The sequence below is a fragment of the Emydura macquarii genome, unplaced genomic scaffold (assembly GCF_026122565.2).
Source record: "Emydura macquarii macquarii isolate MOO-44397 ecotype Brisbane River unplaced genomic scaffold, CSIRO-AGI_Emac_v2 contig_1119, whole genome shotgun sequence".
Classification (NCBI taxonomy): domain Eukaryota; kingdom Metazoa; phylum Chordata; order Testudines; family Chelidae; genus Emydura; species Emydura macquarii.
In genome coordinates this window covers 21,123,356-21,195,444 of record NW_027131256.1, presented here as the reverse complement: position 1 = coordinate 21,195,444, position 72,089 = coordinate 21,123,356, and the positions used below count along the sequence as shown (strand labels likewise).

At 47.4% G+C, this 72,089-nt stretch overlaps 1 protein-coding gene across 1 annotated transcript; it reads right to left on the bottom strand.

Moving 5' to 3' along the window:
* Positions 1 to 42,691: 42,691 nt before the first annotated feature.
* Positions 42,692 to 70,370, bottom strand: CD101 (CD101 molecule). Its single transcript, XM_067546419.1, has 9 exons — positions 70,325 to 70,370; positions 67,836 to 68,213; positions 66,194 to 66,607; positions 61,444 to 61,830; positions 58,954 to 59,331; positions 56,880 to 57,296; positions 47,388 to 47,801; positions 46,389 to 46,781; positions 42,692 to 43,681 (listed from the first exon to the last, which is right to left on the bottom strand). The coding sequence occupies exons 1-9, from the start codon at positions 70,368 to 70,370 to the stop codon at positions 43,434 to 43,436; spliced, it is 3,075 nt and encodes a 1,024-aa protein (XP_067402520.1). The 3' UTR covers positions 42,692 to 43,433.
* Between the last annotated feature and the right edge of the window lie 1,719 nt (positions 70,371 to 72,089).

Sequence of the window (72,089 nt, the reverse complement as noted above, 5' to 3'; positions counted from 1 at the left end):
GGTGAGGTTTACATTACCTTCATATCCATCCCCCCCAAACATGCCCTGTGTGCTTCTCCACCATAGCTATAGCTCTGGCCCATAGTGTAGAACCGTCCCATAGTTATCTTTTATTTCTAAGATGTGGGTTTGGACTCTGCCTCAAACATCCCCCCCAACATATGGGGCTAATGGTTTAGTCTCCCCAGCTGGGATCACACCTGGCCAGTACGCTCTCTTACTTTTTGTCTGCTTATGCTGAAATACATCAAAGGCGAATATGAGAATAAAGCAGGCCTGGGACCACATCTACCTCCCTACCACTGCTCTGTAGCAGGAGGAAGTGGAGCTGCTCAAGTGCTTGTCTCGCATTTCAGTGGCTGGAGGGCTACAAGGAGAACAGAATTAAACCTAGGTAATAGTTCAGCTAATCGAAATTCACCAGCTAGAGCCCTGGGCTTTGGGGCAAAAAGCTATGAGTTCTATTTTTCTTTCTGTCACATGCTTTCACTTTATCTGGTGACTTTAGTGTGGGCGGCTCTCCCTCCATCTTTACACAGAGCGAGCTTATTAGGCAGCTGATGCGGTAACACTTTGGCTCAAGCGTAACTGATGGAAGATTTATGTATTCTTAGCATATCAAAAATATTTTAGAGCCTGCCTGTTTTGAGGCTAATAGGATCTGCTTTTCATAAACTGGAAGTCTTGACCAGCTGCTGTGAGAAAGAGGGAGAGTAAGAACCCAAGTTCTGAAGGCAAGGGAGGGTCTCTATTGACAACTATATTCATATGACTCTAGCCAGATCATGGGTAAGATCATGGGTCAGGCTTCCTCGAGGCATGATGCTGGAAAAGATCTGGAGAGATCGCAAATCAGCTGTTTGAGTCTGCTCATATCAAACCTTACCATCTCTGGGAAATGATTTACACATCTCAGCCCAGTGCCTGCAGATAAGTGTCCACATCACAAAATCTGTCGCCACTGATTGTGATCTCAGGTATTTCAGGGGTCTAGTAAACAGGCTTTTAACCTCCACTTGACAAGATCACAGAAACCCTCTGGACTGAACGGGTCCTGGAAACTGAACGCCCTGCTGACTTCTAGAAGTGACCTGCAAAACAGGGCTCAGGCATGCTGGAGCAGGCATTACAGGGGAAGCTTGCACCAGTGCTGTACCATCTCTGTACCAAAAGAATGTCCAGCTTGGTAGCTCTTTCACCAGCATGTCATTCAATGAACTTGAAGATGATAAAATCTGACTAAAGTGCACCTAAACTATACACTAGTTCGTCCCCATCTCTTGTGTGTAATTGCAACAGCTGAGGCTCTAACCTTTAGTGCAGGAGTGACTCAAGCCAGGCCTCTCAAACACCCATGACCCTGTCATGTGAGGATCACCAAAGTTTTTGCAAACATGAAATTCCCACAACACTCTCATGAGATACTGGTAACTGGACCCGTTTTAGCAAGAGAGAGAAACTGAGACGCTGAAGTTGGAGCCACGGCCATCAAGTGAGTCAGTGGCAGAGCTGGAAAGCAGATGCCTTGAATTCCTGACCACTCTTTTAGAAACACTGGGCCTGATTTTCCTTTGCCTTACAGCAGCTTAACACTGATGTAACGGCACTGATTTTAGGAGCGTTACTCCTGGCTTACATGGCTGTAAGAAGAAGAGAATCAGGTCCTCTGTGTCTCTATACAGAGCAAAGAGAACAATGTGTTACATGCTTGAGCATATTCTTGAGGAGAAAGTTAGCAGCTACCGAATATCAGACCAGCCCGTCAGCTGGTATAAATCATTTTTAAATCCACTGGGATTCTGAAACCCTTCCAGGTGGCCACCAATGAAGTCAGTGCTGGAAGAAGCCAAGGCTAAGTAATCCCACTTGTCCAGCTGTTGGGGAGGCGGAGGAAGTGGAGGGAAATTGATAACACACTTAGAAGTCAGGCAGGCACTGTTTTGCAGCAAACATCTGGTTGGGTTTTGTCCAGTGACAAAAAAACTACAGCCAGGGGTGTGGAGCAAGAATGGAGCCTACATTAGCGTAGTGTTGACTACTGTACAGTCCTTTGTTCTGGGGAGAGATCTCTCCCAGCTGCTGCCACACACCCACCCCAGGAGGATTCTAGGCCGTTTTAAACTAATGCTTTCCACTGATTATCCTTCTCCAGCTACATCCCAGACAGCAGTGCAGGATGTTTTTCTCAAAGATATGGTCTAGTTCAAACAGGAATTGTTTCGGGGACGTTCTCAGGCCTGTGCTATACAGGAGGGAAGTCTAGATGATCACAGTGCTCCCTTCTGACTGTGGGATACATGAATTTCTGAATTAGCAGGACATCTCGCTGTCTTCTGCAGCCCTGACAAGCCCTGTGGATAGGCCAACACACACAGTGAGATTAACTGATAGCGACATAGACAGTGGTCTCAGTGGTCAAGGCATCTAGCTGAGCCTGAGCTGTTGAAAGTAGCAAGTGGGGACAGCTGCTCTTTAGCTCCGTGGGATAGTTACTTAGCAGAAAACAATGGCATGGAAATAATTTGCTATACTGACGTGCCAAGCAAGGCATTCGCCCACAACTTGATCTGCATATTCTGAGAAGCAAGGAAGCCTAGCATCAAAGCCAACAACTCCAGGGTCCTACTTACACCTTCCCTCTAAATCTGCAGGATATGAGAAATTCTCAGGAAGTCATTCATATCTGGGCGGGGCGAATTGGGCTCTTGCACTTTTAGGTCCAATCACCACTACAGTGTCATTTTTCACTGGTTGTAAGAAAGAGTTTTCTTTGCTGCTGCGCAGTAGCTGTTGTGCATCACAACTCTCATGTCCACACCTATAGCTCTGGTTAGGCAGTATGGTGGCAGTGCATTCTGGGAAAATCTAGGCAGCTACCCCATAGTGCTTCCACAGGAGACCATGTCTGGTGGACAAGATAACAGATGGGTGCCAGCAGCCCGTGGGAAGTCCTACTGCAGAGAGAGCGGGCAGGAAGCATGACAGGCCAAGCCAGCTACATTTTAAAAATTCCTTTCCCCTTTGTTTTCTCTTCTCGCTGGAGTTGGGACCCAGCTAGTACTGACATCACGTCATGGTGTGGTGCAGGCGGGACGTGTGGTTTCAGTAACAACCTGAAAACAACTGACAACGCTACTTCTGGGAGCAGAGAGACCTACAAAAGTGAATGGTCCTAAGCACCTATAGCTCCCCTTGACTTCAATAGAAGTCTTTGGTGATCAGCAGCTCTGAAAAATCAGCCCCCAAACTTTTCACATGCCTTTTAGCACAAGCAGAATTTGTCACGTTCCCCAACTAAGTAGTAGCCTGCCATTTATTATTATTCAGCTGCTCTGGATCCCATGCAAGACATCCCTCATGAATACCCAACTGAGCATATACCAAGTGGAGTATACTCTGTATTTAATTAATGATATTGAGGAGTGGACAAATCTGGGCATGTGACAATTGGGCAAAATTGAGTAGTCAGATTTTGCATGTTGTAAAACCAAGATGCTGTCATGCAGATCTAGGTCCCATTTTATCCAACCCCCAAAGCTCAAGAGCATCCAGAGAATGGTTTCTGGTTGTGGATCTACATGGGTTTATAGATCAACTAACTGAAAACACCACCTCTCTCTTCATGCAACATCCTAGCAGCTGACATCGGGTGGGACGCTGTTGATGAAAGCTCTCTGGATGCAGCTCCCATTCAAGTCAATGAGAGGTTTGCCATGGCCTTCCGCTAGATCCAGCATTCGGCAAAGGTACTAAGCATCCCCAGCTGCTCCTCCTGAAATTGGTGGGCATTGTGGGTACTCAGTACCTCTCACACTTGGGCACAGTGGGAATCGCACTGGACCCTCAATGCAGTGGTGTACCATAGATCTCTGGCGCCCAGGGGCCAATACTTGCATTTGCACCCCCCTCCCCAGGGCAGGAGGGGTCCCTGGCTCCTCCCAGACGGTGCTGCCCCCTCCTCACAGCTGCCCTGGGGAGGGGCAGAGTCTGTACCTGCAGGGGGAGGGGGCACTCTTCCTGGGCCCTAGGGACTTTCTGGTGCTTATAGCGGCAGCGGAGGCCTGCTCTGGCCGGGCTCTGCCGCCACCCCTACTTGCACTTACCCATCACGAGATGCCCACCTCTCCCACTCCAGCCCTGCAGCGCAATCACCCCCTGGCCAGGGGAGAGTGGGGGGGAGGGCAGGGAAGTTCCTCCTCCTGGTCACTTACAGCTTCCTACCCCTGAGCTCCATCCAGCCACCTCTCAGAGCCTCCTACGCCCTCCACCCCCTCCGCATCATGAAGGGCCCAGCTGGCACCCCCTCCCGGCCAGCACCTGAGGGCTTGGCTCCCTACTATCTCCCCCGTGGGTACGCCACTGCCTCAATGGGTGTCACTTTTCACTGTCCGATGCTATAGCAATGAATTTTCATGCCCCTCTCTCCTTTCTGATATTTCATACCCCTCCCTCCTTTCTTCCCCTGCGTGTGATTCTTCCTCCCTGCTTACAGAAGATATTTGCAAATCTTTTCGCTTTGAGCTATGTCAGCTGAATATTGAAGCTGAAATGTTTTGCATAGATGTGATTTTTTTTTCTTTCTGTATTAATTTTCTCTGGAATTTCCCAGGACAATTGTTTGAGAGCATATTTTATAGTTGCAGATGACAGTAAGCAGCATGAATATGCTAATAAACTCTAAACAGTAAGAGGAAGAGAAACACAGAGCATGACGGCACAAGGCTTCATAGAGCCAGCCACCCAGTGCAGAAAATCAGCCTTGTGCGTGCAAGGAGGGCAGCTCACATTCCCAGTTCTGTGCTAGGTAGCACCAGAGCCCAGCCTGGTTTCTTCTGCGGCCTCCCAAAACAAATGTGTTTCTTATTGAGAGGAAGGATGGTTTTATGGTTAAGCTGTTGGACTGGGCCATCTGGGTTCAATTCTCAGTTCTGTCACAGCCCTCGTGTACGACCTTGGCCAAGCCTGTTAATTTGTCTGTGCCTTCATAATCCATCTGTAAAATGGAGACAGCTGCACCCCCCTTTCTCCCACCCTGCATCTGTCTATTTATATTGTAACCTGTTTGGGGCAGTGACTGTCTCTCACTGTGTCTGAACAGCATCTAGCACAACAGCCCCCCATTTTAATCTCTCAAAATAGAAAAATAATTTAACATGATGGATGAAATTAGATCCTTCTGTAATCCCAGGCTTTTCAAGGGCTGAATTTGGCCCTGTATATTTTAAAAGGCACTGAGTGGGCAGTTGGTCATATTTTCAATCATTCTTTATGTCTTATTGTATACACCCAGCCCGAGGATGCTGGAAACAGAAAATTGTTTCCTTAGTGAAATGTTTTTCCTCCTTTGCACTGTCATTATTGCCCAGGTCACCAAGGGATGCCAGAGCTGCTGAGAATGGTTTATGACTGCAGTATTGGGCTAGTGAGATTGTTTTATTTGTAGAAAATCCAATGCGACAGCGTTTGTTTTGAAAGCACAATTACCAGTAAATTAATAAATTACTAAGAAAGGACCTTTGAGAACAAATCAAAGAGCACAGTCGGGTTCCACTCTGCTCAGGAGGCGGCACTGTGTGCTGTGATATGAGCATCACAAGCCACATCTCGATCAGAGAGGAGAATGGAGCAGCTCATACTAGTAGGCGCCCCTGTATTAGTTCCCCTAGTCAGCAATAAGCACATTTCACAGTGGACTTTAGCAAACCTGATTGCCTTGCTTACATTACCCGGCCTTTCCCTCTAGCTTCGCTTAATGCACTGAGAGCTCAGATTCCTAAGTGGTCTGCAGCTACCAGTCATTTTTGCTCAATCTCTCTCTCATTATGGGCCAATTTCAACTTATAAATTCATTTATAAACCAGTCCATTTGTGCAGACAATGCCACTGGAGGCACAGCTCTGCATCCTCCCTGGCTAGCTCCCTGCCCCCATTACAGATACTGATAAGAATGAGCACATGGTGGATTACGGAGGTCTGCAGTCCATTGCCTGGATGAGGGTGGGGAACAGCTTACAATGGAGACTCTACCAAAAGCAAGGAGACACACAAGAAGTGTGTAGTTTTTACCATGGGTTGCTCCACTAATCTCAGACTATTGCAAGACAAGTCAGTAGGTCAGGCAGTTTCTTATTAGACAATGGCCAAGATTCCCACACCCCCTTGACTGTAATACCCGAACTGTATTATATCAGGGGGAGTCCCTCCTCTTTTCTTCGAAGTGGGGACAAGAGGCTGATTCAAGGAGCTGGAGATGAAAAGGAACGATGAGGTACGTTGACTGCTCACTTCTCCCACCCTCAAGTTGGTGTGGTTGATGCAAGTCCTCAGGGAATGGGGTGTACCTAGATCTGAATTTGCTTACCTCATGGTGTCTGGCTCTTCCAGTCTAGACACTCCTTCCGCAGCAGGGTAGCCCTGGGATAGGGAGTCAAGACATTTCTGCAGTGATGGGAACATTTTGGAGTTTATACAGAAAATATGATTGGAAATAGACAAGAGGGGTAGGAACAACTAGCTAGCAGGGTCACAGTAGATGGCACTTCATTTGGACTAGGAGAAAGATGTTAAATCCAGAATGCAGGGGAAAGCAACACGAAGAGAAAGAAGACGGACAGACACACTTATGGAAAGGGGCTGGTTAAATACACTCCAAACCAAGGGCTGCCAGTGTATTAGAATGAGCGCCTTGGTGGATCTGGACAATCCAGCATTCAGTCCCTCCTATGTGATTACTATGTGTTCAAGGGATGGAGCCCACGAAAGCGATGGTCAGCCTGCCCCTACCATGAAGAGGAGGCCCCAGAACACAAACATCAACCAGGTATTTTGATAATTTCAAATAATAGAACGTGTCACATTTCTGATTAGACATGGGCCACAGTCTGTATCTGAACTTCCTCTAAGTTCAGAAAAGGTCACTTTCAGGATTTTGCTTCAGGCCCATCTCCACTTGTAGAGCTGGAGGGCTCCGGGGACTGGTAATGCGATCTGGTGCTTGCCATATGGGCTAATAGAAATGCCCGTTTGATCTCAGTTCAAAGTACAAGATGCCCACAGCACATAAACCACCACCACCATGGATACTAATTGGTCACCTTGTTGACAGTCTCAGGAAGATCAAATGGGCCATGAAGAACAAACGCTTCTCTGGTCCCTGGAAGTTAGGACTGAGGCACATTGGTGTGGTTGTGTTGGGAAATCTGCCCTGCTGGTGTGCAGCTGCTGTACCTGCTCTCTGTAAATAGATGCTGTCAATCTCCAGGGCTGTCTCAGCCTTTCACCAGGAATAAATTGACCTGAAAATAAAAAATAATCGAGATGAAAATAAAAGATGCTCCCCAGGAAGGGCAGGGAAAGCACGATGTGATGTGTGCATGCAGGGATGCTACACACAAACAAAGGGTATGGCATGAACTTGGAGCTGGTGGGAAAGAACTATTAGTCATTGGCAATTGGAAGCATGGTGCTGCAGTCTTTGTGTTGCTGTTTTGGGGTCACCTTATCTGATCCCAAACATTTTTTAAATTTACCAGAAAATATCCAGCAGATGGCACTAGACTGTCATATAGAAACCCTACTGTTTCCAACAGCCTATTTAAAACACCATTTTAGCACATCTGAAAATACCTTGAGAGTTTCTGTCATGTGAGTTTGTCTCTATCTTCCTGTTTGGGATGCATGGAAAGGAGGTGTTTTCTTTTTATGACTTATCCTTTTATTTTTAAAGCCCTTGAATTGCTGAATTTAGTTGCTGGGTATTAAACAATAGAATCAGAGCAACAAGAAAAACCATCTAGGTCATAACTAAATCAGATCCCCTTCAGCTAATATAGGACCGTTTCCAACAATATGTTTTTCAGGGTAGGTATAGGTGTCCCAAGCAATGGAGTTTCTGCCATTTCTCTTGGCAGATTGCACTGTGCAATTTCTCCCAATGTTCAGTGTAAGGTTTGCATTTGAACCATTATGCCAGAATAATCAGAACTATTTCCCCACCAAACGTCAGCAGCAGAGTACCAGAAGAGTAAAAGTTTCAATGCTGACAGCAAGTAAAAACAAGGTTAGAATGAAAACTATTCTGCACACGTAGAGTGGGAGTGATCCCATTATAAAAACTGCATCGCTCATCTATGGATCTCAAAGCACTTCACAAATATGAATTAATCCCCATAATACCACTGCATTGTAAAGATTTTGAGGGTTTTAGAGATGAGCAAACCAAGGAGTCAAGCGGTTAATGCCCAAAATTTCAATAGCTTGCACAATCTCAAGTAGCTTTTTGAGTGCCCATTTATAGGCAGAAATCAGAGCAGGGTTTACATGGGGATTTGAAAGACAGGTGTGGGTAATAACCAAGTACCTTGAACATTCTGGATTGCCTGTGTTCCAATGGGGTGGGGAGGAGGCATGGGTTTTGGGAAGGAGTGCTCCAGTAGCATTTTCAAAAGCCATCAGGGTGCAGAGAGGCTGCTCCAGGTGCCCCAAACTTAACCCTTGCCTCCTGACTCAGTCATGCCTCTGATTAGACTAAAGTATTCAAGCAACAGTTCCTCCCTGGCTGTGCTCTCTGAAAACACTCTCCAGGCAGATGATGATTCTCTTCACCACCACCAACAAACAACTAAGCATAGGTGAGCAAGGGACGGAGCCAGGGTTTGATAAGGATGTGGGAGAGACTGGTAGGGCTGGGGAGCGCACAGCAGTGCCAGAGAAGAGGGAGCATTGGTGGTGTGGACGTGGGGCCCGCAAAGCAGCTTGGGGAGCCTGGCAATGCTGCATCCAGCCACACTGGGCCTGTATAGAACAAAGCAGCTTAGGGAGAGGCTGGCAAGGGAAACAGAATCCAAGGAGACACCTGGGCCCTCCTAACAGGAGAGGACCTTACAGTTGAAGCAGCATTCAGCAGTGATTTAGTTGTCAGTAGCAGGTGAGTTGCTCTATAGCTCAGGCTCTGGGGTGGCGGGAAGGGGCGAGTGGAGTCTCACTGTCCTGGGCCCACTCAATACAAAATGACAGATTGACAGCTGGTGCCCCTGGAAGGTGCCGCATAAAGGGTGTCTCAGCGCTTACCCCTGCTCATCCTTCATGGAACTGATTCCCAGAGGAGACCTGTGCCCACACCTCCACTTGAAGTCAACGGGAGCTGGGGAAGCTCAGCACCTCAGAGCAAGGCCACATTCATCCAGGGCTGGGACCGCTGGATGACCCAGCACTCACAACTGCCATAGGTGTTGGCCCCTCTTCGCTAGCGAAATGCTGTAGCTGCCTGGCACAGAGCCAGCTGCACAGTCTAGCAGCCAGAGAGGCTCCTAGGTTTTGTCTGGAGTGGGCCTCTTGTGGGCTCACTCCTGCCCAGGAGCTCGTAGTTCACACTGGGCACTGCTAGCAGCCACATCACAGCCTGCACCCTACCTTGGGGAGGCTCCCTGGGATTCAGGTGGCTCTGCACACCGAAGAGGTCCCCCTAGATTTCCAACTCCACACGCTCCTCTCGATCGAGCCCTTGGTTCTGAAATTCGCAGGCCCATACACCGTCCCCCATCCTCCTCTGCCCAGCACACCTCCCCTTCTGGAGCACTGATCATTCAACTTGAGTCTCTCCATGTACCAGCCCCTCCGGGGCATGTCATGGAGACACCACTACCTTACACGTGAGTGCCACTCCCTGGCATTGCGGTGGCTCTCTCACGTCCATAACCCTCTCGTTTGTTTGGCATTTCGGGGACACCTGCCTTGCTTTGTAAAAGTCTGCATTCTCCCTTCTGATGAGGAGCCGATGGCTGCCCTGGGTCTCTTGGCTCCTGCATTGACGGGTGACTTGTTCCCTTTGGCAGCTCTCAGCCGACACATCTCATCAAGTGGTCAGCTGCTGAAGCAGCCTCTCCGTGGTGTTCTCCACAGACTGTGTGCATGTGTATTAGCGCAGTCAGTCGACTCACCAGCATTCATCTGGCAGCAAGCAGACAGCTCTGTCCGGCGTGGCATGGATAGCGCCCTAGCGACATCCACGAGGTGTTAACAGTCACCCACCCCCACAATCCCTCATGGAGCCGACCCGAGACATATGCTGCTCTCACAGAAGAGCCGAGGGCACAGTGCTAAGCCTCTGCTGACATTCTGGCACATTCAGAGCTCAGCATATGGGATCTCTTGACACAGAGTGATCCTCCAGCATGGGGACAGCTAGTAGTTCTTCGCATGTCTAGCAGGCTTTGCTCTGGTCCCGCCACGTTCACCAGGGAATTGCCACACATTACCACCTGGCTTCACATTTCCCTAGGTCCTTCCAGCTTCAGATCTCAAAGCACTTTACGAACATGAGCAAATCAAGTTGCACAACATCCCTACCTGCTATTATTATTTATTGATTGTGCTGCGCTAGCACCTGGAAGCCTGTAAACTGGCCCGCCTGCCCTCTAGTGTCCCCTGCTGGCCAGGCATGGCTCAGTTTCTCCTTCACAGGGATAATCCACAGAGGCTTATCATAGAATCATAGGACTAGAAGGGACCTCGAGAAGTCATCTAGTCCAGTCCCCTGCACTCATGGCAGGACTAAGTATTATCTAGGGTGACAAAGCTCTTCCTCTACCTCGGTGGGTCCAGCGTTTCCTTCTAGTGGTAGGTCAGGGAACTGCTTCACCCCTTAGTGTTCTTCCACCCTCTAGTGGTGGGGGAGGGTAATACAGCCTCTCTAAGATGGCTGCTCCCTGCTGGCTCCCAGTCCTGTCTCTGGTTCTTGAAGGCCCTTGCCTCTTCGTTGGGGCTTTGGCCCCTCCAGTGAATGGTCAGTGGGGGTTGGGGGGGAGGAGGGAGTCCCGGTCCCATCCTTGACTCCAGGCTCCAACCCAGACACCCTACAAGTAGCAGCCTCCTGCTGTGGCTTCAGGAAAGCTGCTAGCTTCCCTGAGTTACTTCCCCGTGCCCCTTGACTTAATGTCCATACCCTGCTAGGCCAGGGGTCCTTCCTAGCCCTCCTTGCCAGGGGAGGCTTTTGACCTTTGACAGCCCCACTGGGCATGGTAGTGCCAAATCAAATGTCCAGTTCGATCTTCCCCTTCTGGTGGGGTTTCTTCCCTCAGGCTTCCTGGCCTGGGAAAGGTTCTTTGCCTTCTTCGCGTAGGGTTTTTCCCTCCCCGAGTCTTTGTAACTGCTGGGTTCTCTCCTGCCAGCGTTCTGCTCCTTCTCCTAAACCCTCCTGGCTCTTGACATCTTGCTTGCTCTCACACACTCTTGTAGCTTGCCTCACTCTCACAACTCCAGCCACACCCTCTCTCTGGAGGGGAGGCTTTTAACAAGTCCTAGATATGGCCTTGATTGGTTCCAGGTGTATTAACCAACCTGGAGTAACCGCTGCTCAGCTACCAGGGGAAAAGGGACTTGCAAAGCCTGGGTCTGATATATCGGCCTTCTAGCACTCTCCGGTAGCCATCTAGTCTGACCCTGTCACACTAGACCATCCCGACAGGTGTTTGTTTAACCTGCTCTTAAAAGTCTCCAGTGATGGAGATTCCACAACCTCCCTAGGCAATTTTTTCCAGTGCTTAACTACACTGACAGCTAGGAAGTTTTTCCTAATGTCCAACCTAAACCATCCTCACTGCAATTTAAGCCCATTGCTTCTTATCCTCAGAGGTTAAGGAGAACAATTTTTCTCCCCCCCTCCTTGTAAACTTTTTATGTACTTGAAAACTTATGTCCACTCTTCTCCAGACTAAACAAATCCAATATTTTTCAATCTTCCCTCATAGATCATATTTTCTAGACCTTTAATCATTTTTGTTGCTCTTCTTTGGACTTTCTTCAATTGGTCTACATCTTTTCTGAAATGTGGCACCCAGAACTGGACACAATACTCCAATTGAGGCCTAATCAGTGCAGAGTAGGGTGGAAGAATTACTTCTAGTGCCTCTCATAATACTCCTGCTAATACATCCCAGAATGATGTTTGCTTTTTTTGCAACAATGTTACATTGTTGACTCATATTTAACTTGTGACCTCTATGACCCTTAGATCCCATTCCACAGTACTCCTTCCTAGGCAGTCATTTCCCATTTTGTATGTGTGCAACTGATTGTTCCTTCCTAAGTGGAGTACTTTGCATTTGTCCTTATTGAATTTCAGCCTATTTACTTCAAATCATTTCTCCAGTTTGTCCAGATCATTTTGAATTTTAATCCTATCCTCTAAAGTACTTGCAATCCCTCCCAGCTTGGTATCATCCTCAAACTCTATAAGTGTACTCTTTATGTCATTATCTAAATCATTGATGAAGATATTGAACAGAACCAGACTCAGAACTGATCCCTGAGGGACTGCACTCAATATGCCCTTCTAACTTGCCTGTGAACAACTGATAACTACTTTCTGGGATCGGTTTTCCAATCAGTTATACACCCACCATTTAGTAGCTCCATTTTGGTTGTATTTCCCTGGTTTATGAGAATGTCATGTGAGACAATATCAAAAGCCTTACTAAGGTCAAGATATACCATATCTACCACTCTCCGCATCCACAAGGCTTGTTATCCCGTCAAAGAAAACTATCAGGTTGGTCTGACATGATTTGTTCTTGACAAATCCATACTGATTGTTACTTATCACCTTCTTATCTTCTAGGTGTTTGCAAGTTGATTGCTTAACTATTTGCTCCATTATTTTTCCATGTACTGAAGTTAAGCTGACTGATCTGTAATTCCCTGAGTTGTCTTTATTTCCCTTTTTATAGATTGACACTATATTTGCCCTTTTCTAGTCCTCTGGAATCTCTCCCATCTTCCATGACTTTTCGAAGATAATCGCTAATGGCTCAGATATCTCCTCAGTCAGTTCCTTGAGTATTCTAGGATGCATTTCATCAGGCCCTCGTAACTTGAAGACCTCTAACTTGTCTAAATAATTTTTTAACTTGTTCTCTCCCTATTTTAGCCTCTGATGCTACCTCGTTTTCATCCACATTCACTATGTTAGACGTCCAATTGCTACTAACCTTCTCAGTGAAAAATGAAACAAAATAGTCATTTAGCACTTCTGCCATGTTCAATAACTCCCTCTTCTTGGGGACTGGCTTATTAACATGAAACAAACCCAAATTGAGGACTGGTCTACACTACAAACTTTTGTCGACCAAAGTCAGCTTTTTGCGCCAAAATAGTGGTGGTGTACACACTACAATCCCTCCCCCTGCCGAGCCAACTCCCCTAATTTTGCAACAAAATAAAGCCACCTCGACAAGAGGCATAGAGCTTTTTGCACCAAACTTTTAGCAACAAAGCGTCAGTGTGGGCACCGAGCTTGGTTATGTTGTGATAAATGGCCTCAAGGAAGTGTCCCACAATGCCCATTCTGACCGCTCTGGCTATCAGTTTGAATTCTGCTGCCCTGCAGCCATCTGCCCTCCCCTTTAAAGTCCCAGGAATTTTTGAAATTCCACTTCCTGCTTGGTCGGCATGGAGAGCTCACATCTCATTTTCCCAGCTGACCATGGTGGCTCCACGCACCAAACGCTCTCCCATTTGGAGCACACTGGAGCTTCTGGATCTGATCAGCAATTGGGGAGAGGAGGCTGTGCAGTCCCAGCTCCACTCCAGCTGAAGGAACTTCAATACCTGCGGTTAAATTTCTTGTTTAATGGCAGAGAAGGGGTATGAATGGGACATGCTGCAGTGCTGTTCAAAAATCAAGGAGCTGCGGCAGGGGTATCAAAAGGCCAGGGAGTCAAACTGTTGCTCTGATGCAAAGCCAAACACCTGCTGCTTCTATAAGGAGCTGGAAGCGACCCTTGGCAGCGACCTCACCTCCAGAGCCAAAAGACCTCTGAGGGCCCAGATGCAGCAGACACCGGAGTCATCCCTGACGAAGAAGTCGTGGACAAGGAGGTCGAGTTGAAGGACAATGCGAAGCAGGGGACAGGGTCATTTGGTGATGTAGGGAGTCAGAACCTCTTCTTGACCGCTGAGGCTTTGAGCTAGTCCCAGTCCTCCAGCTCTGGCATGCAGGATGCAGGAGAGGGGAGCTCGGGTAAGTGATTTTTTTGAGATGATCCTGCTCAGTTACATGAGGTACAGCTGTCCTTTGCTTTATTGCATTATACAGTTGGTTGAAGGGACAGAAATGCACCAGAGTAGCTGTGTTGGAAACTTTCCTGGAGGTACTCGTCAATCCTCTGCTGGAGATTCCTCAGCAGAGCTGCTTTGTTTCTTCCCCACTGTAGGAAACTTTCTTGCGCCAATCGGCAAGCACTTGTGCAAGGACCAAAGTGGCACACAGGCACACATCAGGACCCGGTTTGAAGCTGCTTACGTAGAGGACATGCAGCCTACCATCCCTGCTTACTTTCAAGAGTGAGATATCAGATTCTATGGCCCTCTCCTGTGGAAAATGGTGGCACAATTTGAAATTTTGTCTCTATCTACCTGCATTAATACCCCAACCAACCACCCAGAATCTTTCCTCCAGCTCGAGTGCCCCCTCCCGCCAAGCACAGCTCACAATGCCCTGCACGATCACTGAGCTGTGCACTTGCCAAGGGACAGTGAGAAAGAGGTGCATTTTGCAGAACTGAATCAAAGCTATTAGTGCACTGACAATCATGCGTCTATTCATTGTTTACTGTGCTTCTATGGATGTGCCCTGGAGAGGAAGCACCTCCACACCTGTTGAGCACCTGTGGCTGATAAGAAAACGACCATGGAGAAGTAAAGAGGAGATGTTCCAAGAACTCCTCCAGTCCTCTGTGGTGGAAAAAAAATGGCCTGGAGGCACACAGTGTCCATAAATAAAAAAAAATTGATAGGCAGGAGAGGAGGAAAAACCAGGAGCAAGTGATAGCAGCTCACGAGTGCATGATAAAATCCATGGAGGAGCAAACAGAGCCGCTATATTCACTAACAACACTGCAGACCGAATTCATGCATGCTTTTCCCCCCCTTGCAGCAAATGAAGAACTGCTTTCCATGCCCTCCCCAAACTCCATCCACACATTCCTACCAAACTCCCAGCCTGTCTTGGTACTCTGTTCACTCCATCCCTTCAGACAGCTTCCAGAACGATAGCTGGACTTACACCCAGCTGTCATAGCCCACACGCCTCCTCATTGCTTTCTCCCCTCTAGGCCAGCTTTTTGGATGTTTGTGAATAATTGTTATTTAATAAAGACATACTCTGTGAAGAATAAGTAATCTGTCTCTTGCACGTGGTGGTTGCACCTTACATTAGTACACAGTGCAAGCTGGCTAGCAGTCATAGCATGGCATTGTGCTGTTTACAAAGACAGCTTATTGGAGCTCATTGACAAAATGGTTCCTCAAGGCCTCCCTGATTAGAATGGCCCCCCATTGTGCCCCTCTAATTGCCTTGACATCTGGTTGTTCATAGTCAGCCACAAGGCGATCCAACTTGGTGATCCACCCAAGGGGAAACTTTTCACCTTTAGCTTAACAAATATTGTGGAATACACAGCAGGTGGCTATAACTATGGGAATATTTTCCTCATTTAGGTCTAACCTGCCATGAAGGCATCACCAGCGAGCTTTTAATCTGCCAAATACACATTCAACAGTCATTCAGCACCTGCTCAACCTGTTATTGAAGCATTCTTTGCTGCTATCCAGGTTGCCTGTATAAGGCTTCATGAGTCATGGCAGTAAGGGGTAGGCTGGGTCTCCCAGGATCACTATGGGCATTTCAACATCCCCCATTGGAATCTTTCAGTCTGGAAGAAAATTCCCTGTTTGCAGCTTTCTGTACAGGCCAGTGTTCATGAAGATAAGTGCATCACACACCTTCCCTGACTAACACATATTGATGTCAATGAAATGTCCACAGTGATCCACAAGTGCCTGCAGTACCATAGAGAAGTATCCTGTCTATTGATATACTTAGTCACAAAATGGTCTGAGGCCAAAATTGGTATGTGTGCGCCATCTGTCGCCCGACCACAATTAGGGAACCGCATCACTGCGAAGCTATCCACTATTTCACACACATTGCCCAGAGTCACAGTCGTTCATAGCAGAAAACAATTAATGGCCCTGCACACTTGCGATAGCACAGCACCAACTGTGGACTTCCCGACTCCAAAATGATTAGCAACCGGCTGGTAACAGTCTGGAATTGCCAGCTTCCACATGGAGATCGCCACGTGCTTCTCCACTGGGAGGGCAGCTCTCATTCTGGTGTCCTTACACCTCAGGGCAGGGGCGAGAATTCCTTGAAGGTAGCTTTGCGCATTCGAAAGTTCTGCAGCCGCCGCTCGTCATCCCAGACCTGCATAATGATGCGATCCCACCACTCAGTGATTGTTTCATAGCCCAAAATTGACGGTCAGCATGTGCAGATGCACCATGAATGCAAACAGTGATCCGGTGTTGTTTGTTTGCCTGGCGCATAGCAGGTTAGGTGCCTTGGATTCCTGTTCCGATGGGGGATCTCATGATATACTATCTGACCAGCTGCGATGTGTTCAGAATACTGACAACATTGGAGAGCAGTGCAGGATCCGTCCTTTCAGACAGAGATGGTGGCCTCTCAGGAAGCTAGAGCTGTTGAAAAATGCCTCGAAAGGCAGTTGGAAACTCATGGACTCATGGGACAGAAATCATTGCGTCATGGGATAGTGAGCCTGCACCCATTATGCACTGTGATTCTCTCCACCTTCCCACAACTCCGAGTGGCACAAGGTGGTGAGTTGCACAGTAGGATAGCTGCCCACAGTACACTGCTTTCACTGTCGATGCTAGAGCACCAAGTGTGGATATGCTTTGGCGACACAAGTGCTGTGTGAACAGGCACAAGACTTTTAATTATAGCTATTAATTATAGTTTTTGATCATCGCTATAAGTTACGTTGACGACGTTCTCTAGTGTAGACAAGGCCTAAGTCAAACCCAAAGTAAAGTCTCTTCCGCCCCAGTCTCCCACTGTGCACAACCCCTCCTCCCAGAGGTCTGTCTGGCTCTAAGCCTCTCTGCTAGAAACAGTTATCAGCCCTTCCCCGGCGCTGCTCAGCCTTTCCCTATGAGGTAGGGTGACCAGATAGCAAGTGTGAAAAATCGGGACAGGGGTTGGGGGTAATAGGCGCTTATATAAGATAAAGCCCCGAATATTGGGACTGTCCCTATAAAATCGGGGCATCTGGTCACTCTCTCTTGAGGTCTGGAGGCAGCACAGGCCCCCTTCTTGGGCCTTTATTTGCTGGGCTCTTAGGCTGCTTCACCAGTAGCTTCCTCAGCTGTCTCATCAGCTCTATTCTCTCTTTATAAGGCCCAGGTGCCTTCCCTTAAGCCCAACAGGGCAGCAGGTAGTCAGTCACAGGCACAGGGGGCCCGGCTCTTGACATTAAAGGACCCATTTTTGAACATGGGAGCATAACTTGCACCTCCAATATAGTCTGTGTAGTCATGTGGCTGGCAGATGCCTCGGATAGCAACATGCACAACGGCAAATGCGTGCAGTTACCTGGTCTGAATTCAAGTGCGCATTGTGGGAGCACAGGGAGCGCACACATTTCCTGGGGATGCAAATTAGAACCCATCCCACATCTGAAAATTGGGACCAGTTCTTCAGCAGGTGTAAACTGGTGTGGGTCCATCAACTTCAACTGAGCAACACCCATGTTACACCACCAGAGCATCTGGCCCACAGTAACCGCAGTACCTGACTCTACAGCCAGAGGGGTACAGTAAATAGTTTCCCTATAACATACATGCCATGTATAGAACCTTTGATGGTGTTCTGGGGCACGGAGGGTTTAGAGACACACACTTGGGATAAGCTGTCTAACTTGCTCCTGGCTTCCCCAACTCCTGAGTAATGCACCCACCCCAAACTGATGCCAGTAAAATCTTTATACACCACACCACGAGGGTGTCTGTGTATGGACCACCATTATAAAATGAGCATAGACAGCACTAGCATCAAGATACCTACAGTAGTCTTTGAGTATATCTACAGCATGTGTAGTCCAGATTTATAAGAAAGATACACAAGCAAGGTTGGCAAATATCTCATTCAGTCAATCTCTCATCTCTAACAGTTACAAGTGATAAATATTTTTGGTAATTAATTGTGCTTTCCATATATTCCCCCCACCCTTTCCTGGGACACAGGCCCCTTTAAGAGGTTCCTTTCCCAGAGTCTCTCAGAACAGCGTCTTTCCACTCAGTCAGCTCACAATAATGCCCTAGTTACAGAGGTCAGCAGCATCACCAGCAAACCCCGCTCAGCAGGCTGAAATTTAAACGAAGGTTTAAATGTTTCAGTGTGTTTGGGAGTTTCACACATGGCCTGGCTATTTCATGCCCTGAGCAGGATCCCTGTGGCTATGTTTCATTTGTAGGAAATGAGCAAAAGGAAAAAACTATAAAGAACACAGTCTTGAGTAAAACAAAAAAAAAAGGGGGGGGAGGGAATTAAAAAAAAGCCGAGCTCTGAGGAATTGACATACAAGAAAAGACAGAGTCCTGCTATTGTAGCCTATCCATGCAGTGAACATCTGTAATTGTCCTGCCTGCCACAGCTCCTCACATCTCTATGCCACTGTACTACAACTCAGGAGGGGAGAGGGTGCGGGAACCTACTTCTGAGGGAGAGAGGGCCACAGGCAAGGAAGGACAACCTACAGGTGCATTAGCTTCTCTGCAGATTTCCTTTGGGGTGGGAAGCCAACACCCAGCACAGAGTATATCAGCTCTTCTGTTTCACACGCTGTGCTGTGTAATGACTCTGCCATTGTACCGTGTGGCCCTTTAAGGTAGCATCTATAATGAGCACTTCCCTAAAATTTTCCACTGTTACAGTTGCACCGCTGGCAGAAGAACAGTGCAAGACATGCCTGGCCACGCTGGGCTAGATGAAATGGGATAAAAATGGAGGCAATTGCCAGTGCTATGGCTGCACTCCCACCAGAGGAGCCACCACGAGGGGAGGAGGTCCTAAGAAAGAATTCAGGGAAGATGCAGGATTTGACCTCAGATTTTAGGTTGATCCTGGCATTGTTCAGTCTTCATTCCTCCCTTCACCCCACCCTACAGAGCATGTAATGGAAACTTCTGCAGACTGCAGACAATAACACTGCAGCGGTTTATCCTAGTTCACATCTGGAGCGTTTCCTTTGCAGTCATGAGGGCCACAAACCTTTCTTTTTTATTTAAATGAAAATTGAGAGATGATAGAACCTGACTGGGCCCGTGTGGGCCCATATAAACACAGCCCCGAAGGCATCTGACACCACTGTGCTATTGGCTCCCCTGCAACAAGCAGGGAAAGACTATAAGATGATATTTACGACATGAGCACAGGAGGTATCCCTGGGACAGGTCAGCCATCTCGATAACAGTACTTCCCATTGCTACACCAGCTTTCCTGAAGGACTTCAAAGCACTTTTTCACACAGTGTAGACTCAGCTCCCTTGTGAAGTGAGTAAGTATTTTATGTCAATTTTGCAGTAGTGTAAATTGAAGCAGAAAGGTTACTGGGTCAAATTTGGACTTAGGTCACAATGAGTTAGTATCAGAGACAGGACCAAACCCCACCCCTACCCTATACTCCAAGCTGCCTGGCCAAACCACTATGCCACACAGCCTTCCTTTTTCTCAGGGTGCTTCTTATGGAACATCACCACGAGATGGCAGCACAACAACACATAGCCTCTCCTAAATTCCCACACTTCATCAACACCAAGTGCTTCCACTTTATTCCTCTCCATGATTTTGCTCCCACTACAAATATCCAGAATGGACCATGATCTTTTCCGAACCAGAGGGTCTTCTCAAAGCACAGACGGGTAATTGTTAGTGTCAGATGACAACACACCATAGAATTCATCTTCACAAGAGGGAGATGCTCTAAAACATTAACATTAGTTCTGTCTCCCTGAGGACTTTTGTGTGTGTGAATTACAGAGTTGTGTAGTAACTTGGATTCTCTGCGGTTGTTCTAGTTGCACTGAGTAGAAGTGCTCCTTCGAATAAATCCTCTGAGACTGACACTGTTGAGGTTTTTCTTTTACTCAGTTTTATTTTCAACCAGGGTCTGAAATATGCACCTCAAAATGGCTCTGCTTCCAGTAAATTACATGCTCCATTCTTACAGACTGGAGGTGGGTGAGGTACTATCTTTTATTGGACCAACTTCTGTTGGAGAGAGAGACAAGTTTTCATATTCCAGCAACACCGCATGCTCCAGGGTGAGTTGTCAGCAGCAGGGATTGAACCTGAGATCTCTGCTTGAAGTGATGCCTTAAAGCATGAGCCCCTACTGCTTCAGCTAAAAGACTCAGCCCTATTGCAGCCTCATTAACCAGTATATATGGCTCAACCATCACTAGAGGGGGACAGAGAGCCACATTTGAGTTGCTACACAACTACCTACTCATCAGGTCTAGTCCCCCTCCTGGTGGCAGAAAACCAGTCATGAACAACTATGGCTACTAGTAACAAAAATTAACTGCTCCATCTGGGAAGCAAACCTGCCAGCCTCCCTGAAAAATGCAGTAGTTCACTTAATCCTCAAAAAGCCAACACTCAGTGCATAAAAAATTGACAGCTACTGCTCCATAATTTGGTTATTAGGCTCATGGAGCTTCTTCGTTTCTTGGTCTGGTGCTATTTGGCTTGATACTTCTTGAACCAAACCTTCTGTAACAGGACTTACCCATGTTGTTAATATACACTATAAAGCAGCTGGTTTTTTCCCAGTGATTATGTAAATGACACCCTTGAATGGGTTACCCACAGGACTGGAAACCAGAACATCTAGATCTAAGAGCATGAAATGCTGCCACTTGAGTTAAAAGGACCAGATCTATAAGATTGGAGGCAGTAAGGGAATCATTAGCCTCCTACATGGTCCAGCTACAAGAGGGGAACAAAGATCCATGCTCTGCCAGCATGAATTACCCTTACAATAATCAAGTACTAATAATCTGGTTTGGCAATGGCCCAAGATAAGGTTTTAGATTAAGGGTATGGCTCAGCTAGTATGCTGCTGAGCACAGCCAATATTTTGAGCAACACTAAGAGCATCTCAAAAATAGAAAAATTCTAACACAGATGTACAGCATTCCCCAGTGTAAATGTTCATAACTTTAAAACTATAGAACCCATCCCTCTGCATAAACCTGATTTGACTTTTAATGCTCAATGAGATTTACAGAACAAGCCAAGTTTGATATCTCTACATCTTTTGATCCATTTATGTGTTGTCCCCTCATGTGTGATTGGAACATAAGGGAAAAAACAAGATTGTTCATATATGAACTCAAGAAAAATAATTAACTCTGCTTAAATTCTCCAGAACTTAGGCTGAGACCAAGTATGGAAAATTTCAGTCAAAATGGAATTTGAGAAATTTACAAGCAACAGAAAAATTGGAGTTGAAATGAAAATTGAAACTCAGCCTTATATTTAGTGCAGTCTGCCCATGTACAATATAATACAGAACCCAGGAGTCCTAAATCAAACACATACCAAATGTTAAGCTAGAAAAAGAACAGTTCAGTCTCGTGAAGATGAAATGCTAATAAAAACAGCCATGCTAGAAAAGGGGCAACTGTTTAAATGCAGAAATGGTAAAGGACAGGATTTCTCAAGGCTCCAACAGTGACACAGAGAACTCTGCTCACAAAAAGAAATGCTCTTGCTATGGATTTCTGGGACAGCACAATGGCATATTCTACAGTATGTTCTTATAGTCTGACAGGTCAATAATCTGCATTTAACTAAGTCCCTTCTGTGTGTGATGGGCCATAACGCTTGCAAAACAGCTGCTACATGCTGAAATAATAATCAAGGAAGCAGAGAGCAGAGCTGATAATTGACTATGCTAATGTGCCAGTCGGGACTTTGAGTTATTGATCTGCTTCATTTTAGCAGCTCAGTGAAAGCACACAGTCTGCTTTTGGAATTATTCACTTCATTGTTCCCAAGATCGGGATCTTCCCCACTTCAGATTTCTGCCTGCTGCAGGTCTCTTACTGCCCTTCTAGGTCAGCTAGCGACCTTGAGTAACAAAGCTGCTATCTACGTCTCTTTCCCTCTGCTAGTTTCCTTCACATTGATGTCTGGAGGGTTGGGGCTTAGCCTTAGAACAACAAGGAAAGCTACACTTTCCCACAGTATTTTCACCTAAATAATTTATGTCACCCTCATTCCTTCTTCTCTCCCCAGAGCAAAAGCCTTGAATCCCTTCTGACTATTGATCCCTCCCTTCTTCCCCCACTTAGCCTCCACATAAATGAACCTTCTAACCTTTCTGACCTTCTACAGCTCTCTTTCCCTCCTCCCTGGGCATCCCTTTACCCCATCTGATCCTTCTGGATTGGGAATTGACACAGGGGAGTGGATAATGTGGGTGTTCAGGCACCGTGCAGGTTTTCTAGAGATGGGGACAGAGAAGATTTCCAATCTATTTTGGGCCTCAGCTGCCAGCTATCCTACCCCACTTCCCCTCCTGACTTTCAGCCAAAGTTGGTATTTTTCCAAGCTCTTGATGATTCTCCTCCCCCTCCTCTGAACTTCTTCTAGCTCTGCAACAGTCATTTGAGCTGGGGTGCCCAGTACTGCGTACAGCATGCAGATGGGTCTGCACCATTCTTTTATATAATGCCATTATATTTTCCCTATTATTCACCATCCTATTCATTAAGCTTTCTTGTGTCATTTGCCTTTTTGACCATACCTGCAAACTGGCAGAGATCTCCATTAAGTTGTCCACAATGATATCCAGGTCTCTTCCTTGTGTTAATACAGTTAATTTAAACCCTGTGCTATGTGTGTGTAGTAGTTCAATACTTTCCCTCTAAGGTGCATTATCAACATTAAACTACATTTGCCATCATGTTGCCCATTCACCTAGCTTGTTTAAATCTCTAGATTTAAGTAACCTAAATTACTACATCAACTGCAAATTTTGCTACCTCACTCACTACTCACCGTCCTTTCCAGATTAGTAATAAACAATCAACACCAGCCTTAGTAACCAGGACCCCCAACTCAAATCTCAAGGCCTCCATGGTTAGATTTTTTTTGTCAAGATGAAAATTGACTATTTATTTCTACTGTCTCATAGCCAGTTTTTGTTCCATGACAATACTTTGCCTCACTCCATGATTAACTTAGCTTCATAGTGACCTCTTCTGCAGTACCTTGCCAAAAACCTTTTGAATGTCTCAGTTATGTCTGGGCCTAGTAATTTACTGCTTTTTAAATTATCCAGTTGCTCTAACACCTCTTCTTCTCTTACCTCAATCTCTGAGTGTATCCCATTTTTATGACCACAAAAGAGCAGATTCAGGTTAGATATCTCCCCGCTATCATCTGCAGTGAAGATAGAGGTGAAGAAATCTAGCTTCCCAACAATTTCCTTATCTTCTTAATTGCTCCCTTCTAATTCATGGCGAACCAGTGGACCCACTGATTCTTTTTACAGGCTTCCTGCTTCACATAGACTTCAATAATCTATCTTAGTTTTCCACCTTTAGCTTTCTGCTTTTCAAAATCTACTTTCACCCTTCTGATTTCCCTTTTATATACTGCCTGCAAGAGTAAAAAGATTATTAGGGGGCTTAAAAAAAAAAAAAAAAAAAAAAAAGGCTTTTCAGTGAGACTTCAAGAGCTCAACCTGTTTAGCTTATCAAAAAGATGGAAGGTGACTTGATTACAGTGTATAAGTACCTTCACTTGGAGAAAATACTGGTTTACTAAAGGGTTTTTTGATACAGGGGGAAAGGGCATAACAAGAACCAGTGACTGGAAGTTAAAGCCAGATACATCCAAATTAGAAATAAGGCACACACTTTTAACAGTAAGAGTGATTAAGCTTTGAAACAAACTACCCAGGAAAGCGGCGGATTCTCCAACTCTTAGTGTTTTCAGATCAAGACTGGATGCCTTTCGGAGGACATGCTTTAGTCAGATAAATTACTGGGCTCAATACAGTGGTAGCTGGATGAAATTCTCTGGCCTCTGATATACAGGAGGTCAAACTAAATAATCTAATGGTCCCTCTGACTTTAAAATCCATAAATCTATGAATTCCAAATGCAACCTCTATCCAACAAACACCCATATTCACAAACAGCTGCTTCCGAGGTGTTATCCAAGTGGAGACTGTCTGGTATTCTAAGGATTAGTGTAGAAATATGATCCCTGCACAGCATCTAGCTATACTGTAACAGTGAGAATCTCCCTAACCAATATGCCTTAACTCATGATTAATCAAGCTTCACTTGTGTCACCCTTACCATGGCCTCTGGCTATCCAGCTGAAAGCAGGAGGCAATTTCCCACTCTGTTATTGGTACCGCTACATAGCCAGCTAATGTTTGTGCTTATTAGAACAAGGCAATGGGAACTGAAAACTTTCAGTCTTGTCCAACCGTCAGCCCCTGTAGCTCCTTAGCGCTGTATTTCAAAGAGGATGTGCATATGTTATGAGCAGAAATCCACCCCTTCATGCACATTCAACAGAAAGTACAGTGAGTACACACTTGTACACACACATAGCCAACACCGTTTTCCAAGCCAAAGGCAGAATCAGAAGGGAAGTTATTTGTTAATTTTAGTGTTGTTCATCTATTTAATTGACAATAAAAAGCCACAGAAACACAGGGCCCTGCCACTAGGAAACCATTAAGAGGTGACTAACAAAACGATGGCACATTGCCCATGCATCTGCAGGCAGAAGGGGGGAAAATAGTGCAGAAGTTTCAAGCAAGCGACATTTGGAAACCATGGCTCCTGCTAGTCAGGCTTTGTGGTGACTGCAGCCGTTCACAGTCTCATGCAGTGGTTTCCTGCTCAGTGTGCAACTTTGTGCCTTGATGTTAGCACACGTCTGAGTGGCGGTTTTGGTTTTTCTGTTTGAAAAAGACACTGCAATCTTTATGGGAAAGTTCAGCCCATTTGAAAGGTCACATGTTAAGACGTTCTCTCCCCCGGTCCCAGATGTGGCATAAATGCTATAAGGTGCTTGAAAAAAGTGATCTTAATGTAGCTGGGCTACATTAAGCGTCTAAAGATGCTGATTTTGCAGGCCACGCTTACACTGAAAAACTAACATGTTTTGTGACAAAAGAAATACCAACAGCAAGGAGCCAGGGAGAGATGTCTGCATGCGGCAACTGCCATCTTGACATACTGAAATCTTGCCTGATCTCATGTATTAATCAGACTCAGATCTGGGCAAGACTTGGCCAAGAAAGCCCAAGAATGTGTGGCAATGCAAGTGGTGCTTTCCCCCCTGAATCAACACTGAGCCAAAGCCCTGCCTTTTGAATAAGACACAAAAGCTAAGGTCCTAACCTATTATGTTTCTTAAAGACCCCATGGCACTTTTCCCAGGAGGAAGAGTGTTGGCTTTGGTGTCTAGGCCAAACTTCAATAGAAACCAGTGCATTCTGCTTCACTAGATTTCCCCTACAGTTTCAATTGGCTACAATATTTATCTTCAGTTCATTTTAAACAGGACTTGAAGTTAACCAGATGCCTACTACCCAGGAAAGGGGTGCACAACAAGGTCCAGGCAGGGGCAGCACTATGGTTAGAAACCCAGTCCCCACCTCCATCTCTGGCTGTGGGGAATTGGACCCCTGAGTTCTGCTTGAGGACTCCATCTTTATCACCCTCCTGTGGCTAGAAGGTGTCTGATCCATTGAAAGCTCCAGCCCCTCTATCTGCTGGAAAAGAGAAGGTGCTTCTCTCTCCTCCACAACCCGCTGGCTGCTGCAAGATGGGTGGGGTTCCTCTCCACTATTCTAGCCCTCCCCCTTGCCTCAGTTTTCTGGGTCCTTCTCCCAGTAGATAGATCCAGTGCCAGATGTTGCTCAACTTCCTGAGTCTGCAGTCAGACAGCTCTAGTGCCAGACTTTGCTGGTGCTCAGAATTTTCACAAACAGCAGAAAAAGTGCTAAAATGGACAGGGATTTTGGCAGTGTCCCAGTTGCCCACAAAAATCTAGGTAGCTGCTAGTGAAACTGACCCGGGTCTTGTTAATTTCAGGCTTCAGTGTTTGGAATTGTAATAAACCACTGGAAAGGCAGACCTTGGACTGGACTCAAGAAGAAAACATTGTAAAGCAGTCATAAGGGATACTGAATGGAGGGGAGGGGGGAGATCGAGGGAGGAGAAAATTAAAAGAAAGCTTAGATTTTTTGAGGAAATGGATGATTTAGGCTCCCAAACATTCTCTAGGGTCCTGTGCCACGAAAGTGAAACAACATTTTGTCACAGTGTCTCACACCAGGCATTCTTCCTCCAATATTAAATATACGGGGGTCTGGATTTCAGATTCCTGAGCCCATTCACTTTTTTCCACTAGGAGGGTAGTGAAGCACTGGAATGGGTACCTAGAGAGGTGGTGGAATCTCCATCCTTAGAACTTTTTAAGATGTGGCTTGACAAAGCCCTGGCTGGGATGATTTAGATGGGGTTGGTCCTGCTTTGAGCAGGGGGTTGGGACTAGATGACCTTCTGAGGTCCCTTCCAACCCTAATCTTCTATGATTCCCCACAGCTGATGCACCCTGATACTGGAGGGATAATCCACAATGAGAGAATAACTCTGTGCAGACAAGGAATTATTTCAGTGTGAAAGCTGCACAGTGCTGCTGATTGTCACCCAGAACTCAAGGTGGATGGGAACAGATGGCTGGCTGTAGCATGAGGCTACGTCCAAATCAACATGCCAGTTCCTCAGTGCTGGAGCCAGGGAGCCCGCTGCTGGCTGCTGTCCTGACCACAAGTTTATGATACAGAAAACCCTTCAACTTTTAGGGAAGTAAGGGGAGACTCATATCTTGATACCCCGCAGTACCTGGGCCAGTCAAGATTTTCCTCACCGATAGTGCAACTTACCTCATCCGCTGTCTGAGCAGAGCTGTGCCTCTGATTCCTCTCTCTGGTCACTGGCTGTCCAGGAGCTCGTAGGATGGCTGAGTTAGTGCTCCAGCCAAACCAAAAACCTCTTTTTGCTCCGCAAACAGAAGTCCAAATACACCTCAAGGACTTTTCATAAAGAAATTCATCTTCCTCCTTCAGCTACAACTCCCTGTGTATGTTGTTAGAGTCTATCAAAACTCTGTTCAACCGACACGTTTCTGAATTCCCTTTCTCGCATTATTCCTCATGGATGATCACCAAGTTACATATCTGTAGAGAGAGACTGTGTCCTTTATAACAGCCCTTTGTGTGTCTGATCCGCTCTGTGAGGGATAGAACATAGCTATCTGAGATAGAAAAGACATCTCAGGACATCTGGCTCATCTGCTCCACTCAAAAACATTTCATTTTTGCACTGTCTCTTGCCTCTCTCAAAAGAGCTTTACACACCATATGCCATCACCTCTGAGGAGGAGTATAGCATCTCACCGGAGCACAGCACAATGAGGAGAAAGGAATTTTGACCAAGGACACTGGTCTTGTCTTACAACAAGTGCTGGGGAACCACAGGCTATGGCTATGCTGCGCTGCAGTCCAGACTATGGGGGTGTTAAACTGCGGAGTACACCAAAGTATTGTGCTGTAACTGCCCCCTGTGGATGTTGATGGTGGGAATGAAAAGGTACCTAGTTCGTGTAGTGCAGATCTCTTTTGCTCAGGACTACGTTAATGGGAACTGGATATCTTTTAGTTTGCGCCAGCAACATCCACACAAGGCAACAACAACAACACAACACTTCGATGCGCTCTACAGTTCACATCCCCATGCTCTTCACTGCAGTGTAGGGTAGACATGCCCCTTAGGATCCATTTGGAGCAGACAAGAATTTGCCCTCTAGTATAATAATCCCCCGTGCTTCAATGCAAATGTAAACATCCCAGCTGACGGGATTTGACCTTTCCAGCCATGACAGCGGAACTTTCTGCTGCTCCCCCTCACCGGGTCCAGTCTTAGTGTTCGGCGATCATTTGTGACCCTCAGCCCCATGTGCCTTTGATTCCCATGAGAACGGCTGCATTTTGGCAGTGGGTACAATGGTCATTCAGTGGAGCTGAGGGGGCTCAGCACCTTCCAGGATTAAAAGCCATGAATTCCAGGCTCGCCGTTTCCATAGAGGCCTGAGCTGTGGCATTAGTCCAACAAGTAAGAGGTGCTGCTGCTCGTTCAATGAGCTCACAAAGGCCTTGGCACCTTCCCAGCCAAGTAGACATGCTGAGCCACTGACCTCCCATGGCCCTGCCCTTTGACATCAGCCCAGCACCTAGAGCTGCTCCGTAGGTATGAGTTGGTGGTGGTAAAGCAGTGGGAGACCCCTCCTCTCCTTTTTCCTCTCCTGGGCCCCTCCACCAGAGCTCCCAAGTCTTCCTCAGCTGGGGAGGTCAGGACCCATCACACAGAAGAATCTGAAGTGGGAGCGGAAGAAGGAGATGGTATCTGGCCGGGGAGTTCATGGCTCTCCATTGTCTTCTCACAGGTAGGAGGAGCTGTATCAGTACCTGGTGAGAGAAGACTTGTCCAAGCTGTGAGGCCCTCCCTTTCTGCTATTTTTCTTCAGCAGAAAGATTTTGTCCCCCTGCTGGTTCACCACTCCTCCTGGGACAGAGAAGGAAAGCAGATCCTGCGTCTTTCCTTCCCAGAATGGCCCAGTCAGTTCCCTTTCTCCTCTTGGCACAGGACAGGGTGGGGAGGGAGCACGAAAGATGTCCCCTTCCATAGCGCCACATTCTACACACGCGCACCACACTTACTTGAGCCTGATTGTGGGTCTGGACTCTAGGGAGAGACACTTATTTCCTTCCTCCCAGTCTGTCCAGTGCCATGTTGCTTCATCCTGCATGAAGGGATGCGTCCCATCACCACATGACAACAAATGATCACTGGACTCGGTGTGCATCCTGGCTTCTTTTGGTCTTCCTTAGCCACTGCTGAACTGCCCAGGGTGCAGGAGTAGACAATAAGCCATCCTCCACCCCAGCACAGCCAGTGCACAGATCAGGTGGCAGCAAAACAGCCTCACCAGCCAGCGTTAGCAAAGGTGCAATAAACAACCTCAGTACAGCAAACATACAGGCTTAAGCAACCAGGGGAGCTCAGACCATTTGTGGGGTTAGTTCAGACACTTATCCAAAAGGTTAGGTGCTTATCCAAACTATCCCACTCTAAAGGCCCTACAACTCTCCAGCAGGTCTGTGCGGCCAATGGTGGGACTTCACTAGGAAGCAATGTGCTATGCAGCATTTTCTGGTGACAGGGCCATAGGTGCTGGAACTAGGGGTTCTGCCGCACCTCCTTGCTTGAAGTGGTTTTCATCATTTAGAGGGTTTACAGTTTGGTTCGATGCCTCTCAGCACCCCCACTACGTAAATTGTTCCAGCCCGCCCTGAACAGGGCTGTCCTAAGCAGATTTGGAAATAACCTCCATCAGCTGCTTTGGATTCAATCCCAAACCAGAGAGTACTTCAAGGACTCTCCAATCCAAACTCCCTGAAAATTCAAGGGGTACAGAGCTGAAGGTTTTTTTCCAGGGCCATATCTCCCCTTAATGTTTGTACAGGGATAATCACGCGGACAGTTCTCAGCAAATTATAACAAATGAGATAGAGCTGGGACAGTCTGATCCAGATCTCAAGTGCCCCAAAGGTCGGGAGAGTTTCAAAATCAGGTTTGGGTTGGAGATCTCTCTCTCAGTACTAACAACGAAAGACCAGAGTGTCTTATCAGCTTAGTAGCAAGGCACATGGGAGGTGCTACCTGGATACAAATATGAATCCCCTTCATTGCCAGTACATTTAATGAAGTAAATTCGATTTTGGAAAGAAACTAGTTATTTAATACTTAACATTCCATATTCACTTAGTTACAGACTGCTGTTTTCCTTATTTACCAGGATGTTACCAATACTACCTATCTCATCAGCATTTCACTCCATTTAAGCTAGGATTCCTAGAGAAACCATCCCACTTCCACATACGGGAAGTCATTTTGTCACAAACAACTTTGCATTTTCCCTCATGCCCTCCAGTGCTAACAACACTTTTAATCTTAACCCATAATAGCAATTATCAAAGCAACACTTTGCGGCAGGAATAGATGCCACATTTCAAACCATTAGCGGGAAACGGAACTAATTAGAGAAAAATGGCTAAAAATAAGAGATCTCAGACTGTGTTAAAAATAGTTTTTCCTTCCAGTGTGTGATGGGGGATCTGACCCACACTGGCCATTAAGGGGTTAATATAGCCCTGAGGCGGCTGTGTAACAAGCAGCTACTGGGAAGGGAGCTGCGAGGAGCAGCCAATCAGGGCCAGGCAGGCCCATATAAGAAGGGTTGCAGGGCAGAGCAGAGGCAATCACGCTCTGGAGCTGGAGGAGGGAGGATTGGCTGCCTTGCAGGCTAAGGGCAGCTAGCCCTCTGGACAGAGCAGTGCTGCAGGCAGGGATTGGGGAAGCTAAAGACAGCTCCTGGCTGGTGGTGGAGACTTGCAGGCTGAAGCCCTGAGAGAAGAGCAAAGTGGGCACTGGCCCAGGAAAAGGTATGGAGGAATTGGAGGGGACGCAGCAAGTGGTTACTATCTACAGGATCCCTGGGCCGGGACCTAGAGTTGTGGGCAGGCCCAGGTCCCTCTATCCCCCTTTGCCACAGGGGTAGTGGCTGGACAATTGGCTGCAGTAGCCACTGAGGCAAGTGGCTACAGAGCAGACTGTGTCACTGAAGAGGACACCGTGGTCCTGGGAGTGATGCGGGTCCCAGAGAAGAACTGATGGTGGCAAGGCACCACCAGCAAGGGGGTGCACTGGCGAGCAGAGCTAATCCCCAGAAGGAGGTGCCAGAATGGTGAGTTCACCCACTCACACAGTGACTTAAATTTCTTATGCAAATAAGACCCCATGAGTTCAGGATGGAAATCTACCTGGCTGGGAAACCATAAATTATGCCTGAGACTGTATAGACAACATGAAATCTCTTGACACATGCCTCCTTGTGGAAAGGAATCTGGCCCCCAGAATTTCAGAGTACAAGTTGTTTCCAAAGTCTGGAGCATTCCCTGAGACTAAGCCCTTAGCAGCCAGTCTTGCAGATGTGGCTAAGGCTGTAGATCTAGATTCTAATGATGGGCGCTATGATCTGCCTGATGTTTGGAGCCAGGTTCTCATCCTCTTATTCGTACTGAGTAGCAGATTTGGATCCAACCCAAAACCAGAGAGAGCACTTCTGCTGTGTGCCCTCCAATCTGAACAACCTGAAAATTCCAAAGCTCATCCCTTTATTCATGTCGAGTAGTACCTCATGAATAGTCCCTTTGACTTCAGTTGATCCACTTGGGGGTAAGGTGCTACTCTACTCAGCATGAGTAAGGGGATGAGGAACTGGCCTATGTCAAGTACTGTAATACTCGCTTATAGAACTCAAAGGACACTACAAGTAACAACTCCAGCGCACACAGGTAAAATTCAGACTTACTACCAAAAAACTGTCTCCCGATCATACAACAATACACAAGACAACATCAATAAGATAAAGGTACTTCACTAAGATAAAGATACAGCACTACCTGTTGGTGGAGGTGCTGCCTACCCTGATCATCACAACTTCCCCCCTCTTGTTAAATAAAAATTTAGAACAATAATGAAAGTTTTAACATTGTTGCAACTCCTAGGAATCCAGGTAGTCTACCATCCACAGAGGTTTCCATGGCAGTCGGCCTACTTGAGTCCCAAATTCAGTCATGGAGCGATCACTCATAATTGGATCTAGATTATAAGCAAGTACAGGATTCATGTACTCCAGGTTAGGCTTATCCATTGCGGACAGACTTTCTGTTGAAGACTGCAGTGGGTTGAGGTACCAAGGACACCCCGGCAATTCTTCGTCCACATCTGATCTCCCATCAGGAGCCAGAGGATTCTGTTGGGGTACCTCCAAATCCTCTTCTGCATCTCTCTTGGATGGTTGCTGAGCATCCTTAGTGGTTACCCTCCCCTTTCTTCCGGTGGATCTGTACACTAGTTCTCTATGCACTACAAAGGGAGGAGTTTTTGCTTTTTACATTAGCAAGGATACATTGTTTGTTTTCTTAACTATTTTGGAAGGTCTCTTCCAAAAAAAAAAAGTAGGTTTAGCATTTTTTTTTAAAACCAGACTGTTTTTTCCAGTTCCGTAGCCATACCTTCTTTCCTTCCTGTGTGGGCACATAATTCTCCTTTTTCCTGGCATCCTGGGCCTGGCATGCTTGCTGCCAGCTCATCTGTTGCTCCCCCTTCTAGAATGTTCTCCTCAGGTCACTGATGTAAGACTCCACTGTGCCACCCCCTTATGTAGGTACAAGAGGCCTAGCTGGTTTCGCTGCCTGAAGATCAAATCAGAGGGAAGCATGGGTTTGCGGAGTCCAAAAATAATCTCACAGGGGAAGTAATGGAAGGTTGAGTGCTAGCTGGTGTTATATGCAAAGGTGACGACAAAAGGTGTATTCATATCACGGTTTTGTTGGCCCTTGCTAACTAAGAGCTTTTCTACACTTACAGCACTGCACCATTGCAGCTGTGCCACTGAAAGATCTCCTCTATAGCTGCTCTATGCCAATGAGAGAGGCCTCGCCTACACTACAGGGTTAGGTCGACATTGGTTGATGCAAGGCAGCTTATCTGTAGAAGTGCTTTCACTTAAATTTGGCTCCTGCTACACTGATTTAGTAACCCCACTTCCCCGAGTGGTGTAGAGTCGATGTAGTTAAGTCAACACAGTGTCAGTGTAGACATTGTGTTGCTTATGTCGACTGTTTCTGGCTTTCAGGAGCCGTCCCACAATGCCCAACGCTGACAATACAATCGATAGAGACAGTCCTCCTCCTAGAGAGGATGTGCACCGCTTACACAAGAAGCCACATGTGTGCACACACAAGCTATTTAATAACTGCGGTGGCTGTATGCCGACATAAGTTAGGCCGACAGAATTTTGTAGTGTAGACTTGGCTCAGTCTCTAAACATGGAACCAAGGGAACCCCGCCCCCTTTTTAAAACATAACTACCAATAACTGACACTATTTAAAACTATTCGGTCTAAAAGTGAGACTCCAGAGAATGGAAGCGAGATGGTTCCGAAGTATTTTGAAGGCCAGAAAACAGGAGTCGAGGGAATGCAGTAGAGCAGGATCTTTTACGAGGTTGGCCCCTGGAACACTGAAATCCTACCTGGTCCCAAGCTGTACTGCTAGTCCTGGCTCTGTGGCTCATGTGCCTGGTCTGAGTCTGCTACAAATGGAGATCTGCAGAGGAATTGAGGATGGAGAAGAAAAGTGCTAAGTGTTAAGCGACGTCTGCAGGGTCGGTGAGGAAATGTGTCAGTTTATTAGGGTAAGCTGCACTTATAAGCCAAACAAAAAATGAATAGCAATCTTCATTTTGAAAGATGAGACATCTTAAGTGCACTGTTTTACTGTCCTGAGATTTAATACTGGAGGTGGCCACTAGATAATGCTGCAGTTTCTGTAAGAGTGATGTGTAAAAAGATGAGACAAAGGAGCTCAGAGGAAGATAATCGTTGGGATCAGGGGTAACTGGATCCTGCATATATAACCACCTTCTACTCCTTGTATATCAAATGGAAATAAAACTCTGAGTCAGACCTTATTTGCCCTATCAATTCAGCTGGGTATAAACAACATAACAGAGAAGGAAAAAAACCAGGTCCAACTAGCTTAAACAAAACAATTATATACAAGCACATAGTCATAATAAAAGCAATTAGCATGCAAGATATTAAGAACCTATCCCATCTTTAAAAGTCCATGGGCCATAAATAGAGATGCACGAAGGATAGATTAGGAGCAAATCTCTACCTCTTACGCCATCAATTCTCAAGTTAATTATCTGATAATCACCATAGCGTACATTTGCAAAATAAATACCCCGTGTCAATTTAAATCTGCATGTAAATAGAGTAAAAGTTAATTAACGCAACCGTAAAATACCCTGTGATGTGAGCACTTTAGTGACTCTGCTCCCCATTAATGGGGAGAGTCTATTAGAACTTTGTGCTCAACTCCCTGATTGAACTACTCAGGTCTGTACATTTAGCAGCAAAGCGGCAAGTATCACCTCAGTGAACAGAGCAGCGAGTTGCTCAGTGATCAGGGTTCTCAAACAACTTTAGGCTCTGATTCGTCAAAGCATTTGAACTCCTGCGTAGCTTGCGTAACTCCCGTCGACTGCCGCCGAATTGCTGGGTAAGCGTAGACCAAGCCTAATGCCCTACAGTTCTGTCGTCAAACAACTGGGACCTTTGCCTTTACCAGTGGTTCCCAACCCGTGGCCCACGGGATCTTTCAGAGCACAGCAAAGCGCTCCGACTGAGTCTCTAGGCGCTGGGTCCCTGCTGGAGCCAGAAGGAGGGGATCACTGATCTCCCGTCCCCAGCTGCAGAAGGGAGCCACTGCCTAGGGACCCAGATGGAGCTCACAGTTTCCCTGCTGCAGCCGGGGGCAGGAGAGCCTCCTTGCTGAACTCCTTCCCTCTGGCTGCAGTGGGGGGCTGGGGGGGGGAGGGGGGTTGGGGGTTGCTGTCAGAGACTGGTGGCCCTTCAGGGTTGTAAAAATGACATCTGTGGCCCTCGAGCCAAGAAGGTTGGGAACCACTGGGTTAAACAAAAGTCTCAAGCAGGTTTCACCAACCTACCCTCAGACACATGGCTGAAGCTTATCATGCTCTCAGAGCCCTGCATCTAGGTTTCTGTCTGGCTAGACATGTCAAAACCAGTCTGATGCGGCACCAAAAATGATCCAGTAACCATTGAATCCCCCTGAAGACTTTGGATAATCTGCAGTAATGCACACAGGCGTCCAAACAACCAGCCACAGCGGCTTTCACCTTGCTCCCATGACTAATTGAGACCTAGGCTCCATTACCCTGCAGAAGTCTAATGAAGTGAGCTAATTATCATAAGACTGCACCAGCCGGCCTTTGTAGCCCTCCACCTAGATGTTGACATTTGGGATCTCCTAGCATGGGTACAACTTCAATCAGAATATTATAAATTGAACAAAAGGCGCAAGACTGCCGCTCGGTGAATCCCCTTTTGTTGAGGACAAGGGACAAGACAGCCCCCAAACTGTCCACTTTCTCATCTCGGGATGTCACCATACACCTATCTTAATAAGCTTAATGACCTCAGATCCATCCATTGGCAGAAGCCACCTCCATAACATGTCCCTACTAACACTAGGAAAAGCACCTCTAAGGTTTACGAAAAACCAGTCCTATGTCCCAGGTGCCCAGCGTACTTGTCCGTTCGTGACGGGAGGGAAATGTGTTCTTGATGGGGGAATAACACATTCGGCAGGCGTGGAATTTCAGCCTCAGGATTGGTAGCAGTGCCCAGTGCCATAGGGCACCTGTCTTTGAGGGGAGTCAGGCACTGTGCAGGGGCAGCCCTGAGCACCAGAACTATGGAGGCAGGGACCTGGTTCATAGGGTGGCTGACAGCATCTCTCTGCCTGCAGCCCCCCACTGTTGTTCCCAGCAGCAAGGGGCAAATCTTGTTCCTCAGCCAATGCTGAAACCCCAGCCAGTCTCCTGCCAGCTAGCCCACCCCACTACTTCCAGGCTGAAATAGTGTCAAGCAGTGTTCATGTTCAGAGCCAGAAAAGCTGCATTGCCTCTCTCTGCCTACATATCGTAGCACACCCCAGCATGTGCATGATCAAGAAAAGGCAACAGGACAGTAAGCTCCAAGATTCCCCTTCAGCACAATGGGACTGACTTGGTACACAGGAGTGAATGTTCAAAATGGTGAGGGGGGGATTTGTGCAACAGCGCCCACGCTGATGCCAATGAGCTACAGCGGCGTTCCCATGGTTTCTCACCATTTTAGACCTTCAGTAATCCCTCTCTCAATTTCCTGCCTCTCATAACGTTATCTGACTGAAGTGTATGTCCCACGTCATTACGGTCATACGCCATCGGCTGGATGGTATCTGATGTGCATCCGTTTGCAATTTAAAACGGGCATTTGCCTCCCATCGAAGCAGCAGAATGGGACCAGAAATTAGAATCTCACAGTCTCTCGCCAATTTCATTGCCACAGAGAGTGTCTCCCTCGTTACTGGAGAAAGGAAAAGTCTTGCAGTTCAGCCTGTCGCTGCCTTTTATCCTGTGACCACCGTGTGAGGCATTATTGCCACATTTAACACTGATCAGTCACGGCCCTTCTCTTCCAGATCCGACAGTGTGCCTCTCGTCGGTATTAACGCCACAGAAGGAGGACACACAGAGTTGGTGCCCCTGGTATCTTTTCATACCATTCTTGGTATTCACAGTTTCTATCCCCAGAGCTTTTTAAGAAATAATGAAACTGTTTTTCTGCCTGTCAATTTTCATGCTCTGTTGACGGTCCCAGAAACGACAGTGCTTGCTCTATCTGCAGAACTGGTACAGCAAAGACCGTGTTGGCACTGCTTTCACCCACAGAACTCAGCCCTGACCTAAAGGGATTGCCTTGATGGCGTGAATTTTGTTTCTCTGGTCCATTCAGTCCTTGGCCTCTCTTGCAGAGTGAATGCTGACAAGGGAGATAGATTAGTCCCAGATATGGAGCTGGTGCATTTTCTGGTTATAAGAAATCCTGGTCACTAAGAATTGGACAGAGCCCCACCGAATTCATTTCACAGGCCACTGAACAGCCATCAGATAGCAAGAACTTTTGGTCACTCACCATCACCCTGCGCTGTATCCAAGATGCTGAATATTTGGGGTTCTCCTCTACCATCCAGACCTGTGTGTGTTTGTGTTGAACAAAATGGAGCCAGAGAAGCATTTTCCCTTTGTAGTTTATAATTGACATGGGATTGCTATTTTCTGCATCGAATTTGGTGCTCATGAAATTGAGGGGCTAACATAACCCTGGCCAAATCAGGGCCTCAGTGCTCAAAGCTCCCTCAATGCACCACAATCCTGAACTGCGACACACGTGGCTATCCCAGGCCTTGGCCCTCACACAGCTGTGCCAATGCCTCTCAGTAACTCCCACTACTCCAGGCCTGAGAATAATCACACAGCTTTATCAAATGGACATCAGGCCAGCCTCACCATATCCTCTGCCGTTCGAGTCCTACCAAATTGTGCCAGCCAAAGTATTGGCTTAGCTGTGAGATATTTGCAAATGAAGAGATTCAGGTGAGACACTAAACTCACTTCTTGTGAGCCGAGATAAGATTTGAACTCTGGTCTCCAGGGGTGATAGAAGAATGTATAGGGCCCTTTGGTTTTGGGAGGGGCTCATGGCACACTTTTCGTTACAGCACATCTCTGGCACAATATCTGCTCCTGTCATGTTACGGAAGTCACAACTTCATTGGCAATCATGACAAAACACTTGCATTGCTTCCAATTAAGTTGCAAATGGAGGTGGAAGTTTTGCAATTGTTTGTACTGCCTGCCAGCACTCATCACCTCAGGGCTCCTTTGGGAATAAATTGGTTCTATCTGGAAAGGCTCTTTCCCTGCTACAGTCATTTATAAATGCTTAACTCTCCCTAGTGCTGTAAATTACAAGGTGTAAAGCAACTAAATTTATCTTTGTACAACTAAGTTGTGCAAAGTATAAATAGACGCTCGACCTCAAACGTCTCACTTGTGGTTCTGAATTCCCTCTTTGAATTGCAGAAGCTTGTGCTGTCTGGACCTCAGGGTTGCTTTCCTGTTTGCATGTCTAACTGGGAACCTTTGGGAGACTGGCCTACTTGTGACACGTGTGAAGTGGTGGATTTTAGAATTTATTCAGTTATAGGGCATTAGTCCAGAGATGCAACGAGGGGACGTTTCTAGCAGATGGGATGTACAGTGAGAGCCTTTTCTGGTTTGAGCTCCATTTACTCCACCTTCACAGTGTCAGAAATCTTCCCAACCACAACAAACGACAACAACCCCTAACTCTGTTTGCTTAAGAATCTGAACACTCTTAATGACAACTTTAAGTCACCTGTCCAGCTGCCAAACCAATGCCTGGTCAATAGGCCATGTCCTGATCCCACCAGAATCAATGAGAGTTTTGCTACTGAGTCCAGTGAGACTGGGATTTGACCGTCCTAGCATCATCTTCTAAACAGACAAAAGATAATGCAGAGCTGCCAGCTCCCGTAGGGAGAGAAGCAAATAGTCATGAAAACATCACTGCACAAGTGTGCTAGTCCAGTGTTTTCCAATGACGGGTCTGTAGATCAGCGCTGGTTCCTGAGCTCTCCGTGATGCAGACTAGGAAAGCAGCAAACCAGTCCCTGGTATCAAAAAGGTTGAGAAATACGATGCTAACTCACTCTTACTGTTGATTGCTGGGACTCAGAAAGGTGCAAAGCCAGACAAAGGTAATTGGGAAAACTGTCCTTACAAAACGGGTACGTAATGAAAGATCAGATCATGTTCTCAGCCTGGATGGACATGAATGTCACCAAACACCTGAAAATCATCATGTCTTTGAATCTGCCAGCATACTAGCCCTGATCTGTTGGCTCACAGGCGACTAGAAACTGATCAAACAATGCACCCATTATTTGGGTATTTCCAAACCCTGTATTTGTGAGCCACAAGGGCAACTAATGCCACCAGCAGCACTTCCTGTTGGAACAATACGAACCAGCATACCTGCACGAGGGCTGCTTTCAGGTATGGTCTGGAGAACTAGCATCTGTGAGAGATTAGCTACTGGAATAAGACACTGCTCACAACGTCATGGACGGGCCGGTTGGGAGCCTTAGCACAGCCACAATGCAGTTGCGGCAGGTCACCCAGCCCTCTTAGTTCCACATGCGTGTGGCTGTGGCCTGTTCACGGCTAGAAAGTGTTCCTTGATCCCCACAGGTGTGGTCTCCTGGCCTCCATGTCAGTCACACTCTACCTGACCATCAGGCTGGAAACCAGCAGCAGGAGGCGAGCCAGCTGGAATTGACAATGGCTAGAAGTGGCTGGTGACCTAGGCCCTCCTGCTTATTGTGCAAAAACCAGGGGACTTTCCTGGTACCTCGTCTTCTGCCCTTCCACCTTGTTTGTATCCACCTGTTGCAGCTTGTTCTAGCCTAAACTGTGAACTTACTGCATGTGCATACAGTGCCCAGTGCAATGGGGCCCTGATGGGAGGAAAAACAAGAACGTCAGCAGGGATGGAAGAGGGAAATGACAGAGTTGAAGTCGGTTCAAAGGGAGGAAGAGATCAGCGCTTGTGAGGGATTGGAGCACCTGCTTGGTTGTCAAGGCAACGTTGGAGTCTCCAGAATGAATCTACTTGCCTCGGTGCCCCAACACCTAATCAACTGAAGGACACCCTGAATGACAGCCTAGCAGGGGCTGAGGAAACCACGCTGGGGGTGTTGAAAGTCTGAGTCAGACCAAAGCAAACCCCAAACCTTTGCCCTTGTTTGTGCCACTATTCTTGCAGTTAAAACATTTCATCATAGGAAGAAAAACAAACCCTATTTCAAAATACCCTGAGAGCTAATAAGAAGGAACCAAGAGATCATGCCTGGCCTAGGAGCTGAGACAAGCCCAGAGAGTCGCGCTACAAGTTGAGCAATAGGAAAACTCTGAAGCTGTTTCTGAGAAGTACCTGAAGCTTTCCCAAAAGCCCTGGGTATGGCACGATCATGGAATCCCTGGTGATGTTTTCACGGCTTCCTGCATATGGCAGGGCAGCAAATACTAAACTATCAGCTCCAGGATGCACCACTTGGCTACCTACTCACCCAACATGGCAAACAGCACCCAGCCCTGCCCCGGCCCCGGGTACACAGCATGACCCACACATCTACCTCCTCAGCACAGACCCCAGCTTTACAGTCAAGGGCGCTCGGTGTCCCACAGCTCCTTTCTAACCCTCTGTGACCATCTGCCCCTCCCCAAGTAGCATTCATGGCGGTGTCATCATGTACAGCTGACCTCTGCTGTGCCATTTCAGTTTCTGTCCAAAGCCAGCTGCCACTAACAATTGCACCACCACAATGCAACTTGTACATTACTAGCTGAACTTCAGGGCTGACTGCTGAAGGTTGGGTCTGTTTGTTGGAGCTGAACTGGCTCTCTCCTGCCCACCATCATTTCCACCTTGTTCCCTTGGACTTCCAAGCCCTCTTCCTCACACCCCATCAAAGAGAGCTTGGAAAACAGGGAATCACTCACTGAAGAAAACCTTCCACTGATTTCTTACTTTTCTTAAGGAGAGGTGAGTCTATATAAACACACACAGTTTCCGTCTTGCTCTGATAATCTGATTTCTACAGTGGCTTCCACGGAGCTGACTAACAGCCGACTGATTTCTTTTAGATGGCAATGAACAGTGCGGCCAACAGCCCTCCCTTTATGCTGCTTTATGGTGTACAAGGACCATAAAGACAGTGGATCTGCTCGCTGTGTTACACCCCTAGCAAAGGGAATTCCCAAGGTGATACAGAAAGCGTGGTGTGGCAGAAGCACTGTTACACTCTGATTATTCTTAGTTGCTGCAATGTTCCCTGGGGGGCAGGTAGATCTAAACACTAGAGAAGCTCAGAGGCTCGTCTAATTTACTTCAGGGGCCAGACGCAGAATAGGGAGAGGCTCAAAGTTGGCTCCCCACCATCCCTCCATTTCCATTCCCATGCTAATAGGGTTCTGGCAACCCTCTGTCTCTTTCCTTCTCACACATCTGCCTCAGCTGGGTAAAATGGTCTCTTTAAAAATTGGAAAGTTTTGGAGCTTTTTAGGAGTGATAAGTCGGTTCACACGTGGAAGAAAAATCAATCTGTTAAAATAAAGTCAAAGGTTTGGCTGAAACCCAGCAAAGCCAGGAAATTCAAAACGTGTTGTGCTTCTCCCGCCCCGTCTAATTAAGGCTCTCAGGGCACTTCACAAGCTTTAGTTAAGCCTCCCAACCCATGTCTGACGGAAGTGCTATAAGGGTAGGCTTGGCAAAGGTGGGGAGGCAAGAAGGAGGGAATAATGCCCACCACTGGAATGAACATTGACATGGCAGATGCAATTGGTTTTATTTTAGCAGATTTCAAGGCTTTTTAAACAAGCATCTGATGACAGCGAAGCAGCCCACCCGGCCTGGCTGTGGAATTCTACAGGCGGTTATCATGCCAACGTGATCTTAGGATCTGCTATTAAAATACCAGGAAGAATGCAACAAGCCCAGCGGTCACTGGGCCTCTAATGCCCTCACGTATCTCCCATTCAGAAACTACAGACCGGAACCTATTTATCTACAAAATAGGGATTAGCATGTGTAGCAGCAGGACAAGATGCCCTCACTACAATCCTCTGTTAATGTGTCTTGCCCACTGGCCCCAGGGCCCAATGCCAACCACAGTTAGTGCAAATTGTGATGAGGGGTTTGGGAGGTGGACACATTTGTCCACTCAGAACGGGGCTGAAATCTCCCACCCCAGCCCACCCACACTTCCAAGCAAGAATCAGATGGCACAGAATTTAAGTCGAGACCAAATGGATCTGGATTGGAGCCAGCAACTTAGACAAAAAAGGCTCCGTAATCCATTAGCACCAGTCCCCTGAGCCATCCAGTCCTTGTTTGGTTTTAATACTGAATTGAGTGTATGGTTTGAAAAATGTAGTTGTGTGGAAAATGTAATAAAAGCCCTGTTGATTCAGTTTTAATAAGATTTAACACTAACTGCAGGCAATCAGGGCACAGGTGATATTGCAACCAGGAGAAGAGAAATCAGTGATCACATAGTAGTAGTGTTCCAAGCTCGTAGTTCTGTGGGTCCATCTGTCCAGTCAGCGTAAAGAGTAGACAGACATTCTCAATATACAGGTTAGAACCACTGGGAGCTCGCACTTTCTTATGCTGCAGGGCTCTGAGGCATGCCTGACTGGCTCTGAATGCTGCTGTCCAAAGGACCAGTGGAGACTGGTGGAAATAGCACCTGAAATATGGCCAGTACAGCTCCAGGCTAACCGATTTCCCACTCATGTATTAGTTACATGTTCAGCTCTTTACAAACCCAGGCAGGCCCTGCCCGTTGCAACTTACAGGGTAGTCTGGACACATACCGTGCCTTGGAATCAAATGAACTGGAGATTAATTTTGCCAAAGCCCCTGCTGAAAGGTTCGCCATCCCACAAAGATGCTGCATCAGCCTGATCATCCTTCCAGCCATGGGAAGTTGGATGCAGCTTTCTCCAGAGTCAGCCCAAGAAGAGGATGGAAATGGGAAGACTTGCACATCCAAATGATTATATGAGTGACACTGAGCTAACTTGGCAGCTGCTGTTTGCTTCTGTGATCCCCAGTCCCATAGAACCCCCTTGCTAGGACAATAAGGCCTCCTGTTCTTGGACACTTTTACAAGCTGCTTGGTGTTTTCCACATGGACTTCTTCTCAATCCCAGCCAGCCCTCACTTAACATATAGCCTGTCAGCTCTGTTCCAGGCCATAGCTGGTACAACTGGGGTTTTAATTAGCAGAGGGGGCAGGGCACTCAGGTCATCTTTTGCACTGAGCTGCTAGCGAAAGAGGGGTACTCACAGCACGTATCTGACAGAGGTGTTCCAGTCAGGCCGAGGTGGGCTGGGAAACAGTGGCTTTTTATATTTATTTTTTTTTGGAGTGAATTTAATGCTGGTGAAATATACTAGATTAGAGGCCTTTACTCTCCAAGGCTGTCACTTATCCACTGCATGGACCCAGCAAGCGGAGCAACTCTAGATCCCCTGCCACTGATCTGCCCATGTCTGACCTCTGCCCTCGAGTGACCACTATCTGATAAGGGAGGGGAGTCCAATCTCCAGGGCCCACTTGGATATGATTGCCAACAACAATGCCAACTTGTGCCAACTGGAGTTGTGATTATTGAGATGAAGACTCCTTTCCCCTGAGAACTGGATTAAGACCCACCAACTCATCTCTCATAGGTCATTCATGAGGAAGTAGCTGGTAATGACTTTTGGCCGCTAGCCACTGACTGTTGCACCAGAATCAGCCAACAGAAGATGAAAGTTGGTCTTGTGGCCAAGGCACTGGACTAGGACTTGAGAGATCTGGGTGCAGGTCTCAGCTCTGCCACAGACCTCCTGTGTGACCGTGGGCAAATCCCATAGGCTGAGATTTTCAAAGTCACAGCTGGCAATTTAGATGCCTTATTTTCATTAAAGTTAACAGGAATTCGATGTCCAAATCCCTCTGAAAATCTCAGCCTTGATCTCTCAGTATTGCAACACTCCAACTGTAAAAATGGGGACAGTACTTTCCTTATGCACAGGCATTTTGCAAGGATAAATTAATATTATGAAGGCTTCAGAAACTACTATTACAGGAGGAAGGCAACACAGGCACCTCTGCAGGTAGTGAGACAAAAAAGCTCCAGTCCCAGTTCCCTGAGCCGTCCAGTCTGTTTCCTGTCACTTTCTTATTTTGCCACTTAAAGGTAACAATGAAAATGCACATTTTCACGGATTCAGAGCACGTGACACTGAACAGCAGCACACAGTCCCATTCCCCCCATGCCGTCCAAGCATTCAGTCCGTCTCTTCTGCCTTCAGATTATTATGGTCAGCATCCATTGGTTCAACATCTCCAACCCCTTTCAAATCCAACCACAGCTCTTTTCCTTTCCTTTGATAGATTGATTCCTTGCGGGTCTGCCTGATCTTGGCGTACAAGCAGAGGAAAACAGCAATCAGGCTAAGGAATAGAATCAGGGGGTAGATTAGGATGAAGTGGAGCAGTGATGGAGATGAACACACCCTGGAAGAAACTGTTGACTCTGCAAAAAACAGAAAACAATTGAACACAGCAGCTATTTCTACTCACCCCTTCTGCTGTTCAATATTCACAGTGCTCATGGGTGATTACAGCCAATAGCCCAGTGGTTATGGCACACACCTGCACAAGACATGGGAGAACTACATTCATGTCCCTGCTTTTCCTTAGTCAGATCAGGGGCTTGAATGTAGGTCTCCCACAACACAGCTCAACCAAGCGGATGAGTCCCTATTGCCCTCCCATGTCCTTTGCAATAAAGTTTCAGGTTTGGCAAATCAGCAGTTTCCAATGACCTGCATAACACAGGCCATAGAAATGTCATCTGGGGCCTGCGTTACCATAGATGATCACAATGGTCCCTTCAGTGTATTCTAAGTATCTTGAAATTTGTTTGTTTCCTTTAGTTTCCCCCTTAATCTTATAAGCACCCAGGCATGTTGCTATTGGGTAGTTCAGGAGTTTTGGGCTGTATCTATGGGTGTTTTGACCTAGGATTGTTCTTGAAGTGACTAGCCTGGAAGCCAGTGTGGTCTAGAGGGTTAGACAGGACCTAGGAGTCAAGTAACCTGATGTTTAATCTTGGTTCTGACACTGGCTTTCTGTGCTTCACTGGGAAAATAATGTTATCACTCTGAGGCTCAGTTCTCCCATCTGTAAAATGAGAGAGAGAAATTTACCCTACCTCATAAAAATAAAAATACCATGTGAGAATCCTTCTGGCCAGGGAGTGTTAGCAGAGGGACTAGAATTTAAGATACCCTGGCTCATTCTTCTAGATCACTTGCCCTCTGGGATGGCGTCCTCACTAGGATACACATTTTTCAAGTGAGTGGCACTTGAAAGTTCATGTGCTTTGCTGTGAAAAATATCCAGTCTCTTGGAATTTTGTGGAAATCATAATATTGAGGATGCAAAACTAATTGGCAAAAATATACATGCAAATTCCATGAGAAATTTTCAGCAAGTACAATTTCACCCAGCAATAATAAGGATTAATAAATAATACTGACACAGGAAGAGCTAGTGACAGAGACATCGCAGTACAACAGCAAGCTAGCATCCAGTTATGAGGATGACAGATCCTACCCACAGATGGGTGATGCATTTTAGAAATCTTCAGCACCTCCCTAAACACACTGCATATGTTTGAAATCTTTGGTTCTGGGTATTCAGTTTCATTGCTGCAGAATCCCTGAATTTTATCCAAGCCTCGAACACCCCAATTTACCCCCAAAGGATGGTAATATTCTTGGCCTCATTGGAAACAGGACAGGACAGGAAATGTCACCAAGAAAGTCTGTTCCCAGGAGATTTCCAAGGTTTTGGGTTTTTTTTTGCAGTCTCTAGAGGTTCAGAAGAACATCCAAGACTTTATCCAAATTGAATGAAAGCCCTGGTCTTTCAGAGTTTTTCCAAAAATCAGAACCTAACAAGAACACAGTTTCAAGCTGCAAGATTCAGATCAGGACTGTGAGGGCCTGATTTCGCAAAACATTGAGCGCTTGGTCCCAGTTCAGCAAAGCACTTAAGCATGGGAATAGTCACTTTGAAGTCAGTGGGGTTGTTCACATGCTTAAAGCTCAGCACGTGCCTAAGTGCTTTGCTGGATCGGAGTCAGCGCTCAGCACCTTGTAGGCCCAAACCCTAAACCCACCCCCTCCAGAGTTTGAGGTCCCTAGCCCCTGGGTTTGGCCCACTGGAGAGCTAAGGGACAGCTGAGCGACTGCGTTTAGATTCCCCCCCTAGTAAATTCCAGACCATTCAGTTCTAGGATTTGGTTTGGGCCCCATCTTCAATCTTTACCCTACAGGGCTGGAGGCAAGGGAGAAGCTTTGGCAGCGCTTAGACAGGTGCTCATTCGTTACCTGCTGGAAGAATCAGCACAGTGATGTTCCCTGAGTGCCGCTCACTCCTCTTATCCCAGCGGCGCCCAGGGCCGAATACCCATATCTCCCCATGGCACTGGAAGTCACCGCTGTCAGACACTTCAGGCCTCAGCAGCGTCAGTCTGTACTGCATCTCCCCAGGCCTCTCAAACCGCAGCCTGTTCCTGGCGCCAGCGGTACCATACTGAAACAGAGAGCTGTGGTTCACACTGAATAACATTTCTTTGCCTGCCCCGGTCATTCTCCACCAGCTGACAGAGAAGGCAGTGCTGCTGGTGCTGGGCGATCCCGAGGAGAGGTTGCAGTCTAGGTGGAGGTCCCCCTGGTTCTCCTGCAGCACAGCTGCCGAGCCTGCAATGTGCACCTGCAGGTCATCTCCTATCACCACAAGGAGAGAGAAGAGAGGCTTCAGGAAACTATGTTGCTGTTGTTGTAGAACAAAAACAACTTGAATGATCTTTTCTGTGGGTAGGCCTGCCTCCCTCCTTTTCTGTCCTCTGGAGTTCCCTGCATACCAACCAGCAGTACTCCATGCACTTCTGGCCCTATGTCCTCAACATAGCTCTGCCCCTGTACTTTGATCCTTCCCCGCAGCAGGCTATTCCTGATAGTGCACCTGAACCCTAAATTGCAGTAGTCCCTGCTATTCCATCATGCTCCCTGTTCCTGACCCTGCAGCACCCCTCAAATCCCAACTCTGCGTCCCCAGTAGAGCTCTGCCATTGCCCCTCACCCCCGGCTGCGCAGGATCGTTTCAGAGAGGCAGCAGATGTTTGCTGGAGATGGGTAATGCAGGGGAACCGGGAACGGGGGGAGCCTGACCTGGCGGCAGCGCGGTGAGCCGTGTGTACCCCGACAGTTCCGATGCCCGTTCAACCCAAGCACCGCTGCCGTCCTGCTGCCACTCCTGCACCTGGCACCAATACACCCCGGCATCGCCCAGCTCCACGCTCCGCAGCGTCAGACTGAAGTCACCGAAGGATGGGCGGCGAAGGTGCAGCCTGCCCCCCTTCCCTGCCTCAGCGTACTCCACCATGCCACTGGCGTGCATTTTCATCAGGGTTTTCATCCCAGAGTGCTCCAGACCATGGAACCAGATGGCAGAGAAGAGAGAGGCTGGTTGGGAGGGACCCTGCAAGAGGCAGCTCATGGTCACGTCCTCATTCTCGGTGGCTGTGATGCTGTGGTTGGTTTTTTCAACATGTAGCTTGTTTTCTGGGGTGGGAGGCAAGCAGAAAAGGCCTTCATTCAGGGACTCCCTTCCACAGCTCAAAGAGATATGCATAGGCTTGTTCTAATGTGCAGAGAGGCTGAGGAGAGTGTCCATACAACACGTGGGGGAGGGGGTTGGATGGCCTGTTTGAGACCCGGAATCACATTATTGTCAGGGTTGATGGGAAGTCATGTGACCTGCTCCTGTGCGAGGCGCTCGGTGCTCCTTCAACTGCATGTCCTAACTCCCACCCCTACTGCTTAGTCATGGTTCCAGCCCCCACCTCCCTCGCCTCACCTGCTCACTTGGGCATGTGGCCCCCCCGCACCACAATGTTCACAGACTGTACCAGCTTCCTCATCACTCACTCAGAGCTCCAGCCCGCAGCACAGGACAGGCTGAGGGTGTGATGGGGGCTGGAAGAAGCAATCCCCAAAGGACCATTCCAGCCTTCATAATTGATTGAGGAAGGCCTCCCGCCACAGCTGTGTCAAGCATGAACTCCGTGCAGCTGGGAATCCAGCCTTTGTTTCTTATGGACATACATATTGTGATAGGGGAAAGCCAATCTCACGCTACAGGGATCCCTTCTGGGCCAGCATATTTACCTGAAAGCTTGAACTCCAGCATAGTCTTTCCTGATTCCTTCTTCCCAAGTTTGTACCAGCCACTGTCTGCTGTCCAGAGCCACTCCTCTACCAGGCAGTAATACCTGCCGCGGTCACCATGATTCACAGACAGAATACGCAGCTGGAAGAGGTCGCTGGAGACCCTCTCACTGTGGAATTTAGATTTCTGCATAGGAGAGCTGAACTCTGCCCCATATTCCAGGATGTTGCTGTAGTTCGTGCTCACGATTTGCAGTGGGGCTGCATCAGCTGGAGAGGGTGGTAGGAAGTACCAGGTAACGGCTAACTGAGCATCCTTCTGGGTCAGTGATGTGATTCTGCATTTGATTTCTGTGTCTGTGCTGCCAGAGATCTCCAGGGATCTGTCTTCTGTGTCTACTCTTAGCTTGCTCTCTAAATCAAGAGGGAGAAAAAGTAACTATGGTAGCTACCAGTACTAGACACTAGAAAGGGATATGTTTCCTGAAATGATGACATCAGAAGCCCGCACTGGTCTTTAGGACAGAGGCTAGAGGGAACAAGTCTGAAATTACACATAAAAGACTGTGATATTTCGTAAGCCTGAACATTCTGAAAGACGCCAGGCCCAGATTCCAATCTACTATCTTTTAGAATACTTGCAATGTTCCTGTAATTTTTTTTTTTAAATCTTTGAACATGCTTTTCCTCGCAAATCCCCCATGAGCAACTCCACAACAACAAAGCTCTGTGTCCAACTCAGCCTTCACAAGCAACCCTACAAGAACAAACAGGGGCACACATGTTCAAGCACTCAGAAGCAATCCCACAGCAAACCAATCTGCACAGACCTACCCATCCGACAACTGCTAAAGGAAAACACCAGTGAGAATCACAGACATCAGAGATAAAAGAGCTCTATGTTCACGGTCAAGTGATGTGCCTGACTTGTAGCACCTCCAGCTGGCCAAGTGTGGCTCTGCAACGCCCTGCCTCTGTTCTTTCAGTCAATTACCCAGACCAGATTAGTTCAAACATATACCACCTTTGTGGGGTCTAGTTATTAACTCATTCTACAGAGGGTAACTTCTTTAGTCACTTAAGTGCATACCCACTCTGGGTCCATATAAGAGTCCTGAGGGCAGTTTTCTTCCCTCTTCAGGAGGCCCAAGCCCTCCTCTCGGAGCTGCCTTGTACTTCAGACTCTCTCTTTATCCTTAAGACAGGAGCCACAGCCAGCATCTCCTCCAACTGGCCCTTTTCCCAATCAGTCCATTCACCCTTAGGCTAGGTGAGTTCAGATGCACACCTTTTCCCCCTGATGTCTCACCTGTTCTGAGGGTAGAAACAGAACATGTACGGTCATCTTCCCAGAGCTTGTCCTGATTCGCTGAGAAAGAGCAGAGCCCTGCCTCGCCCACTTTGTAAAGCTCCTGGTCTCAGGCCCTTAAAGAAACCACAGCCTGCATTTTCCCCAAGCCTTAACTATTGTCCCGGGACCATCTTTCTTCTCCCAACAGTTAGCTCTGCCTTCCACAGGTCTTCGTCTACTCTAAATAGTCCCAGAACTGAAGGGTCACACCACTGAGGAGGTGCTGATTGACAACTAAAGTCCTGGCTACCCTTAAGGGGACAGTTACCCTGTTACAGTCACCCAGCCATCTCCCTGCCCAGTCAGGATTGTTCCTTTCCAGGCACATTTCCAGTACTTTAATAATGCTACTACAGTCCTTGCCTTGGGAGACTGGTCTGCTAGCTCACTGACTGGAAGTTTCTCCAGAAAGTCAATCCTTTACTTTTAGTCATACCCTTGTGTACCATCCCAAACAATTCATCTACCTCCTTGATGTTTATTCCCTTCACTCAGTGGGAGGTGCCCCCGCTCCCCAGCAGCATTCCTGGCCTGGGACTGATGCCACGAGCCAATAATGGAGGAAGGACACACAGGGAACGAAGATCCCATCGGTGCCTGTCCTCTTCAGTGGAGCAACAGGGTGGGCAGGAGAAGATGCCAGGAGATTTAGTTTGGAGCTGTGGCAGTGGGTGACTATTGGGCAAGAAGACAGCTGGTGAAGGTGGTGGGGGGTGAAGGGCGGGACATTCAGCGCTGAGACTGCCTTGCCCTTCTCCTCCTACAGAACTTGTTCCATGGGCACTTCCGTCTCCCACACCTTTCGCCACCAGACTTGTACACAAATTAAAAACAAAAGGTGCAGCTTTGGAAACTGACCAACGAGGGCCTTTCATCTCAAACAAACTAAAGAGCTTCCATGGGTTTCACCACCACTTCCTGCCTCATCTGTCTGCCTTGGTTAATAACTAGAAGTCTGGGAATGGATGCCTGAATGTCCCTAGTCGTTTTACCTGGTAATTGTTCAATTAAGTGCTGAATGGCTTGAATGCCAACAAAAGAAACATCCTAATCCCGCTTCAGTTCTGCACCCATCTCCCACTGGAATGATACTGGGGTGTACCCTGCAAATTCAGTCTCTGTTTATGGGGTTTAGTTCTGATTGTGTCACCTGTTGCTAATTCAATTGGGAAGGCAATAAAAAGCATCTGAACACGCAGTCTCTCACATAGTTTTCCCATACCACATGCACATGTACCCCACACCCCTACACCTTGCTTTCTAAGAGACTGTTTATTTTAGATGGGGAGACTAGCCATGAAGCAGAGAGATTATTTCTTTGGGGACTTGTCTCCTTCCCTTCTTTCCCTTCTCAGGCTCTCATTCACCATCTTAGATAGTGGGTGCTAAGGATGTAGAGGAACGATCCAGTCTAGATGCTGCAGGTGTGGATGGGTTGGAGTGGGGAGCTGCTGCTGCCTTACGGTTTGGATCTGATAGTCATTTCAGGGTGGGGTAGAGGAGCTGGCAAGGGAGAATCTGAGATGGTTCCTGCACCCTGTCCTAGAGGCCCCCCCTTACTCACACAGTCAACTGGGACAGCTGTACTCTTTGCTGGCCACTGTGGCAGAGAGGGCTAAACGGCACTGCCATATACTGAGCATACAGAGGACTGGGGAGGACAGAAATCAACTCTGGGGTCTTTAATCCCAGGTATGGTGGCATAGGGGAGCTCAGGTATGCAGAAGAGTTTGCCTGTGCAGATGTAGATGAGGTGCATGGCATTCAACATGTCCTGCCACCCTGGGAACAGGACAACTTTACATGCACACACTTCAGTGAAAGTCAGAAATGGGTCATCAAGGAAATATTAATTCATTAGGTGAGAATTATGGCCCTGATTCTGTGAGGTACAGTATGTCCTCAGCTCCCACTGATTTTATTGGGAGATGTGGGAGCTTGGCACCTCCTCTCTATTCCTCTGGAGCAAGACCCTTGGCCTCAAGGGCTGTTTCCTGACCCTACATCCTCCCTTCCTTCCCCACCTCCCTGAAGGATCCTCTGATATGACTCTCTTCATCTGGTGCCCCCACAGCCTATCTTCTCCCAGGGGTCCATCACAAATAGCATTCAGAGCCCTTCCCCCCTCATTTCCTCTTTCCTTTGGGTCTCCCCTCAGCACCCCCCATTCTTTCTTAAAACCTCGGGGGCATTCCCTGTCCCCAGAGGTCCTCTCACATATGCCAGAACTTCATGTTTCCCCTTCTCTTCTTTCTTCCTTCCTGGAGCTCCTCTGCATGTCTGTCTATGCCCCAGAGACCCTCCCATTCCCCCCATCCCCATGGCGTACCTCCCCCTTTATACCCAGGTGCTGCAGCCCCTCAATTCTCCAGCCAAAGAGGAGTGTCTCCTTTCAGAGCCCATCCTTGCCACGCCTCAACTCAGCCAATGCAGACACCCTCCCTAACTCCTCTTGGGGGTTGTGTGGTGCCTCTGCCTCCCTCTCAGATCTGCCAGCCAAGTCTCTCTCTCCCTTTATCCCGGTCTTCCTTTCTCTATTCGATGTGTCTGCGTCCCTCCAACTCCATGTCTTATTTTCTATTTCTCACTCCTCCTCCCCCCACCAAATCCCATTGGAGACATTAGCACACGTCGCTCTCAAATTGAAAGCGCAATCCAAATGCCACAACGCTGGGATTGGCCTCATAAATGTTTCAGGAAGATAAAAGTGGCATGTTTCACAGGCTGCCATGTCAGCGAGAGAACAACAGTGAGGATTTGGGTCCTACTGTGACAAGAATCACGAAGGGGTGATGGAAAGGAACAAGGCAGCTGCTTCAAATGGGGTGGCAGGATGTTTTGCTGCTCTGTATTTCACAGCAAATGACAACTGTGCTTTGCAGGTACAACGTGCTGTGAACGCAGAGATGGACGGTTCTAGGGGCAGGCGAGCAGGGCAGCTGCGCTGGGCACTAACTTCCAGGGGGAGCTTTTTTCCCCCCTCCACTCTGAATGGCTGACCATTTTCACTCTGCTGATTGTCTGGCTGTGTTTGTGTTTGACTTTTTTGGCTCGGCTGCTGGTGAGGGCCAGGGATGGGGGAGTTGCCAAAAACATTTTCCACCCTGGGCGGCAAATTGGCTAGGGCTGCTCCTGTGTGAATGCATGGAATGGCTGGGCGGCGAAGGGTCACCCGCTTTAGTCGTCTGTCCTTCTGCCATGCACCCCTCTGACTGTTCCCCATCAAATCCCTTAGGCTATGCAGAGCTGAGCAGGGTCAGGACTTGGATTTTACTTCATTTCTTTATTTCTCCATCCTTAAAAATGCACCCATCAGAGCCAGCTCCGGGTATTAGCATAAATCCAGTGCAGCACAGATTACCTCATCATAACTAAAAACAGATTCAATCCCAGAGCCTAACTGACTAAGTATAACTGAAGTGTAACCTGCCCTCAGCCCAGATCCAGGAGTCTGATTCTGTGCCCTGAAGACCAACAAATCTGTCTGACTAAAAGTGGAAGGAAATTCCAGGGTTAAGAAGCACCCACTGAGAATACCTCATCACCAGGCTTTTAAATCCAGGCTTGAGCACCAGCTGATCTCAGTTCTTATGGCAGAGCAGAGGGAAGGTGTTGCTTCCTCAGGCAGCTAGAACCCAGACCGTAGGACTTTCAAAATTATGCAAGTGTCAATGGCATGAGAACGCCTGAATATCAGAGGAAGTGGTGTGGTGGCTTAATACTGGGCACTCTTCTCTTTTAGTCAGTACTGAACTAATCACCCTAATCACAGAGGAGTAGTAATGTGCTGCTGGAGGTGCCATTTCTCAGATGAGACAAAAGGCCGTGATATCACTTGTGGTCATTAAAGATACTGGGCTTCCTTATAAGAATACGGCTATGAGTTCCAGACCCCTAGCCTAGTTATACAATTACATACTGATTCCCTCCACTTTCAAAGGGTTACACTATTCTTCTTCATTTCTTTTCCTGAAAGGCTGTGGCTTTTGTATTCTGCTGGTCAGAGTGTTGTGCCCCCACTATGTCTGATCCACAGAAGATACACATCCATTACCATTCTCAGCTTGAGAGGAAGACTCTTTAGCTTAAATTACAGCAACTCATGGTTTAGCAGTGAAGGACCCTGTTCAATCCCCTGTGGTGGCTGCCATAACAGCAGTCTGATAAGAGTGGGCTCAGCTGAGATTCAAACTGCTTGTGGGCTTCAGACAGTTGGAATAATCTTCTTCTAGACGGCAGCTTTGAATGTAGTAGGCAGCTGCCTGTCACCCACGCCAGAGGGGATGCCATTGCAGTAGGGGTGAATTGATTGTAGCATACAATTTGCAATGCACTCTGCAACCTTTGGAGACAAAGACCTATAGAAACGTCAGTAATTTTAAATGAAAGTTTAACATGCATCACACTCTGACACAGATTCAGGGTAACCTACATGGGAGCATCCTGGGACTCCAGACAAACTCACGAAAACTGTGACCTTCCCAAAAAAGTCAGGATGGGTTGTTAGCCCTAGCTAGCATTATGCTAACTTGCCCAGCTGAGTATCTCATTTTAATGTAAGTGGTTTGGCAGTCTCCTCTCAGAAAAGTTCCAGAGAAACCGAAGCTGTGTTGGAGCGCACGAGGAGAATGTGCATGGGCTTCTGCCAACAAAGGACACTTGATTCTCATGAGAGAAATGTCTGTTGCGTCTCCTCTAAAGCTCATCCCCAAGATGAAGCAGAGCACTTGCTAATGCCCCACCCCTTTCGCTTTAAGGCTTCTGTCTCTCATGACCACATGGCTAAAGTGGCTCTATAAAAAGCAGACAAGCTGCTTCCCTGCCATAGAAAGATGTGAAAGCAAAAATAGAACCAATTTCAATTTAATTAACTAACCAGACTCTCCCATTGAGTGTCTCTCTTTGAACTCTCCCTGCTGATGACACTCTCTCTCCTCTCCCCCCCCGCCTCTAACCCACTATGGACTACTTGGGCAAATGCTAGAAAGGAGCTTTATCCCTCTCCTCTCTGGGACAACGTTAATGTGCTTTATGGATTTAATAGATTATAAATAATTTATAAATAAATTATAGATTTAAACTTTGAAGCAATAGGTATTGGCCACTCTAGGGAGGTAGGATGCTGAACTGTCAGGGCCTGAATCAGAGATGGAAGTAAATCTGTTATTTTATAACCTAGCCTCCTTCTGCAAAGGAAGGATTGTTTCTTACTTGACATTTTCTAGGGGGTTTTGCCCAGTCTCCATTTAAAGTGTCCCAAAAAACGGGGCTCCCAACTGACAAAATTACATAGCCTAGTAGATTTCATTGTCAAAGTTTTTCCTGATTTGCAGCCTAATTTTTCTGTTACTCAATTTCATCCCTTTATGCCTAGGTGACTTTCCCTTCCCTGACTCCTGTGCCACCCTCTCCGGTACTTACAGACACCAGATAGTCATAGGCTTCTGATCCCTTTCTTAGCAAAACAGTACACAGCTAGCTTTCAGATCAATCCTTCCATCCCCCTGATCATTTGTTTTGCTCTTCTCTCAGCTGCAGTGTCTTTCTAATACTGCAGTGTCCAGGACACAATACAACATCCCTGCTACACGACCATTGCTGCTACATGACCAAGATACATCTGCATAAGTAACCTATAACCTTCCACTGGCTTTTCTGGCTGCCATTTTAGATTACAAATTTAAGTTTGCTGTTCACTATCATCCCTTGTTCCCCTTCAGTATTACTGCCTCCCAGGGTCCTCCTGCTCACTGAAAATCTATATTCCAGATGCAAACCAGAGAGTCATGACAGCTAAATCCTTAAGGAAGGGAAAGCTGCAGCAATCAGTGATGGACCCATAGGGAGCCATATCAGTGGAGCTGAACGGGGGAGGACATATTAAATATATGCTACAGCAAGTCCAGCACTTACAAGCATGGAAAGCTCAAGATTTCAGTTCATGGGACTGCATTCCCTAAAAGGCAAAGCCCAGGTCTACACTAAAAAGTTAGGTCGACCTAGCTATGTGGCTGAGGAATGGGAAAAATCCATACCCCCGAGTGACATAGTTAAGCTGACCTAAGGCTCAGTGTAGACAGTGCTAGGTTGACCAAAGAAGTCTTCCATCAACCTAGCGACCAGCTCTCAGGGAGGTGGCTTAACTACAGTGATGGGAGAACCCTTTCTGTCTCTGTAGTGCATGTCTAACACTGAAGCGCTTCAGCGCCACAGCTGAAATGCTGCAGCTGTGCTGCTGTAGCAGTTTAAGTGTAGACATAGCCGTCAGATAAGTGAGAAAATTGGAAATATCTAATGCAAAAAAGACTTTACGATTTTTCATGAACAGAACTGGTACTAGAAAATCCCCATGGCAACAGGGCCACAGTCCTAGGCTTGGGCCTCATTGGCTTAGTGCAGTGTTTCTCAACCTTTTAGGTAGCAAGTACCCCCTAATTTCTGAAAATTTTAATAAGTACCCCAACACTCAATTTTCCACTCTGAGAAATACAACCTTTTTCCCCCTTTACCGCTGGACGACTGTATTTCTCGTAAAGCAGGAGAGTTGTGAGTTCTGCAGCGCTGTGTGGCTGTGGCAGATCACAAAACCCCTGCTGTTTCTCCCCTCCTTCCTCTTCCCCTTCCTCCATATAGGAGCAAAGGCCAACACCAGCCAATCACTATGGCCTGATGGCGGGGTCACGTGGTGTTCTCCTCACACAGGTGGGAACTTGTGAGGTCTAAGCAGGCACAAGCGGCCCACCAGAGTGGATAATAGCACTCCACATGGCCATCCCTAGGGGGTGCGGGCTTGGGGCAAATCACACTGTGTGGGGCACCTGTCTCCCAGCTGGGAGCTGGGAGCTGGGACCGGTCGGGAAGCAGGTGGCTGCCACCTGGCTTCCCCAGAAGTCCATGGATGCTGCTCACCTCCCTTCACTGGGTTTTTCGCCACGTACCTCCTGCCTGTCTCTCACATACTCCTGGGGGTACGCGTACCACAGGTTGAGAAACTATGGCTTAGGGGATCAGGCCTTGACAGTCACTAAGTACTCTCAAGGGGCCAGATAATCAGCTGCTGTAAACTGATGTATCTCTATCCATTTCAATGGAGCTACACTGGCCAGCTGAGGATCTGCGCAAGGACTTAAATTCACTAACAACATTCCATGATCCCATATGAGGAATTTCAGTCCGTGACTCCCTACAGATACTGGGAGACTCTCGAGAGGCATGGAGACTGAGTATAGATCCCTATCAAAGTCCTGGTTATTCACAGAGAATCAGATACCCACATGCTGTACCCCAAACTGCAGCATCTTTTCCATGATGTACCACACCTCAGGGGATCCTTCCCACCCATTGGAGTCAGAAGGATAACAAGTAGCAGAAACAAACCCCACCTCACCCCCCCAGCTGCTTTGACACACAGGCCATGACACCTCCCAAATAAGTTATACTGGCCTCTAGTGTGTATAGGCAGGTGAGAATAGAAGAATGTGTTGAGGATACATTGGACAAGGGCAGACTGGAAATAAGGAATGGAACTTTTTACATCCAAGGCACTGGCTCCCGTCCAACCCAGGGCAATAGTGACTAAAAGTCACTATCATATGGTAGCCATTCAAGGGTCTAGCACATAAACGTAGTCTGGAAGGAACCTCACTAGGTCATCTAGTCAGGTCCCCTGCACTGAGGCAGGACTAAGTATTACCTAGTGAAATAAAGAGGTGTCTGTGTCTCAGAACCTCCTCCACTGGCCCCATTTTATGATAGTCTGAGCAGAGAAGCAAAAGATTGCATAGGCCATGGACTGAATCCCCTTTTGCCCCAGAGGTTAGGGTTAAAGCCCATCGGCAAGCCTGTGGCAGGGAGGGAATCTTCAACAGCCATTCCCCATGGATCCATTCTATGGATAAACAGAGGCTGCACGCACCAGCACTAAGTTCACTTCAAAACCATGTGTAACAGCCACACTGGATGAGACAGAATTAACACACACAGCACCTGCAGCTGTGGCCTTGGTGCATGATCTAGACCGGTGGGGTGCGAGCAGTTTTAGGATCATGGAGACAAAGTAACTGCTAATTACATTCTTTTTGGATTTCTGCAAATCACACAGCAATAAGGAGCTGCTGAGAAAAGCGTTTGCTGCCACTCACCTGGTGGAGTGACCTTTATCGCCACAACATTAGACATCACAGCAGCCGCAGCTGCCACAGCTGGATGTCCTGCATGCTGGGAGCTTCTCCTCCAGAACTCCACCTCACACCTGTACCTCCCCGCATCCTGCTCTGTGGCACTGTGGATTAGGAGTTGGGAGGCAGATGCAGATTTTGTGACTCTGGTCTTCCTCTGAAAGTGTGATGGGGCAGCCCCCCACTCAATGGTGCCACTGGGCATGATCTTGACGAGCTGTTGATAGCCAGTAGGCCCGGTGCTGGGCTGGAATTGCCAAGTTATCGATACTGGCACTTTGGTGATAACATAGCTGGCCGGGACCTGGCAGAACAGTTCAAAATCCTGAGTAAATTTGATATCTGCTGTTCGGCTTATCAGGGTGGCGCTCACATTCGAACCTGTCAACAAGGAAGCACACCATTGGTACTGTGTTTGTAAGGTTATAAACAGAGATGGACAATCATTCTACCTGCTTTTAACCCTTCACATGCAGCACTGTCCCCCCAGACCTGGGGCTGTTCACACATTGACTGGCTGATTTAAGGTTTAGTTGTTTATTTTACAAGTGAACTTTGTGCTCATGATACTGGGGAATTAATAGCGCTGTCTTGATCATTATTCGGGGAAGTGTCGACCCAGCTTTCCCTGCCATTCCACAGCTCTGATAACACACCTTGCTCCTACCTTACCCCTCAATGCTATTTCAGGCTGGGCTGCCCCACTCGGTCAGTGTGCCCCCATCACTTGGAGCCCCCCAGCCTATTCCGGATCATACAAACATTGCCAAAACAACTCAATCCTGATTAAAGTCATCCCCTGCTCTTTCATTTCTGTGCCCCTCAGTTTTGCTAATGCATCTCGCTCCTGATGCGCATCCTGCTATTCCATTCCTGATCCCACGCACAGCTCTCGCGTTGTGCCTAAATCCTGAACTGCAGCATCTCCTGCGATTCCAGACTTGGGCCTGGTCTACACTTATAACTTATACTGGCACAGCCATGGGGAACAGGATGTGAAAAACCACATCCCGTAGTGACAGAGCTACACCAACAAACCCCCAGCATAGACACAGCTATGTCAACAGAGGAAGGCTCCTGTCAGCATAGCTACCATAATTCAGGGAGACAGTGTTCCTGTGCCAGCAGAATAACTCCATCTGTCATTGTACACTGCGTCTACACTCTGCACAGGCTCTCTAGTGTAGACACAGTCTTGGGTTCCCAATACAGCTCTGCCAATACCATACCTCAATCCTGCCCTGCAGCACTTAGTGTGGGATTCCACCACAGCTCTACTAATGGAAGGGTCTGTTTTGGAATAATGACTAGTGCTTCATTTTGCCAAGCACACTTTTCCCACTGATCACTTGCAGTATTTATTTACTTATTTATGTATTTATTTCAATGGCCCTTCCAGCGCAATGGGTGCCTATCCCATACATTAAAACTTCCAACATGGACAGAAAGAAAAGGTGCCTAAATAGATCTACTTCAAGCCACACCCTCCTAAATAGCCAAAAGGGGGCAGGGGGAGGAAAGGGGCTTGGAACTTTTGCTTGGAAAAGTTAACAAAGTTAGGCTCTGGGGGTGCAAAGAGTGTTCCAAAAATCAAGGATCCCTGACTGACAACTCTTATAGTACAACTCAGCAAGACCTTTTGTTCATTTTCATTTCCGTGAACAATTGTGGCAATAGACGAATCATTTCATGTTTCAAGATGCTGAGGACTCAAAAGGGTTCCTGCAATGGGTAACTGGCATTTACATAGTGCCTGACAGTCAGGGATCTCAAAGCACTTTACCAGTTTTCACTGATAACTTCTCAAAACAGCCTGCATGGCAGACAGGCAGGTTGTATTCCCTCCATTTTACAGGTGGGGAAACAGGCACCCAGCTGTTAAGTGATTTCTCTAAGGTCACATAGTAAGTCAATGACAGAGCTTAGAACAGAACCCTGATCTCTTGCTTCCCAGGCATATGTTTTAACCAGTAGACCACACTACCTATGACAGCATATCATCCAACTGTAATGTAAGGAAGGGATTCTATCAACTTACCAAGAGGGCTAATGGCTACTGATGTTTCCTGTGCCTGTTTCCAGCTCCTGTCCATGGACCACTCTGTCACTTCACATTTGTAAGACCCTCCATCATTGGTGGCTGAAGTGTTGTAGATGGCCAGGGTGAATGTGGTGGAATTCACCTTCTCTAGTCTGAGGTCCCTATTAGCGCTGCGTTCCTGGTAGGAGGTGCCTGGCCTCAGCACGCCATCCCGTTCCATCTCAACGATGTGCTCCGGTTGGTCTCCGCTCTTTCGCAGATGCCACCAATTCACAGAGAGTGGGTTTGTTGCTTCGCTCACCTCACAGTGAAGGATCAAGGTGTCTCCTTCCATTATTTGCCTTTCGCTGAGCACAGACACTCGCATGTGGCTTTCTGTGAACAACAACCCACCATTACTGCAAGAGAAAAGTCCTTTCCAAGATAGTGAGATGTATTCTTACGTTAAACAGTCTCAAGGTAAATCTCAACATAACGGGTAGGGGGAATTGTCCTGAATTTGGAACCATCTATTCAGTAACATGAAGCACATTTCTTTCCTCCAGTGGTATTCCCAGAGCCATCACATTAGGGGATGTTTCAATGAATGCAACATACTCAACTCGCAGACTCTGACTTTCACTCTGTCTGCTGCACTGAGACAGGTGAATTCCTGGCTCCAGGCATTGACAGGGAAGCTTAGAATCCTTGGCCCTTCCCTCACACCTTTGGCTCCAGTGTGGACAAAACTTCTGTCAGCTCTTCACACTTGATTCAGATGCATTTAACTTTCCCTCTAAAGGTTTTTTTGTTTGTTTGTTTGGTTTTTTTTTAAAGTCATAGGAAGAGTTATGACAAATATATTAAAGAAAACAAATTGTTCTCTTCAGGTTCTTGTACTGTGCTCATTACCATGGTATCTGAGCACCTGTGGGCATTAAACAGAATCTTTGAGCTGCAGAGACACCAAAGGATGAGGCAGAATAAAGGGTGTGTCCCAAGCGCAGCTGGATGGTCAAAGCAAAGCAAAGCAGTCGGATAACTAATCTCACTTAGCACAGTTGCAAAATCCACACAGCATCATTGCATGAACAAAGCCAAGTAATACAGAAACAGTAAGAATTCTTCCAACTTAGTCATTTTTGCAGACTCCTGATCTATATGTGCATGGCCTTCATTGTTAATTATCATTTGTGTTCCAGTAGTACCTAGAAGCCCCAACCAAGACAGGGGCTTCATTGTACTAGGCAATGTGCACGCATGCACGATAAGAGAGTCCCTGCCCCAAAGAGCTTCCAATCTAAATAGGCAGATGCAGGGTGGGAGGAGAGTAGTATTATTGTCCCCATTTTACAGATGGGTAACTGAAGGACAGAGAGATTAAGTGACTTGCTTAAGGTCAATGTGGCAGAGCTGGGAATTGAATCAAGATCTCCTGAGCCCCAGTCCAACGCTTTACCCACCCATGATAGTTTATTCACAGATATACCATGGTGATGGTTGTCTGTTTTTGCAAAGCTGGGTAGAACAGCATGCCATGGTAGGACATGTCATTGGGAATGTCAGTAAAGCTCATTTAGCCATCCCGTCCTTAAAAAAAATATACTGCAGTATTCTAAAGTAATAGCCCCAAATGTGGCAGTATTAATACTGGAAGCTGTCAGCCTCCGGATCATTACCATCATAGGCTGTTGTAGCCAATGCTTAAAGTGGTCTGAAAAAAGTGTGTGTGTGTGTTGGGGGATGTCTCAATCTGGGAGCAGCACCTATTGTAAAACAGTGCTTAAAGTACATCCTTCAATAACCTGGCTTAACTAACTTTTTTTTTTTTTTTTTGGGGGGGGGGGGGAGAGATGGGGACTCTGCACCCCCCATAGCCTTGCACATTTTAAGCACTGGTTGTACCATGTCTTTATCAGGGTAGCTTCAAAAAGGCAATAAGTAGGGACCCCTGCTGAAATTGAGAATGACCCTACCAAATGCAGGATCTCAGTCACTGTGTGCACACAGGCAGCCTCGTCAGGAGTAGTGGTGGGAACTGCAAGAGGGCTTGTATGAGAGAGGAAAAAGACTCTTATGCCTACTGAAGAGAGGAAGCAGTTCATCAGGGAACTCCATGGGGGTGGGTGACCCTGTAAATTGGTTCAGACTCTGAATTAGAGGCTCACACTCAGGCCGTCCCTAGGAAGATGCAGGGCCCGGAGCAAATCACACTGTTCAGGCCCCCTGCTCGCCTCCCGCTCAGTCCAGCATGGGGATCCCGAAAGTACAGGGCCTGGGGTGGTTGCCCTGATTCGCCCTACCTTAGAGATGGCTCTGCTCACACTCCCCTTGCTGCTTATCGCAGTAGAAGCACTGCATGTGCGCCAGAGTGAATACTTTGGTTTCTGTCACTGTACCAAGCACTACAGCACACCTGCCCTTTTGGGGGGACAAATGACAATGGAATCCACACCAGGGACCTTTTTCAGATTTCACTTGGAAGAAAAGGCATTCGAGTTTACTGACCTATTGGCTTCACGTTGACATCAATGCCTGATGATGTCTTGGACTGGATGGTGGAAAAGCCTGTGGAAGCCTTCTCCATCTCTGAAACTGTACAGCTGTATGTGCCTTTATCTTTCAGCCCCACCTGGTATACTTTGAAGATATACATCTCATTGCTTTTCTTCATCATTTGGAACTGTCCCAAGGCAGCTCTCTCTTCATACTCCTTCTTCAAGGCCAATACCCCATGTGGGTCTATCCTGGCTATTTCTACTTCTTTGAAGAGCCAAACCACTTGGAACCATCGGTTCTGGCTATTCTGGGCTTTCACCGAGCAATCTACCTGCAAGGGCTTCCCTTCAGCAAGCGAACTTTCAACAGCAGCAATATTAGCATGGAAATCTCGGTCTGTGGAAAAACAAAAGTAAGGTAAGTGTGTGTCAAGAGGCCCTGTTCAATTTTCCCTTCCTAGCTTCATTAGAGTCAGGAGGCACCTCTATCTAATGGGTCCTCTGGGCCATTTCCTTTGGATATGAGTCTGCTTTCTTGGAGGGCAAAGTATTTTTAGGTCTAATACAACATGGTCTGTAACTTCCACCGTTGCTGAGTCATCTTCCAGGAATTCTTAGAACTGAAACAAAGCCCAAAGGTGATTCAGAACAAGATTTAACAGAAACCGATCACTGCTGAGTGAGTGGGGCATATGGTCCATACTAAACTCCCTTGCATGGAAGTCTTGAAATCAATGAGTTCCAGAGGGGTAGCCGTGTTAGTCTGTTTTTAGCAAAACAGCGAGAGTTCTGTGGCACCTTAAAGACTAACAGATTTATTTGGGCATAAGATTTCGTGGGCAGGAAACCACTTCGTCAGATGCAATGCAAACATGAAATCAGTGAGAATTCTGCATAAAAATCAAACACAGACCATAACTCTGTCTTTACACTGGTCACATATTTACCCGACCATTGCTTTGACAATGCCTAGCTCTAAGGGAAATACCATACACTCTTGTCCAATGGTAAAAATACAATAACTCCTGAGATTTACAGCTGCTTTAATTATTTATTGCAAAGAAGTTATCCTAGGATTTTAAATGTTTGGTTCACAGACAATTAAAGAGGAAACATCCTGATTTCTGCAAATATGCTTGGTATTCCCAAATATTGGCTGAATCGTTTATAGGAACAATGAGATCAAGAGGTCTCCAAGTTCAAACAATGGTGTAAAGTGTCAGATACCTTAGTGATGAGTGTAATATATTAATCTAACTAGAATAGAATTCCCTGCCTATAGGGAGTTTCCAAACTCTTTACTTTGACTAATCCCTATTCATAAATCATAGCATGTGATTGGTAACCAAAGTTACACGGTATTGTTTCTGCTTCCTGATTGGATGATGAAATTTAAAAACAGGAGAATAATGAAAAGCAAATAAGCTTGTTTGCATGGGAACATTCATATGAACTGCAGCTGTTCTCCAAACAATGGTGCACACAAAAACCTAGGGATGTAAATGAGGGGTACAAACTTTGTCAAACCAGCCAGCCATTCCAAATTAAAATCAATGTTCATGAAGAGAGTTTTTGAAGCGTTTGACTGGTGTCCATCATGACATCTTGTCCACAGGCAGCCCACCGCTCAATAAACTCTTTGAACCATTTAGCTCAGTGGTTTTCTACCTGCGGTCCATGGCAAGTGATTTGCAAAAGCTGGCTATTACCACAGAACAGTGGTTTTCAACCTGTGATCTGTGGACCCCAGGGGGTCCACAGACTATGTCTATGACTTCCAAAGGGGTCTGCACCTCCATTCAAAAATTTTTACGGGTCTGCAAATGGAAAAAAAGGCTGAAAACCACTCCTTTGGCTATTTATTTATTTGGCTTCCTGTTCTGAACAAGTGTCTTTACTAGGCACCAGCTTCCTTTACCACACTCTCTAAAATCTGATCTTTCCCCTCCACCCAAGCCATTAACTTTAGCCCAAACCATGGTCATTTCTCTCCTCCACCATCAACACTCTCCTTTCCTCTAGCCACCTTACATTGCAAATCAGTCCCCTTTTCCAAAATATTTCTATGATCACTTTGCTTGTGTGCCATTCCCACTGCATCATTTCCTGGGTCAAACTCCTTCATGCATTCCCCAGCAAGCTCCAGTTCCTTGTCCTCATCTTCAAGGGGCTGCATCTTCCACTCACCTCCTTTCTCACTCCTTTAGCTTCCCCACCCCAGGCCTAGCCTTCTACCTTTGCTCCCGTCTCACCTTCCTCCATGCTACCTCTGTGCTTGCTATAAACCCCTTCATCTTGGGCACTGATGCCTCAATGCTGTAACCTGCTGCAGTCAATGGGAGTATTACCACTGTCTTTAATGGGTGCAGGATTAGGCCTGCAATAAAGATCATCCTCCCTCCATTCAGATCCCTCCCCTAAACACACACTTTCCAGAGGCCCTTCAGTGATAGTCCCCCAGAGAAAAGAAATCCACGTAATGAAATCTATTCACCACTTGGAGATGAGACCTTCATCTGCTCATCCAGCAGCTTATGCCTCTGAACTGTAACAGCCATCTAATTTAGATTGAAGTCCCCTGGGGGAGGGACTATGTTTCCCTCTAGTTCAAAGCTAATCATAGAAGATGAGGGTTGGAAGGGACCTCAGGAGGTCATCTAGTCCAACCCCTGCTCAAAGCAGGACCAACCCCAATTAAATCATCCCAGCTAGGGCTTTGTCAAGCCGGGCCTTAAAGATCTCTAAGGATGGACAGTGACAGTACTCTAATAAGGGTTTTCTTCACAGAGCCCAGTGAGGAGATAAAGGCAAAATGGTTCCGATTTTTGGAAAGGTTATTTGGAAAGATGTGTTTATTTTATTAGTTATCAATGATAATATAAGCTAGGCACTTCCATCAGTGCACCCTCAGAACAGAACACAAGACTGCTGGGTCATTGTAGTCAGGTTCCAATGAGAAATAGTTTATGAAGAGTTAATAAACGATTAACAGATGTGTTAATAAATGGTTATTTCTTACAGAATCCACTGCCCTCAGCTAGGTGGCTCATAACCAACTATAACACATTCTGCTGACATGCTAATAACCATCTGTAACATACTAATGCCTGTAACATGCTTATAACAGCATCTATTACTCATTCATTAGCTGTCTATAAATGATACCGTGATATGAAGTGTTGACTGGCTGCTGTACGTTTCAGTCTTTGAAGGCCACTGGTGAAAGTAACTTGTAAGTCTCAGGACATTGTTTTCTGTATATTGCAACGAAGGGCATGTGTACACTGCAATAAAACACCCACCCCTGTTCATTGGCTCTGCCTTGTGGGGCCCAACTTGCACAATTGCAGTGTAGACATTCAGGCTCAGCTGCCGAGTCAGTGGACATGGGCCAACTGTGGATGTTTTTTTGCAGTGTAGGCATATCCTAAGCTCCTAAGTCCTGATCTACACTAGGAATTTACTTTTGGCATAGCTACATCTCTCAGGGGTGGGAGAGCGTCTCCTGCTAACATAGCACTGTCCACACAAGCGCTTATGCTGGCAAAAATGATGTCGCTGAAGGGGTGTGTTTTTTCACACCCCTGAGCAACAGATGTTTTGCCAGCATAGGTGCTAGCGTAGACAAGGCCTAAAATGCTACGGCGGCACAGCTGCTGCAGCACAACATTTCAAGTGTAGACGAGCCATAAGGCAATTGCCTGTGCTGCGGCAGCTAGCATTTTGAGGCAGAGCAAGCACACAACTGTGCTCTCTTCCGCCGAGACTTCAGTTCTGTCATGGTTTGCTCTCTCTCAATCTCAACTAAAGCCAGTCAGACAAAGCCATAATGGCTGAAACACCAAGGTTCAACTGGGGACCTCCAGAGCTAAATGCATGAGCTGCTCCAGCTTGAGCTGAAGATTGCAAGCTGTGGCTGTCAAAACTCCTTCATGGGCACAGAGTGGGACCTGTAATACACTCACCAATGGGTTATAACAGCCGGTGGTTACTGAGTGTTCAGGCAAATATTAAGGACTCTTGAATCCAGCCTCATTTTCCTCCCACCACTAAGTGAAGAAGCAGATCAGGAGGCTCACCCCTCACTTTCACGTGTATCTGGGAAGGTGTCGGTTTTGCCAACTCTCAACATTTTATGAGAAGTCTCACGCTATTTGATGTTTTTCTTAAATCCTCAGCTCCTGGAGTCAGGTGATTATATGAGAATCTCAGCTTTCATTTTAAAAAGTTTCTAGCCCTCACGCTTGCAGAGAAAAGCAAGAAAACCTGAACCCTACAGACTCAGGTGCCCAAAGGCAAATAAGAACACAAAGTTTGTTTTAAAAATCTTACAATTTTTTAAATGATCTTAAAATTTGTCAGGGATTAACTCATGATTTTTGAATACTTGGGGTAGGCAATATTGAGCCGTCCCTCCCGTTCCCCCAAGAACTTCTGATCATCAAACACAGGATTTTTTTGCATCTGGAGTGATTCTGTCCCTGTCTGGAGCACCTGCCAGTCCAATGTGAGAGGACCGAGAGCTCCAGAATTCTCAATCATGTTAATGCTGTTGTGTAAAGTCTCATTTTGTGCAGTGACTTAATGACCTGGTGGGTGAAGAGGCTTTAGAGACACATAACAGGTCTGGGTGTCATTACCACAAAGGCATCTTTGTATAAAGGGAAAGCTCATGAGTTAGGATCCCTCTTTGGCCCCTCAGATGGGAACAGAGCCATTTTATGACAGTGCGCATCACTGATGGGCTGTGGGCATCTTACCTCGGCTTCCGACAATCAACGATGTATTTTCTGTTTGTTTCCGAGCTATGTCTTTCCAAGTCCCATCAGGGTCCTGAATCCACTCAACTGCCTCACAGTACACTTGGCCCTGGTCAGAGGCCTGCACTCTGTCAATAGACAACTTGTACGTGGTGTTCCCAACCTTGTCCAGCCGGACATCAGACAAAAATCTCTGTGTGTAGGAGGAGCCCGGAGTCAAGACGAAATCCTTGGACAGGGAAAGGATCATCATGGCCTGGCCCTCTCCTGCTCCCTGGAGATGGTACCAGGCAACAGAAAGATGGGTGTGTTGAGCCGTGGATTTTGACACCTCGCAGGTGAGCTCTAGCGGATCTCCTTCCACTCGGGTGAGAACCTGCGGTGTCATGGTGGCCAAGACGGTGTCGGGGATCACTAAACACAATGAAAACACAGCCGTGCTGGTCAGAGGTGGAAAAACACTCTGCCTAGACATAGATACCTTCCTTGTCAGCCACACCCGCCCGGCACAGGGGGATTTCACTCTGTGGCATTAACAGCTTTTACTGCTGGTTACAGCTGATACATAAAGGGGCTCAGCACCTTGGTGGCCAGCAAAGGACACACTCTGTCTTGCACCCTCTTTGGTCAAGCTGGGGCAGTGTTAAGTGACTCCAAAGAGAATCAGGCGCAGGCCAAAGAATGGGCTGATATACGACGTGGATAAAGGGGAAACCAGAGACCTCTCCAACGTTACCATACAGCATCTCTCTCCGGGAAATGCTGCACCACCATTTACATGAGAAAGTTTAGAATAAGTCACTTTCCTTTGCTTCTCCCATCCAGTCACGTTTCCCCCTCCTAGCTCTCCCCCCCTTCCCAAGGGCCTCCCTTAGCGTGGTCACCCTTTCCTGAATGTCAGTGTGCATTCTGAGTGTGTCAGGGTGACCCCGGGTCCTATAGGCCTGGCCTAAAGGATGCCAAGGGTCAGTTTTCAGGGCCTGTCAATTTGTACCCATGGAGATATTTTGGTGTGTGCTGCCAGAACTAGGGGTTGAGGAAATGGGGTGTGGAGAGCACTGCTCCCCTTCTCTCCCCCTTTTCTAGCTTGGAGAAGCTCAGCTTGAAGTGAGGATTCACCAGGAAAGGAACATGAAGTGGGAGCAGCTGGAGGGGTTTGTGACTAGCTGAGGAAATTCTGGGGACCCCGTCCTTTCCACCACCGGGTGGAGCAGCAGCAAAAACACCAAGACAGGGAAGAAGGGAAGGCCCAGCTATGAAGGCCCTATTCCCCTCCTCTCCCAATACCACATCATCTGCTCCTTCCTTCCAAGAGGGAAGACAGTCACCTGTACCCACCAGCAACCTCTCACTCTGAGGAGGGAGATGGTGGTGGTGGAGGGGGGGTGGGGGGAAGGACAACCATATGTCATCTCTGTACTTTTTAGACCCTGCCCTTCACAGGCCTCTCCCTTCACTAAATGGGATGCTGACATATGGGGTTTCACTGCCATCATGGGACCCACCACAGTTGGAAAGTGTCGAAGAAAAGCAAAGCAAAAGCTGAACCATCATACCTTGCCACCCGCATCCAGCGGCAAAGAGCAGCCCACGAGGTGGCTGAATGGCACGTGTGAGCCTAGCAGCCTTCTCTAGCTCATACCTGAGAGGTTCATCTTGGCGCTGTAGCTCCCGAAGTACCTCTCGTCGGTGGTGGGTGTGTGACACTCATACTCGCCGGCATCCCGGTCCTGGAGCTCCTTGATGTGCAACAGGGCAGCGTCCCCTTGTACCCTCTCTATGTAGATCTCCCCACTCCGCACACGCTGGGTATAGCTGGCATACGGGAAGGAGGGATCCATGGTGCTGATAATCTGCACTTCTCGCTCGGGTGCTGAAGGCAAATAAATGGACCACTGGAAATTCTGCTCCGAGGGCCCCTGGAAGCCACTGACATTGCACCAGATGGTGATATGATAACCTCTCGCCCGGTAAAGACGTCCTTCTTGAACCAGCACTACTCTCTGGCCAACACAGAGTCCTGCTTATAAATAATAAAACAGCAGTGGTGTTAAATGGTTATCATGTACAGCAATGCAACTTCTTCTAGAGGCACATCCCAAAAGAGGGGATTTAAAAATATGTGGAATCTGAGTTGTAGAAGCGTGGCACTTGCAGTCACAGGCTTAATTCACTTGTGCAGTTACCACAATTGTGAGGAGCAAATCATATAACAGTGCCAATGTCGTTTCCATATGCTGATACCCAGTTGGCACATACAGCTGCAGTAACTGCATGTTCACACTGAGACACGAACATTTGAAGGATGAGCATCCTTTTAAGAACTATACTGCCCTCCTGGGCTCTGCTTAGACTTCCGTTGGGAGGGAAGGGGAGGGCAGAGCACCATGGTGTTGAAATGTACACGCCACATTTTTAAAAGACAGAGTGGAGCCAGTTGCAACAAAGAGGATAACAGGGTTCAGTAAAGAGTCCTGTGAAGAAGTTAAGAGAACTGAGCATGATTAGCCTGTAGATAACACAGCTGGGGTGAGCGGAGAGCAGAACTGCCCATCGGTATGACAAGGGATGGGAGAAAGAGGGCAGAGAAAACCAATCTCACAAGTCAGAATGGGCAGAAGAGGAACTGATGGGTGGCGAGTGCAGTGGGGGATAAAGCTGGTTTGCCATTAGAAAAACAGCTATAAGAACACATCGGGTGATGAGACGGGCCAAAGGAGGCTGCATCAGACCAGGTAAGTAAGGACATCTCAGCAGAGGTGAATAGCCTGCAAGAGCGGTTCACCCCTTAGCCGTATGGCCCATCCCCTTCTGTCTGCATGTGGCCTGAATGGAATGGGAAAGGGAAGCAACAGAGTCTACTCAGCTTGCATTTTTCCTACCCTCATTACAAGTAGAGTAAAAGAACTTTCTCTGAGAACTCCACTTTTTATTTAAGAGTCCAAAAGAGGGCTTTGTCTGTACAGGGACATTGACCAGAACAGCCATTCTAGAATAGCACCCTGTGTGGACACTATTCCAGAAAAAGAGTGCCTTCTTCTGATTGAACTTTGGAAGTGGATTACGCTAACCCAGAGAAAGGCATTCACATTCTGGAATACTGTATCTACATGGAGAGTTATGCCAGTGGAACTATAGCCCTTATATTCATCCCCTGCACTATACTGGAATAGCTTCTCTTGGAGATAAGCCCTCAGTATCCTGAGTAAGTACAAAACATAGCAACATCAGCAAAAGGGCCAACAACAGCAGGTGCAGCTTCCTAGGGAGGCTGTGGGTTAAATCAGGTTGGGATGGAGATTCTGGTGCAATGTACAGGTCCAGGGTAAGCTAATCATAAATAGGGGTACACAGCAAGGTCATGTAACGTGCACCTGTCAGGCATTCAGTGGTTGTACAAAATGGACCAAATCCCACCCCACCGAAACAGAGGGGAGTTTTTGCCATTTATGTTATGTTGGAGAGATAAATTATTATTGTTATTAATCGTATTAATCAAGGGCCAACTAAGAACAAAGCGCCATTGAGCCAGACATTGTAAGGCAGAGTGATAGGGGGCCCTGCCCTGGAGCGCTTACAGTCCGAGTAGCCGAGACAGCCCCAGGCTGTCCCACACAAGCAGGGTGAATGATGGGATGGGCAGCAAATGTCACGTCAGTGCCACAATTTTTTGGTTTTATTCGGCTGGGAGGGGCTCAGGTAAATGGAAAGAAAAGGGAAGGGAGCGGGGACATTGGGGAGATCAGGAGTAGCTCAGGGAGGGGAGCGTGGCAAGGAGAAGCAACTCAAAGGAGAGTGACAGAAAGCAGTCCCACCTGTCCCATGCCACAGTGCACTCAGGAGCCCTACAGGCCATGCTGAGTCACAGAGGGGTGGGGGGAAGCTCTGTCTATTACTGAGCCCTAGCATTCATTGCCAGCTGCAGTGGCCAGTGCGACAGAGAACCCAAGGGGCAGATCCCTCTCCCTGAGGAGAGCCAAAGGAGCGGGTGGCTTTGACAAAGAAATCTGCGAAGGGGGCTGGATGGCTTGCATGTCTAAGCCCTCCTTTTGGCCTCTGCCTGCCCTCCTCCCCCTTTCCTGCAAGAGCTGACCGGAGAGGAAAGCCAACAACATGTTCCATGACACTCACCAAGGATGAAGAGCAGAGAAGCCACTGAGCTCTGGATGGACCCCATTACAAACAGGGGCGGACGGGTCCTTCCCTTGCAAGTGGCAGGAAGTTCTCTTCAGACAGCTGCAGCCACCTAGCTGCACTGAGCGCAGCTGAGAGGAAGGCGGCCGGCTGTCGCTCTGGTTTCCCTTTTTTCAAAGAAGGGACAGACAGAGGATGGCAAAGTGACTTTTTTCAGAGCCGCAAAGGCAGGGTCTTGGTGCACAGCTCACGAAGATGTTACGTGCCAGACACCTCCATTGCCTCTTCCTGCTTTGGTTACATCTCACCCAGTGTGGAGGTGTTGCCTGCGAAGACTGTGTCCTTCAGTGCAGTGACGGCGGTTTCTCTGCTGTCCACACAGCATTTAGTACACATTGAATGCTATAAAATAAATGACAGAGATCACCCCCCTCCTTTGTCACTGTAGCCGCCATTAAAAGGCTCACCACACAGCCCCATGCTCCAGACACTGGGGTTCACACACCTCCATTTTTTTATTTTGTTTTTAAGTAAAACAAAAAACCTAAAAAGAGATCCCAAACAGACACACACACCCCATTGCCCCACGCAACAGAGGGAGAAGAGGCAGCAAGTCCATAAAAGCCCACTTAGGGATTTGGACACTGCCACTCTCTTGTGCCTGGAAGGTGCTGAGCAGCAATACAAAACCCTTACTTAGATCAGCTGGGGCTCACATGAGGCCCAGAGCTTGGCATCACATCTTGCACAAAAAGGCAGCGTGGCATCCCCACTACAGTGGTGGGGCATGGACTCCGTACTGGCTCCAAGGGAAGACCACACTGGACTGATTCACCCCTGGCAGCCTCATTTTCCTGTGGAAGAAGGGAATCTCTCTCATCTCCAGATGCCTCGTAGGCTCAACCTGAATGGTTTATCAGCTCTCACGGGATCACAAACCCCGTAGCGGTACAGCCGAAGGCCTGCGGATGCACTGATCTCCCGTCACCCCCACTCTGCTTTAGAGCTCAACACAGATGTCGTTTCATTGGTTCCAGGGCCTCATTGATGAGACATTTCTCGAAAGCACCCACTCCACTTCTCCGCTCTTCAGCTAGGAAACAGCTGCCCCCCATGGCCTCCTTTAACTCCCTGAGACCTGTCGAAGGGAGAGCACAACACCTGCCCCACAGTTCTCGCTTACCTCCTCGGAGGCTGCGCTCCAAAAACGGGATTTTGATTCAATTAACTTTTATGGCCAGGCTTTGGAAATCCCTCCACAGGCCTCTCGCTTCAGAAGCTGCTGGGATCCCTTTCTACTGAGGAAAGGTAGCTACAGAGTAAAAGGAGACCCCCTGGGCAGTTTGCACAGCCTCTGAGCAAAGCAAGGCCGGTGGAAAGACAACCAAGTGCAACAAGCTCAGCAGCATCCCCAGCCTCTGCAAACGTTCTAGGAGACACAGAAAGTGCTGAGGGTCAGGGGGACTGCCACGGAAATTGTGACTCCTGGGTTTCATAAGTGTGGCAGCGGGGCCGATACACAGTTACACAAATGCTCCTTTTTCCTTCCATGAGAGCCGAACAGCTAAGTGCTGTCCAGGGCTGCTTTCCTGTTCATTTCAGTGAGAAGGTTTGGAGCACCACGACCTCCCTAACTCTCCGCTTCAAGCTGCCCCCTTACGGTGCATCTTGGGGTCTGTCCACGTGGTCTCTGTGCACACATGGAACGTGCAGGAGAGCACCACAGCACCATGCATGGCCCAGCCAAGAGGAAATCCAGCCC

Excerpts from the sequence above, each read along its gene's own strand:
- CD101 (XM_067546419.1), bottom strand. The coding sequence starts at position 70,370 with ATGGGGTCCATCCAGAGCTCAGTGGCTTCTCTGCTCTTCATCCTTG. Across the intron at positions 59,332-61,443 it reads TGTCAACGTGAAGCCAATAG|AAAGCCACATGCGAGTGTCT; the intron begins GTCAGTAAACTC and ends TGTTGTTCACAG. Across the intron at positions 46,782-47,387 it reads GCTGGAGTTCAAGCTTTCAG|AAAACAAGCTACATGTTGAA; the intron begins GTAAATATGCTG and ends CTCCCACCCCAG.